Raw genomic sequence first — 72,089 nt, 5'->3', positions numbered from 1 at the left:
TCTCCTCACACCATGTCTCACTCTCTCCTCACACACTGTCTCCCTCTCTCCTCACACACTGTCTTACTCTCTCTCCTCACACACTGTCTCACTCTCACTCCTCACACACTGTCTCACTCTCTCCTCACACACTGCCTCACTCTCTCCTCACTCACTGTCTCACTCTCTCCTCACACACTGTCTCACTCTCTCCTCACATACTGTCTCACTCGCTCCTCTCACACTGTCTCACTCTCTCTCCTCACATACTGTCTCACTCTCTCCTCTCACACAGTCTCACTCTCTCCCCTCACACACTGTCTCACTCTCTCCTCACACAGTCTCACTCTCTCGTCACACACTGTCTCACTCTCTCTCTTCACACACTGTCTCACTCTCCCATCACACACTGTCTCACTCTCTCCTCACACACTGTCTCACTTTCTCCTCACTCACTGTCTCACTCTCTCCCCTCACACACTGCCTCACTCTCTCCCCTCACACACTGTCTCACTCTCAATCTCCTCACACACTGTCTCACTCTCTCTCCTCACACACTGTCTCACTCTCTCCTCACACACAATATCACTCTCTCCTCACACACTGTCTCACTCTCTCCTCACACACTGTCTCACTCTCTCCCCTCACACACTGTCTCACTCTCTCCTCACACACTGTCTCACTCTCTCTCCTCACACACTGTCTCACTCTCTCCTCACACACTGTCTCACTCTCTCCTCACACACTGTCTCACTCTCTCCTCACACACTGTCTCACTCTCTCCTCGCACACTGTCTCACTCTCTCCTCACACACTGTCTCACTCTCTCTCCTCACACACTGTCTCACTCGTCCCTCACACACTGTCTCTCTCTCTCCTCACACACTGTCTCAATCTCTCTCCTCACGCACTGTCTCACTCTCTCCTCACACACTGTCTCACTGTCTCCTCACACACACTGTCTCACTCTCTCCTCACTCACTGTCTCACTCTCTCCTCACACCATGTCTCACTCTCTCCTCACACACTGTCTCACTCTCTCCTCACACACTGTCTGACTCTCTCTCCTCACACGCTGTCTCACTCTCACTCCTCACACACTGTCTCAATCTCTCTCCTCACACACTGTCTCACTCTCTCCTCACACACTGTCTCACTGTCTCCTCACACACACTGTCTCACTCTCTCCTCACTCACTGTCTCACTCTCTCCTCACACCATGTCTCACTCTCTCCTCACACACTGTCTCACTCTCTCCTCACTCACTGTCTCACTCTCTCCTCACACCATGTCTCACTCTCTCCTCACACACTGTCTCACTCTCTCCTCACACACTGTCTCACTCTCTCTCCTCACACACTGTCTCACTCTCTCCTCACACACTGTCTCATTCTCTCCTTACACACTGTCTCACTCTCTCCTCACACACTGTCTTACTCTCTCTCCTCACACACTGTCTCACTCTCTCCTCACACACTGTCTCACTCTCTCCTCGCACACTGTCTCACTCTCTCCTCACACACTGTCTCACTCTCTCTCCTCACACACTGTCTCACTCGTCCCTCACACACTGTCTCTCTCTCTCCTCACACACTGTCTCAATCTCTCTCCTCACGCACTGTCTCACTCTCTCCTCACACACTGTCTCACTGTCTCCTCACACACACTGTCTCACTCTCTCCTCACTCACTGTCTCACTCTCTCCTCACACCATGTCTCACTCTCTCCTCACACACTGTCTCACTCTCTCCTCACACACTGTCTGACTCTCTCTCCTCACACGCTGTCTCACTCTCACTCCTCACACACTGTCTCAATCTCTCTCCTCACACACTGTCTCACTCTCTCCTCACACACTGTCTCACTGTCTCCTCACACACACTGTCTCACTCTCTCCTCACTCACTGTCTCACTCTCTCCTCACGCCATGTCTCACTCTCTCCTCACACACTGTCTCACTCTCTCCTCACTCACTGTCTCACTCTCTCCTCACACCATGTCTCACTCTCTCCTCACACACTGTCTCACTCTCTCCTCACACACTGTCTCACTCTCTCTCCTCACACACTGTCTCACTCTCTCCTCACACACTGTCTCATTCTCTCCTTACACACTGTCTCACTCTCTCCTCACACACTGTCTCACTCTCTCCTCACACACTGTCTCTCTCTCCTCACACACTGTCTCACTCTCCCCTCATGCACTGTCTCACTGTCTCCTCACACACTGTCTCACTCTCTCCTCACACACTGTTTCACTCTCTCCTCACACACTATCTCACTCTCTCCTCACACACTGTCTCACTCTCCCCTCACACACTGTCTCACTCTCTCCACTCACACACTGTCTCACTCTCTCCTCACACACTCTCTCACTCTCTCCTCACACACTGTCTCACTCTCCCCTCACGCACTGTCTCACTGTCTCCTCACACACTGTCTCACTCTCTCCTCACACACTGTTTCACTCTCTCCTCACACACTATCTCACTCTCTCCTCACACACTGTCTCATTCTCTCCTTACACACTGTCTCACTCTCTCCTCACACACTGTCTTACTCTCTCTCCTCACACACTGTCTCACTCTCTCCTCACACACTGTCTCACTCTCTCCTCGCACACTGTCTCACTCTCTCCTCACACACTGTCTCACTCTCTCTCCTCACACACTGTCTCACTCGTCCCTCACACACTGTCTCTCTCTCTCCTCACACACTGTCTCAATCTCTCTCCTCACGCACTGTCTCACTCTCTCCTCACACACTGTCTCACTGTCTCCTCACACACACTGTCTCACTCTCTCCTCACTCACTGTCTCACTCTCTCCTCACACCATGTCTCACTCTCTCCTCACACACTGTCTCACTCTCTCCTCACACACTGTCTCACTCTCTCCTCACACACTGTCTCACTCTCTCCTCACACACTGTCTCACTCTCCCCTCACGCACTGTCTCACTGTCTCCTCACACACTGTCTCACTCTCTCCTCACACACTGTTTCACTCTCTCCTCACACACTATCTCACTCTCTCCTCACACACTGTCTCACTCTCCCCTCACACACTGTCTCACTCTCTCCCCTCACACACTGTCTCACTCTCTCCTCACACACTGTCTCACTCTCTCCTCCCACACTGTCGCACTCTCTCCCCTCACACACTGCCTCACTCTCTCCTCACACACTGTCTCACTCACTCCTCACACACTGTCTCACTCTCTCCCCTCACACACTGTCTCACTCTCTCTCCTCACACACTGTCTCACTCTCTCCTCACACGCTGTCTCACTCTCTCCTCACACACTGTTTCACTCTCTCTCCTCACACACTGTCTCACTCTCTCCTCACACACTGTCTCACTCTCTCCTCACACACTGTCTCACTCTCTCCTCACACACTGTCTCTCTCTCCCCTCACACACTGTCTCACTGTCTCCTCACACACTGTCTCACTCTCTCCTCACACACTGTTTCACTCTCTCCTCACACACTATCTCACTCTCTCCTCACACACTGTCTCACTCTCCCCTCACACACTGTCTCACTCTCTCCCCTCACACACTGTCTCACTCTCTCCTCACACACTGTCTCACTCTCTCCTCCCACACTGTCTCACTCTCTCCCCTCACACACTGCCTCACTCTCACCTCACACACTGTCTCACTCACTCCTCACACACTGTCTCACTCTCTCCTCACACACTGTCTCACTCTCTCCTCACACACTGTCTCACTCTCTCCTGCCACACTGCCTCACTCTCTCCCCTCACACACTGCCTCACTCTCTCCTCACTCACTGTCTCACTCTCTCCTCACACACTGTCTCACTCTCTGCTCACACACTGTCTCACTCTCCCCTCACACACTATCTCACTCTCTCCTCACACACTGTCTCACTCTCGCTCCTCACACACTGTCTCCCTCTCTCTCCTCACACTGTCTCACTCTCTCCCCTCACACACTGTCTCACTCTCTCTCTCCTCACACACTGTCTCACTCTCTCTCCTCACACACTGTCTCAATCTCTCTCCTCACACACTGTCTCACTCTCTCCTCGCACACTGTCTCACTGTCTCCTCACACACACTGTCTCACTCTCTCCTCACACACTGTCTCACTCTCTCCTCACACCATGTCTCACTCTCTCCTCACACACTGTCTCCCTCTCTCCTCACACACTGTCTTACTCTCTCTCCTCACACACTGTCTCACTCTCACTCCTCACACACTGTCTCACTCTATCTCTCCTCACACACTGTCTCACTCTCTCCTCACACACTGCCTCACTCTCTCCTCACTCACTGTCTCACTCTCTCCTCACACACTGTCTCACTCTCTCCTCACATACTGTCTCACTCGCTCCTCTCACACTGTCTCACTCTCCTCACATACTGTCTCACTCTCTCCTCTCACACAGTCTCACTCTCTCCCCTCACACACTGTCTCACTCTCTCCTCACACAGTCTCACTCTCTCGTCACACACTGTCTCACTCTCTCTCTTCACACACTGTCTCACTCTCCCATCACACACTGTCTCACTCTCTCCTCACACACTGTCTCACTTTCTCCTCACTCACTGTCTCACTCTCTCACGTCACACACTGCCTCACTCTCTCCCCTCACACACTGTCTCACTCTCAATCTCCTCACACACTGTCTCACTCTCTCTCCTCACACACTGTCTCACTCTCTCCTCACTCACAATATCACTCTCTCCTCACACACTGTCTCACTCTCTCCTCACACACTGTCTCACTCTCTCCCCTCACACACTGTCTCACTCTCTCCTCACACACTGTCTCACTCTCTCTCCTCACACACTGTCTCACTCTCTCCTCACACACTGTCTCACTCTCTCCTCACACACTGTCTCACTCTCTCCTCACACACTGTCTCACTCTCTCCTCGCACACTGTCTCTCTCTCTCCTCACACACTGTCTCACTCTCTCTCCTCACACACTGTCTCACTCGTCCCTCACACACTGTCTCTCTCTCTCCTCACACACTGTCTCAATCTCTCTCCTCACGCACTGTCTCACTCTCTCCTCACACACTGTCTCACTGTCTCCTCACACACACTGTCTCACTCTCTCCTCACTCAATGTCTCACTCTCTCCTCACACCATGTCTCACTCTCTCCTCACACACTGTCTCACTCTCTCCTCACACACTGTCTGACTCTCTCTCCTCACACGCTGTCTCACTCTCACTCCTCACACACTGTCTCAATCTCTCTCCTCACACACTGTCTCACTCTCTCCTCACACACTGTCTCACTGTCTCCTCACACACACTGTCTCACTCTCTCCTCACTCACTGTCTCACTCTCTCCTCACACCATGTCTCACTCTCTCCTCACACACTGTCTCACTCTCTCCTCACTCACTGTCTCACTCTCTCCTCACACCATGTCTCACTCTCTCCTCACACACTGTCTCACTCTCTCCTCACACACTGTCTCACTCTCTCTCCTCACACACTGTCTCACTCTCTCCTCACACACTGTCTCATTCTCTCCTTACACACTGTCTCACTCTCTCCTCACACACTGTCTCACTCTCTCCTGCCACACTGCCTCACTATCTCCCCTCACACACTGCCTCACTCTCTCCTCACTCACTGTCTCACTCTCTCCTCACACACTGTCTCACTCTCTCCTCACACGCTGTCTCACTCTCTCCTCACACACTGTCTCACTCTCTCCTCACATACTGTCTCTCTCTCTCCTCTCACACTGTCTCACTCTCTCTCCTCACATACTGTATCACTCTCTCCTCTCACACTGTCTCACTCTCTCCCCTCACACACTGTCTCACTCTCTCCTCACACACTGTCTCACTCTCTCTCCTCACACACAGTCTCAATCTCTCTCCTCACACACTGTCTCACTCTCTCCTCACACACTGTCTCACTGTCTCCTCACACACACTGTCTCACTCTCTCCTCACACACTGTCTCACTCTCTCCTCACACCATGTCTCACTCTCTCCTCACACACTGTCTCACTCTCTCCTCACACACTGTCTCACTCTCTCTCCTCACACGCTGTCTCACTCTCACTCCTCACTCACTGTCTCACTCTATCTCTCCTAACACACTGTCTCACTCTCTCCTCACACACTGTCTCATTCTCTCCTCACACACTGTCTCACTCTCTCCGCACACACTGTCTCACTCTCTCCTCACACACTGTCTCACTCACTCCTCACACACTGTCTCACTCTCTCGTCACACACTGTCTCACTCTCTCTCCTCACACACTGTCGCTCTCTCTCTCCTCACACACTGTCTCACTCTCTCGTCACACACTGTCTCACTCTCTCTCCTCACACACTGTCTCACTCTCCCATCACACACTGTCTCACTCTCTCCTCACACACTGTCTCACTCTCTCCTCACTCACTGTCTCACTCTCTCCCCTCACACACTGCCTCACTCTCTCCCCTCACACACTGTCTCACTCTCACTCTCCTCACACACTGCCTCACTCTCTCTCCTCACACACTGTCTCACTCTCTCCTCACACACAATCTCACTCTCTCCTCACACACTGTCTCACTCTCTCCTCACACACTGTCTCACTCTCTCCCCTCACACACTGTCTCACTCTCTCCTCACACACTGTCTCACTCTCTCTCCTCACACACTGTCTCACTCTCTCCTCACACACTGTCTCACTCTCTCCTCACACACTGTCTCACTCTCTCCTCGCACACTGTCTCACTCTCTCGTCACACACTGTCTCACTCTCTCTCCTCACACACTGTCTCACTCTCCCCTCACACACTGTCTCACACTCTCCTCACACGCTGTCTCTCTCTCCTCACACACCGTCTCACTCTCTCCTCACACACTGTCTCACTCTCTCCTCCCACACTATCTCACTCTCTCCCCTCACACACTGCCTCACTCTCTCCTCACACACTGTCTCACTCTCTCCTCACACACTGTCTCACTCTCCCCTCACACGCTGTCTCACTGTCTCGTCACACACTGTCTCACTCTCTCCTCACACACTGTTTCACTCTCTCCTCACACACTATCTCACTCTCTCCGCACACACTGTCTCACTCTCCCCTCACACACTGTCTCACTCTCTCCCCTCACACACTGGCTCACTCTCTCCTCCCACACTGTCTCACTCTCTCCCCTCACACACTGCCTCACTCTCTCCTCCCACACTGCCTCACTCACTCCTCACACACTGTCTCACTCTCTCCTCACACACTGCCTCACTCACTCCTCACACACTGTCTCACTCTCTCCTTACACACTGTCTCACTCACTCCTCACACACTGTCTCACTCTCTCCTGCCACACTGCCTCACTATCTCCACTCACACACTGCCTCACTCTCTCCTCACTCACTGTCGCACTCTCCCTCACACACTGTCTCACTCTCTCCTCACACACTGTCTCACTCTCCCCTCACACACTGTCTCACTCTCTCCTCACATACTGTCTCACTCTCTCCTCTCACACTGTCTCACTCTCTCTCCTCACATACTGTCTCACTCTCTCCTCTCACACTGTCTCACTCTCTCCCCTCACACACTGTCTCACTCTCTCCTCACACACTGTCTCAGTCTCACTCCTCACACACTGTCTCACTCTCTCTCCTCACACTGTCTCACTCTCTCCCCTCACACACTGTCTCACTCTCTCTCTCCTCACACACTGTCTCACTCTCTCCTCACACACTGTCTCACTCTCTCTCCTCACACACTGTCTCAATCTCTCTCCTCACACACTGTCTCACTCTCTCCTCACACACTGCCTCACTCTCTCCTCACTCACTGTCTCACTCTCTCCTCACACACTGTCTCACTCTCTCCTCACATACTGTCTCACTCGCTCCTCTCACACTGTCTCACTCTCTCTCCTCACATACTGTCTCACTCTCTCCTCTCACACAGTCTCACTCTCTCCCCTCACACACTGTCTCACTCTCTCCTCACACAGTCTCACTCTCTCGTCACACACTGTCTCACTCTCTCTCTTCACACACTGTCTCACTCTCCCATCACACACTGTCTCACTCTTCCTCACACACTGTCTCACTTTCTCCTCACTCACTGTCTCACTCTCTCCCCTCACACACTGCCTCACTCTCTCCCCTCACACACTGTCTCACTCTCAATCTCCTCACACACTGTCTCACTCTCTCTCCTCACACACTGTCTCACTCTCTCCTCACACACAATCTCACTCTCTCCTCACACACTGTCTCACTCTCTCCTCACACACTGTCTCACTCTCTCCCCTCACACACTGTCTCACTCTCTCCTCACACACTGTCTCACTCTCTCTCCTCACACACTGTCTCATTCTCTCCTCACACACTGTCTCACTCTCTCCTCACACACTGTCTCACTCTCTCCTCACACACTGTCTCACTCTCTCCTCGCACACTGTCTCACTCTCTCCTCACACACTGTCTCACTCTCTCTCCTCACACACTGTCTCACTCGTCCCTCACACACTGTCTCTCTCTCTCCTCACACACTGTCTCAATCTCTCTCCTCACGCATTGTCTCACTCTCTCCTCACACACTGTCTCACTGTCTCCTCACACACACTGTCTCACTCTCTCCTCACTCACTGTCTCACTCTCTCCTCACACCATGTCTCACTCTCTCCTCACACACTGTCTCACTCTCTCCTCACACACTGTCTGACTCTCTCTCCTCACACGCTGTCTCACTCTCACTCCTCACACACTGTCTCAATCTCTCTCCTCACACACTGTCTCACTCTCTCCTCACACACTGTCTCACTGTCTCCTCACACACACTGTCTCACTCTCTCCTCACTCACTGTCTCACTCTCTCCTCACACCATGTCTCACTCTCTCCTCACACACTGTCTCACTCTCTCCTCACTCACTGTCTCACTCTCTCCTCACACCATGTCTCACTCTCTCCTCACACACTGTCTCACTCTCTCCTCACACACTGTCTCACTCTCTCTCCTCACACACTGTCTCACTCTCTCCTCACACACTGTCTCATTCTCTCCTTACACACTGTCTCACTCTCTCCTCACACACTGTCTCACTCTCTCCTGCCACACTGCCTCACTATCTCCCCTCACACACTGCCTCACTCTCTCCCCTCACACACTGCCTCACTCTCTCCTCACACACTGTCTCACTCACTCCTCACACACTGTCTCACTCTCTCCTTACACACTGTCTCACTCTCTCCTCACACACTGTCTCACTCTCTCCTGGCACACTGCCTCACTATCTCCCCTCACACACTGCCTCACTCTCTCCTCACTCACTGTCTCACTCTCTCCTCACACACTGTCTCACTCTCTCCTCACACGCTGTCTCACTCTCTCCTCACACACTGTCTCACTCTCTCCTCACATACTGTCTCACTCTCTCCTCTCACACTGTCTCACTCTCTCTCCTCACATACTGTCTCACTCTCTCCTCTCACACTGTCTCACTCTCTCCCCTCACACACTGTCTCACTCTCTCCTCACACACTGTCTCACTCTCTCTCCTCACACACAGTCTCAATCTCTCTCCTCACACACTGTCTCACTCTCTCCTCACACACTGTCTCACTGTCTCCTCACACTCACTGTCTCACTCTCTCCTCACACACTGTCTCACTCTCTCCTCACACCATGTCTCACTCTCTCCTCACACACTGTCTCACTCTCTCCTCACACACTGTCTCACTCTCTCTCCTCACACGCTGTCTCACTCTCACTCCTCACTCACTGTCTCACTCTATCTCTCCTCACACACTGTCTCACTCTCTCCTCACACACTGTCTCATTCTCTCCTCACACACTGTCTCACTCTCTCCTCACACACTGTCTCACTCTCTCCTCACACACTGTCTCACTCACTCCTCACACACTGTCTCACTCTCTCGTCACACACTGTCTCACTCTCTCTCCTCACACACTGTCGCTCTCTCTCTCCTCACACACTGTCTCACTCTCTCGTCACACACTGTCTCACTCTCTCTCCTCACACACTGTCTCACTCTCCCATCACACACTGTCTCACTCTCTCCTCACACACTGTCTCACTCTCTCCTCACTCACTGTCTCACTCTCTCCCCTCACACACTGCCTCACTCTCTCCCCTCACACACTGTCTCACTCTCACTCTCCTCACACACTGCCTCACTCTCTCCTCACACACTGTCTCACTCTCTCCTCACACACAATCTCACTCTCTCCTCACACACTGTCTCACTCTCTCCTCACACACTGTCTCACTCTCTCCCCTCACACACTGTCTCACTCTCTCCTCACACACTGTCTCACTCTCTCTCCTCACACACTGTCTCACTCTCTCCTCACACACTGTCTCACTCTCTCCTCACACACTGTCTCACTCTCTCCTCGCACACTGTCTCACTCTCTCGTCACACACTGTCTCACTCTCTCTCCTCACACACTGTCTCACTCTCCCCTCACACACTGTCTCACACTCTCCTCACACGCTGTCTCTCTCTCCTCACACACCGTCTCACTCTCTCCTCACACACTGTCTCACTCTCTCCTCCCACACTATCTCACTCTCTCCCCTCACACACAGCCTCACTCTCTCCTCACACACTGTCTCACTCTCTCCTCACACACTGTCTCACTCTCCCCTCACACGCTGTCTCACTGTCTCGTCACACACTGTCTCACTCTCTCCTCACACACTGTTTCACTCTCTCCTCACACACTATCTCACTCTCTCCGCACACACTGTCTCACTCTCCCCTCACACACTGTCTCACTCTCTCCCCTCACACACTGTCTCACTCTCTCCTCACACACTGGCTCACTCTCTCCTCCCACACTGTCTCACTCTCTCCCCTCACACACTGCCTCACTCTCTCCTCCCACACTGCCTCACTCACTCCTCACACACTGTCTCACTCACTCCTCACACACTGCCTCACTCACTCCTCACACACTGTCTCACTCTCTCCTTACACACTGTCTCACTCACTCCTCACACACTGTCTCACTCTCTCCTGCCACACTGCCTCACTATCTCCACTCACACACTGCCTCACTCTCTCCTCACTCACTGTCGCACTCTCCCTCACACACTGTCTCACTCTCTCCTCACACACTGTCTCACTCTCCCCTCACACACTGTCTCACTCTCTCCTCACATACTGTCTCACTCTCTCCTCTCACACTGTCTCACTCTCTCTCCTCACATACTGTCTCACTCTCTCCTCTCACACTGTCTCACTCTCTCCCCTCACACACTGTCTCACTCTCTCCTCACACACTGTCTCACTCTCGCTCCTCACACACTGTCTCACTCTCTCTCCTCACACTGTCTCACTCTCTCCCCTCACACACTGTCTCACTCTCTCTCTCCTCACACACTGTCTCACTCTCTCCTCACACACTGTCTCACTCTCTCTCCTCACACACTGTCTCAATCTCTCTCCTCACACACTGTCTCACTCTCTCCTCACACACTGTCTCACTGTCTCCTCACACACACTGTCTCACTCTCTCCTCACACACTGTCTCACTCTCCTCACACCATGTCTCACTCTCTCTCTCCTCACACACTGTCTCACTCTCTCCTCACACACTGTCTCACTCTCTCTCCTCACACGCTGTCTCACTCTCACTCCTCACACACTGTCTCACTCTATCTCTCCTCACACACTGTCTCACTCTCTCCTCACACACTGTCTCATTCTCTCCTCACACACTGTCTCACTCTCTCCTCATACACTGTCTCACTCTCTCGTCACACACTGTCTCACTCTCTCTCCTCACACACTGTCTCACCCTCGCCTCACACACTGTCTCACTCTCTCGCCTCACACACTGTCTCACTCTCTCTCCTCACACACTGTCGCTCTCTCTCTCCTCACACACTGTCTCACTCTCTCGTCACACACTGTCTCACTCTCTCTCCTCACACACTGTCTCACTCTCCCATCACACACTGTCTCACTCTCCTCACACACTGTCTCTCTCTCTCCTCACACACTGTCTCACTCTCTCTCCTCACACACTGTCTCACTCTCTCCTCACACACAATCTCACTCTCTCCTCACACACTGTCTCACCCTCTCCTCACACACTGTCTCACTCTCTCCCCTCACACACTGTCTCACTCTCTCCTCACACACTGTCTCACTCTCTCTCCTCACACACTGTCTCACTCTCTCCTCACACACTGTCTCACTCTCTCCTCACACACTGTCTCACTCTCTCCTCACACACTGTCTCACTCTCTCCTCGCACACTGTCTCACTCTCTCCTCACACACTGTCTCACTCTCTCTCCTCACACACTGTCTCACTCTCCCCTCACACACCGTCTCACTCTCTCCTCACACACTGTCTCACGCTCTCCTCCCACACTGTCTCACTCTCTCCCCTCACACACTGCCTCACTCTCTCCTCACACACTGTCTCACTCTCTCCTCACACACTGTCTCACTCTCTCCACACACACTGTCTCACTCTCCCCTCACAAACTGTCTCACTCTCTCCTCACATACTGTCTCACTCTCTCCTCTCACACTGTCTCACTCTCTCTCCTCACATACTGTCTCACTCTCTCTCCTCACACACTGTCTCTCTCTCTCCTCACACACTGTCTCACTCTCTCCTCACACACTGTCTCACTCTCTCCTCACACACTGTCTCACTCTCTCCTCACGCACTGTCTCACTCTCTCCTCACACACTGTCTCACTCTCTCTCCTCACACACTGTCTCACTCTCCCCTCACACACTGTCTCACACACTGTCTCTATCTCCTCACACACCGCCTCACTCTCTCCGCACACACTGTCTCACTCTCCCCTCACACACTGTCTCACTCTCTCCCCTCACACACTGTCTCACTCTCTCCTCACACACTGTCTCACTCTCTCCTCCCACACTGTCTCACTCTCTCCCCTCACACACTGCCTCACTCTCTCCTCACACACTGTCTCACTCACTCCTCACCCACTGTCTCACTCTCTCCTTACACACTGTCTCACTCTCTCCTCACACACTGTCTCACTCTCTCCTGCCACACTGCCTCACTATCTCCACTCACACACTGCCTCACTCTCTCCTCACTCACTGTCGCACTCTCTCCTCACACACTGTCTCACTCTCTCCTCACACACTGTCTCACTCTCCCCTCACGCACTGTCTCACTCTCTCCTCACATACTGTCTCACTCTCTCCTCTCACACTGTCTCACTCTCTCTCCTCACATACTGTCTCACTCTCTCCTCTCACACTGTCTCACTCTCTCCTCACACACTGTCTCACTCTCGCTCCTCACACACTGTCTCACTCTCTCTCCTCACACTGTCTCACTCTCTCCCCTCACACACTGTCTCACTCTCTCTCTCCTCACACACTGTCTCACTCTCTCCTCACACACTGTCTCACTCTCTCTCCTCACACACTGTCTCAATCTCTCTCCTCACACACTGTCTCCCTCTCTCCTCACACACTGTCTCACTGTCTCCTCACACACACTGTCTCACTCTCTCCTCACACACTGTCTCACTCTCTCCTCACACCATGTCTCACTCTCTCCTCACGCACTGTCTCACTCTCTCCTCACACACTGTCTCCCTCTCTCTCCTCACACGCTGTCTCACTCTCACTCCTCACACACTGTCTCACTCTATCTCTCCTCACACACTGTCTCACTCTCTCCTCACACACTGTCTCATTCTCTCGTCACACACTGTCTCACTCTCTCCTCACACACTGTCTCACTCTCTCCTCACACAGTGTCTCACTCACTCCTCACACACTGTCTCACTCTCTCGTCACACACTGTCTCACTCTCCCCTCACACACTGTCTCACACTCTCCTCACACGCTGTCTCTCTCTCCTCACACACCGTCTCACTCTCTCCTCACACACTGTCTCACTCTCTCCTCCCACACTATCTCACTCTCTCCCCTCACACACAGCCTCACTATCTCCTCACACACTGTCTCACTCTCTCCTCACACACTGTCTCACTCTCCCCTCACACGCTGTCTCACTGTCTCGTCACACACTGTCTCACTCTCTCCTCACACACTGTTTCACTCTCTCCTCACACACTATCTCACTCTCTCCGCACACACTGTCTCACTCTCCCCTCACACACTGTCTCACTCTCTCCCCTCACACACTGTCTCACTCTCTCCTCACACAATGGCTCACTCTCTCCTCCCACACTGTCTCACTCTCTCCCCTCACACACTGCCTCACTCTCTCCTCCCACACTGCCTCACTCACTCCTCACACACTGTCTCACTCTCTCCTCACACACTGCCTCACTCACTCCTCACACACTGTCTCACTCTCTCCTTACACACTGTCTCACTCACTCCTCACACACTGTCTCACTCTCTCCTGCCACACTGCCTCACTATCTCCACTCACACACTGCCTCACTCTCTCCTCACTCACTGTCGCACTCTCCCTCACACACTGTCTCACTCTCCCCTCACACACTGTCTCACTCTCTCCTCACATACTGTCTCACTCTCTCCTCTCACACTGTCTCACTCTCTCTCCTCACATACTGTCTCACTCTCTCCTCTCACACTGTCTCACTCTCTCCCCTCACAGACTGTCTCACTCTCTCCTCACACACTGTCTCACTCTCGCTCCTCACACACTGTCTCACTCTCTCTCCTCACACTGTCTCACTCTCTCTCCTCACACACTGTCTCACTCTCTCCTCATACACTGTCTCACTCTCTCGTCACACACTGTCTCACTCTCTCTCCTCACACACTGTCTCACCCTCGCCTCACACACTGTCTCACTCTCTCGCCTCACACACTGTCGCTCTCTCTCTCCTCACACACTGTCTCACTCTCTCGTCACACACTGTCTCACTCTCTCTCCTCACACACTGTCTCACTCTCCCATCACACACTGTCTCACTCTCCTCACACACTGTCTCTCTCTCTCCTCACACACTGTCTCACTCTCTCTCCTAACACACTGTCTCACTCTCTCCTCACACACAATCTCACTCTCTCCTCACACACTGTCTCACCCTCTCCTCACACACTGTCTCACTCTCTCCCCTCACACACTGTCTCACTCTCTCCTCACACACTGTCTCACTCTCTCTCCTCACACACTGTCTCACTCTCTCCTCACACACTGTCTCACTCTCTCCTCACACACTGTCTCACTCTCTCCTCACACACTGTCTCACTCTCTCCTCGCACACTGTCTCACTCTCTCCTCACACACTGTCTCACTCTCTCTCCTCACACACTGTCTCACTCTCCCCTCACACACTGTCTCACACTCTCCTCACACGCTGTCTCTCTCTCCTCACACACCGTCTCACTCTCTCCTCACACACTGTCTCACGCTCTCCTCCCACACTGTCTCACTCTCTCCACACACACTGTCTCACTCTCCCCTCACAAACTGTCTCACTCTCTCCTCACATACTGTCTCACTCTCTCCTCTCACACTGTCTCACTCTCTCTCCTCACATACTGTCTCACTCTCTCTCCTCACACACTGTCTCTCTCTCTCCTCACACACTGTCTCACTCTCTCCTCACACACTGTCTCACTCTCTCCTCACACACTGTCTCACTCTCTCCTCACACACTGTCTCACTCTCTCCTCACACACTGTCTCACTCTCTCCTCACACACTGTCTCACTCTCTCTCCTCACACACTGTCTCACTCTCCCCTCACACACTGTCTCACACTTTCCTCACACACTGTCTCTATCTCCTCACACACCGCCTCACTCTCTCCGCACACACTGTCTCACTCTCCCCTCACACACTGTCTCACTCTCTCCCCTCACACACTGTCTCACTCTCTCCTCACACACTGTCTCACTCTCTCCTCCCACACTGTCTCACTCTCTCCCCTCACACACTGCCTCACTCTCTCCTCACACACTGTCTCACTCACTCCTCACCCACTGTCTCACTCTCTCCTTACACACTGTCTCACTCTCTCCTCACACACTGTCTCACTCTCTCCTGCCACACTGCCTCACTATCTCCACTCACACACTGCCTCACTCTCTCCTCACTCACTGTCGCACTCTCTCCTCACACACTGTCTCACTCTCTCCTCACACACTGTCTCACTCTCCCCTCACGCACTGTCTCACTCTCTCCTCACATACTGTCTCACTCTCTCCTCTCACACTGTCTCACTCTCTCTCCTCACATACTGTCTCACTCTCTCCTCTCACACTGTCTCACTCTCTCCTCACACACTGTCTCACTCTCGCTCCTCACACACTGTCTCACTCTCTCTCCTCACACTGTCTCACTCTCTCCCCTCACACACTGTCTCACTCTCTCTCTCCTCACACACTGTCTCACTCTCTCCTCACACACTGTCTCACTCTCTCTCCTCACACACTGTCTCAATCTCTCTCCTCACACACTGTCTCCCTCTCTCCTCACACACTGTCTCACTGTCTCCTCACACACACTGTCTCACTCTCTCCTCACACACTGTCTCACTCTCTCCTCACACCATGTCTCACTCTCTCCTCACGCACTGTCTCACTCTCTCCTCACACACTGTCTCCCTCTCTCTCCTCACACGCTGTCTCACTCTCACTCCTCACACACTGTCTCACTCTATCTCTCCTCACACACTGTCTCACTCTCTCCTCACACACTGTCTCATTCTCTCGTCACACACTGTCTCACTCTCTCCTCACACACTGTCTCACTCTCTCCTCACACAGTGTCTCACTCACTCCTCACAAACTGTCTCACTCTCTCGTCACACACTGTCTCACTCTCTCTCCTCACACACTGTCTCACTCTCGCCTCACACACTGTCTCACTCTCTCGCCTCACACACTGTCGCTCTCTCTCTCCTCACACATTGTCTCACTCTCTCTCCTCACACACTGTCTCACTCTCTCCCCTCACACACTGTCTCACTCTCTCCTCACACACTGTCTCACTCTCTCCCCTCACACACTGTCTTACTCTCTCTCCTCACACACTGTCTCACTCTCCCATCACACACTGTCTCACTCTCTCCTCACACACTGTCTCACTCTCTCCACACACACTGTCTCACTCTCCCCTCACACACTGTCTCACTCTCTCCTCACATACTGTCTCACTCTCTCTCCTCACACACAGTCTCACTCTCTCCTCACACACTGTCTCACTCTCTCCACACACACTGTCTCACTCTCTCCTCACACACTGTCTCACTCTCTCCCCTCACACACTGTCTCACTCTCGCCTCACACACTGTCTCACTCTCTCTCCTCACACAATGTCTCACTCTCTCCTCACACACTGTCTCACTCTCTCCACACACACAGTCTCACTCTCCCCTCACACACTGTCTCACTCTCTCCTCACATACTGTCTCACTCTCTCTCCTCACACACTGTCTCACTCTCTCCTCACACACAATCTCACTCTCTCCTCACACACTGTCTCACTCTCTCCTCACACACTGTCTCACTCTCTCCCCTCACACACTGTCTCACTCTCTCCTCACACACTGTCTCACTCTCTCTCCTCACACACTGTCTCACTCTCTCCTCACACACTGTCTCACTCTCTCCACACACACTGTCTCACTCTCCCCTCACACACTGTCTCACTCTCTCCTCACACACTGTCTCACTCTCTCCTCACACACAATCTCACTCTCTATTCACACACTGTCTCACTCTCTCCTGACACACTGTCTCACTCTCTCCCCTCACACACTGTCTCACTCTCTCCTCACACACTGTCTCACTCTCTCTCCTCACACACTGTCTCACTCTCTCCTCACACACTGTCTCACTCTCTCCACACACACTGTCTCACTCTCCCCTCACACACTGTCTCACTCTCTCCTCACACACTGTCTCACTCTCTCTCCTCACACACTGTCTCACTCTCTCCTCACACACAATCTCACTCTCTCCTCACACACTGTCTCACTCTCCCCTCACACACTGTCTCACTCTCTCCTCACACACTGTCTCACTCTCTCTCCTCACACACTGTCTCACTCTCTCCTCACACACTGTCTCACTCTCTCCTCACACACTGTCTCACTCTCTCCTCACACACTGTCTCACTCTCTCCTCGCACACTGTCTCACTCTCTCCTCACACACTGTCTCACTCTCTCTCCTCACACTGTCTCACTCTCCCCTCACACACTGTCTCACACTCTCCTCACACGCTGTCTCTCTCTCCTCACACACCGTCTCACTCTCTCCTCACACACTGTCTCACACTCTCCTCCCACACTGTCTCACTCTCTCCCCTCACACACTGCCTCACTCTCTCCTCACACACTGTCTCACTCTCTCCTCACACACTGTCTCACTCTCTCCACACACACTGTCTCACTCTCCCCTCACACACTGTCTCACTCTCTCCTCACATACTGTGTCACTCTCTCCTCTCACACTGTCTCACTCTCTCTCCTCACATACTGTCTCACTCTCTCTCCTCACACACTGTCTCTCTCTCTCCTCACACACTGTCTCACTCTCTCCTCACACACTGTCTCACTCTCTCCTCACACACTGTCTCACTCTCTCCTCACACACTGTCTCACTCTCTCCTCACACACTGTCTCACTCTCTCCTCACACACTGTCTCACTCTCTCTCCTCACACACTGTCTCACTCTCCCCTCACACACTGTCTCACACTTTCCTCACACACTGTCTCACTCTCTCCACACACACTGTCTCACTCTCCCCTCACACACTGTCTCACTCTCTCCTCACACACTGTCTCACTCTCTCCTCACACACAATCTCACTCTCTCCTCACACACTGTCTCACTCTCTCCTCACACACTGTCTCACTCTCTCCCCTCACACACTGTCTCACTCTCTCCTCACACACTGTCTCACTCTCTCTCCTCACACACTGTCTCACTCTCTCCTCACACACTGTCTCACTCTCTCCACACACTGTCTCACTCTCCCCTCACACACTGTCTCACTCTCTCCTCACACGCTGTCTCACTCTCTCTCCTCACACACTGTCTCACTCTCTCCTCACACACAATCTCACTCTCTCCTCACACACTGTCTCACTCTCTCCTCACACACTGTCTCACTCTCTCCCCTCACACACTGTCTCACTCTCTCCTCACACACTGTCTCACTCTCTCTCCTCACACACTGTCTCACTCTCTCCTCACACATTGTCTCACTCTCTCCTCACACACTGTCTCACTCTCTCCTCACACACTGTCTCACTCTCTCCTCGCACACTGTCTCACTCTCTCCTCACACACTGTCTCACTCTCTCTCCTCACACTGTCTCACTCTCCCCTCACACACTGTCTCACACTCTCCTCACACGCTGTCTCTCTCTCCTCACACACCGTCTCACTCTCTCCTCACACACTGTCTCACGCTCTCCTCCCACACTGTCTCACTCTCTCCCCTCACACACTGCCTCACTCTCTCCTCACACACTGTCTCACTCTCTCCTCACACACTGTCTCACTCTCTCCACACACACTGTCTCACTCTCCCCTCACACACTGTCTCACTCTCTCCTCACATACTGTCTCACTCTCTCCTCTCACACTGTCTCACTCTCTCTCCTCACATACTGTCTCACTCTCTCTCCTCACACACTGTCTCTCTCTCTCTCCTCACACACTGTCTCACTCTCTCCTCACACACTGTCTCACTCTCTCCTCACACACTGTCTCACTCTCTCCTCACACACTGTCTCACTCTCTCCTCACACACTGTCTCACTCTCTCTCCTCACACACTGTCTCACTCTCCCCTCACACACTGTCTCACACTTTCCTCACACACTGTCTCTCTCTCCTCACACACCGCCTCACTCTCTCCTCACACACTGTCTCACTCTCTCCTCCCACACTGTTTCACTCTCTCCCCTCACACACTGCCTCACTATCTCCTCACACACTGTCTCACTCTCTCCTCTCACACTGTCTCACTCTCTCCCCTCACACACTGTCTCACTCTCTCCTCACACACTGTCTCACTCTCGCTCCTCACACACTGTCTCACTCTCTCTCCTCACACTGTCTCACTCTCTCCCCTCACACACTGTCTCACTCTCTCTCTCCTCACACACTGTCTCACTCTCTCCTCACACACTGTCTCACTCTCTCCTCACACACTGTCTCACCCTCTCTCCTCACACACTGTCTTACTCTCTATCCTCACACACTGTCTCACTCTCTCCTCACAAACTGTCTCACTGTCACCTCACACACACTGTCTCACTCTCTCCTCACACACTGTCTCACTCTCTCCTCACACCATGTCTCACTCTCTCCTCACACACTGTCTCACTCTCTCCTCACACACTGTCTCACTCTCTCTCCTCACACACTGTCCCACTCTCTCCTCACACACTGTCTCCTTCTCTCCTCACACACTGTCTCACTCTCTCCTCACACACTGTCTCACTCTCTCCTCACACACTGTCTCACTCACTCCTCACACACTGTCTCACTCTCTCGTCACACACTGTCTCACCCTCTCTCCTCACACACTGTCTTACTCTCTCTCCTCACACACTGTCTCACTCTCTCCTCACAAACTGTCTCACTGTCACCTCACACACACTGTCTCACTCTCTCCTCACACACTGTCTCACTCTCTCCTCACACCATGTCTCACTCTCTCCTCACACACTGTCTCACTCTCTCCTCACACACTGTCTCACTCTCTCTCCTCACACACTGTCCCACTCTCTCCTCACACACTGTCTCCTTCTCTCCTCACACACTGTCTCACTCTCTCCTCACACACTGTCTCACTCTCTCCTCACACACTGTCTCACTCACTCCTCACACACTGTCTCACTCTCTCGTCACACACTGTCTCACTCTCTCTCCTCACACACTGTCTCACTCTCGCCTCACACACTGTCTCACTCTCTCTCCTCACACACTGTCGCTCTCTTTCTCCTCACACACTGTCTCATTCTCTCGTCACACACTGTCTCACTCTCTCTCCTCACACACTGTCTCACTCTCCCATCACACACTGTCTCACTCTCTCCTCACACACTGTCTCACTCTCTCCTCACACACTGTCTCACTCTCTCTCCTCACACACTGTCTCACTCTCCCCTCACACACTGTCTCACACTTTCCTCACACACTGTCTCTCTCTCTTCACACACCGCCTCACTCTCTCCTCACACACTGTCTCACTCTCTCCTCCCACACTGTTTCACTCTCTCCCCTCACACACTGCCTCACTATCTCCTCACACACTGTCTCACTCTCTCCTCTCACACTGTCTCACTCTCTCCCCTCACACACTGTCTCACTCTCTCCTCACACACTGTCTCACTCTCGCTCCTCACACACTGTCTCACGCTCTCCTCCCACACTGTCTCACTCTCTCCCCTCACACACTGCCTCACTCTCTCCTCACACACTGTCTCACTCTCTCCTCACACACTGTCTCACTCTCTCCACACACACTGTCTCACTCTCCCCTCACACACTGTCTCACTCTCTCCTCACATACTGTCTCACTCTCTCCTCTCACACTGTCTCACTCTCTCTCCTCACATACTGTCTCACTCTCTCTCCTCACACACTGTCTCTCTCTCTCCTCACACACTGTCTCACTCTCTCCTCACACACTGTCTCACTCTCTCCTCACACACTGTCTCACTCTCTCCTCACACACTGTCTCACTCTCTCCTCACACACTGTCTCACTCTCTCTCCTCACACACTGTCTCACTCTCCCCTCACACACTGTCTCACACTTTCCTCACACACTGTCTCTCTCTCCTCACACACCGCCTCACTCTCTCCTCACACACTGTCTCACTCTCTCCTCCCACACTGTTTCACTCTCTCCCCTCACACACTGCCTCACTATCTCCTCACACACTGTCTCACTATCTCCTCACACACTGTCTCACTCTCTCCTCACACACTGTCTCACTCTCGCTCCTCACACACTGTCTCACTCTCTCTCCTCACACTGTCTCACTCTCTCCCCTCACACACTGTCTCACTCTCTCTCTCCTCACACACTGTCTCACTCTCTCCTCACACACTGTCTCACTCTCTCCTCACACACTGTCTCACCCTCTCTCCTCACACACTGTCTTACTCTCTCTCCTCACACACTGTCTCACTCTCTCCTCACAAACTGTCTCACTGTCACCTCACACACACTGTCTCACTCTCTCCTCACACACTGTCTCACTCTCTCCTCACACCATGTCTCACTCTCTCCTCACACACTGTCTCACTCTCTCCTCACACACTGTCTCACTCTCTCTCCTCACACACTGTCCCACTCTCTCCTCACACACTGTCTCCTTCTCTCCTCACACACTGTCTCACTCTCTCCTCACACACTGTCTCACTCTCTCCTCACACACTGTCTCACTCACTCCTCACACACTGTCTCACTCTCTCGTCACACACTGTCTCACTCTCTCTCCTCACACACTGTCTCACTCTCGCCTCACACACTGTCTCACTCTCTCTCCTCACACACTGTCGCTCTCTTTCTCCTCACACACTGTCTCATTCTCTCGTCACACACTGTCTCACTCTCTCTCCTCACACACTGTCTCACTCTCCCATCACACACTGACACACTCTCTCCTCACACACTGTCTCACTCTCTCCTCACACACTGTCTCACTCTCTCTCCTCACACACTGTCTCACTCTCCCCTCACACACTGTCTCATACTTTCCTCACACACTGTCTCTCTCTCCTCACACACCGCCTCACTCTCTCCTCACACACTGTCTCACTCTCTCCTCCCACACTGTTTCACTCTCTCCCCTCACACACTGCCTCACTATCTCCTCACACACTGTCTCACTCTCTCCTCTCACACTGTCTCACTCTCTCCCCTCACACACTGTCTCACTCTCTCCTCACACACTGTCTCACTCTCGCTCCTCACACACTGTCTCACTCTCTCTCCTCACACTGTCTCACTCTCTCCCCTCACACACTGTCTCACTCTCTCTCTCCTCACACACGTCTCACTCTCTCCTCACACACTGTCACACTCTCTTCTCACACACTGTCTCACTCTCTCTCCTCACACACTGTCTTACTCTCTCTCCTCACACACTGTCTCACTCTCTCCTCACAAACTGTCTCACTGTCACCTCACACACACTGTCTCACTCTCTCCTCACACTGTCTCACTCTCTCCTCACACACTGTCTCACTCTCTCTCCTCACACACTGTCCCACTCTCTCCTCACACACTGTCTCCTTCTCTCCTCACACACTGTCTCACTCTCTCCTCACACACTGTCTCACTCTCTCCTCACACACTGTCCCACTCACTACTCACACACTGTCTCACTCTCTCGTCACACACTGTCTCACTCTCTCTCCTCACACACTGTCTCACTCTCGCCTCACACACTGTCTCACTCTCTCTCCTCACACACAGTCGCTCTCTTTCTCCTCACACACTGTCTCACTCTCTCGTCACACACTGTCTCACTCTCTCTCCTCACACACTGTCTCACTCTCCCATCACACACTGTCTCACTCTCTACTCACACACTGTCTCACTCTCTCCTCACTCAATGTCTCACTCTCTCCCCTCACACACTGCCTCACTGTCTCCCCTCACACACTGTCTCACTCTCTCTCTCCTCACACACTGTCTCACTCTCTCTCCTCACACACTGTCTCACTCTCTCCTGACACACTGTCTCACTCTCTCCTCACACACTGTCTCACTCTCTACTCACACACTGTCTCACGCTCCTCCACTCACACACTGTCTCACTCTCTCCTCACACACTGTCTCACTCTCTGTCCTCACACACTGTCTCACTCTCTCCTCACACACTGTCTCACTCGCTCCCCTCACACACTGTCTCACTCTCTCTCTCCTCACACACTGTCTCACTCTCTCCTCACACACTGTCTCACTCTCTCCTCACACACTGTCTCACTGTCTCCTCACACACACTGTCTCACTCTCTCCTCACACCATGTCTCACTCTCCCCTCACACACTGTCTCACTCTCTCCTCACACACTGTCTCACTCTCTCTCCTCACACACTGTCTCACTCTCTCTCCTCACACACTGTCTCACTCTATCTCTCCTCACACACTGTCTCACTCTCTCCTCACACACTGTCTCATTCTCTCCTCACACAATGTCTCACTCTCTCCTCACACACTGTCTCACTCTCTCCTCACACACTGTCTCACTCACTCCTCACACACTGTCTCACTCTCTCGTCACACACTGTCTCACTCTCTCTCCTCACACATTGTCCCAATCTCGCCTCACACACTGTCTCACTCTCTCTCCTCACACACTGTCGCTCTCTCTCTCCTCACACACTGTCTCACTCTCTCTCCTCACACACTGTCGCTCTCTCTCTCCTCACACACTGTCTCACTCTCTCTTCACACACTGTCTCACTCTCTCTCCTCACACACTGTCTCAATCTCCCATCACACACTGTCTCACTCTCTCCTCACACACTGTCTCACTCTCTCCTCACTCACTGTCTCACTCTCTCCCCTCACACACTGCCTCACTCTCTCCCCTCACACACTGTCTCACTCTCTCCCCTCACACACTGTCTCACTCTCTCCTCACACACTGTCTCACTCTCGCTCCTCACACACTGTCTCACTCTCTCTCCTCACACTGTCTCACTCTCTCCCCTCACACACTGTCTCACTCTCTCTCTCCTCACACACTGTCTCACTCTCTCCTCACACACTGTCTCACTCTCTCCTCACACACTGTCTCACCCTCTCTCCTCACACACTGTCTTACTCTCTCTCCTCACACACTGTCTCACTCTCTCCTCACAAACTGTCTCACTGTCACCTCACACACACTGTCTCACTCTCTCCTCACACACTGTCTCACTCTCTCCTCACACCATGTCTCACTCTCTCCTCACACACTGTCTCACTCTCTCCTCACACACTGTCTCACTCTCTCTCCTCACACACTGTCCCACTCTCTCCTCACACACTGTCTCCTTCTCTCCTCACACACTGTCTCACTCTCTCCTCACACACTGTCTCACTCTCTCCTCACACACTGTCTCACTCACTCCTCACACACTGTCTCACTCTCTCGTCACACACTGTCTCACTCTCTCTCCTCACACACTGTCTCACTCTCGCCTCACACACTGTCTCACTCTCTCTCCTCACACACTGTCGCTCTCTTTCTCCTCACACACTGTCTCATTCTCTCGTCACACACTGTCTCACTCTCTCTCCTCACACACTGTCTCACTCTCCCATCACACACTGTCTCACTCTCTCCTCACACACTGTCTCACTCACTCCTCACACACTGTCTCACTCTCTCTCCTCACACACTGTCTCACTCTCCCCTCACACACTGTCTCACTCTCTCCTCACATACTGTCTCACTCTCTCTCCTCACACACTGTCTCACTCTCTCCTCACACACAATCTCACTCTCTCCTCACACACTGTCTCACTCTCTCCTCACACACTGTCTCACTCTCTCCCCTCACACACTGTCTCACTCTCTCCTCACACACTGTCTCACTCTCTCTCCTCACACACTGCCTCACTCTCTCCTCACACACTGTCTCACTCTCTCCACACACACTCTCACTCTCCCCTCACACACTGTCTCACTCTCTCCTCACACACTGTCTCACTCTCTCCTCGCACACTGTCTCACTCTCTCCTCACACACTGTCCCACTCTCTCTCCTCACACTGTCTCACTCTCCCCTCACACACTGTCTCACACTCTCCTCACACGCTGTCTCTCTCTCCTCACACACCGTCTCACTCTCTCCTCACACACTGTCTCACTCACTCCTCACACACTGTCTCACTCTCTCGTCACACACTGTCTCACTCTCTCTCCTTACACATTGTCCCAATCTCGCCTCACACACTGTCTCACTCTCTCTCCTCACACACTGTCGCTCTCTCTCTCCTCACACACAGTCTCACTCTCTCTTCACACACTGTCTCACTCTCTCTCCTCACACACTGTCTCACTCTCCCATCACACACTGTCTCACTCTCTCCTCAAACACTGTCTCACTCTCTCCTCTCACTGTCTCACTCTCTCCCCTCACACACTGCCTCACTCTCTCCCCTCACACACTGTCTCGCTCTCTCTCTCCTCACACACTGTCTCACTCTCTCTCCTCACACACTGTCTCACTCTCTCCTCACACACTGTCTCACTCTCTCCTCACACACTGTCTCACTCTCTCTCCTCACACACTGTCTCACTCTCCCCTCACACACTGTCTCACACTTTCCTCACACACTGTCTCTCTCTCCTCACACACCGCCTCACTCTCTCCTCACACACTGTCTCACTCTCTCCTCCCACACTGTTTCACTCTCTCCCCTCACACACTGCCTCACTATCTCCTCACACACTGTCTCACTCTCTCCTCTCACACTGTCTCACTCTCTCCCCTCACACACTGTCTCACTCTCTCCTCACACACTGTCTCACTCTCGCTCCTCACACACTGTCTCACTCTCTCTCCTCACACTGTCTCACTCTCTCCCCTCACACACTGTCTCACTCTCTCTCTCCTCACACACTGTCTCACTCTCTCCTCACACACTGTCTCACTCTCTCCTCACACACTGTCTCACCCTCTCTCCTCACACACTGTCTTACTCTCTCTCCTCACACACTGTCTCACTCTCTCCTCACAAACTGTCTCACTGTCACCTCACACACACTGTCTCACTCTCTCCTCACACACTGTCTCACTCTCTCCTCACACCATGTCTCACTCTCTCCTCACACACTGTCTCACTCTCTCCTCACACACTGTCTCACTCTCTCTCCTCACACACTGTCCCACTCTCTCCTCACACACTGTCTCCTTCTCTCCTCACACACTGTCTCACTCTCTCCTCACACACTGTCTCACTCTCTCCTCACACACTGTCTCACTCACTCCTCACACACTGTCTCACTCTCTCGTCACACACTGTCTCACTCTCTCTCCTCACACACTGTCTCACTCTCGCCTCACACACTGTCTCACTCTCTCTCCTCACACACTGTCGCTCTCTTTCTCCTCACACACTGTCTCATTCTCTCGTCACACACTGTCTCACTCTCTCTCCTCACACACTGTCTCACTCTCCCATCACACACTGTCTCACTCTCTCCTCACACACTGTCTCACTCTCTCCTCACACACTGTCTCACTCTCTCTCCTCACACACTGTCTCACTCTCCCCTCACACACTGTCTCATACTTTCCTCACACACTGTCTCTCTCTCCTCACACACCGCCTCACTCTCTCCTCACACACTGTCTCACTCTCTCCTCCCACACTGTTTCACTCTCTCCCCTCACACACTGCCTCACTATCTCCTCACACACTGTCTCACTCTCTCCTCTCACACTGTCTCACTCTCTCCCCTCACACACTGTCTCACTCTCTCCTCACACACTGTCTCACTCTCGCTCCTCACACACTGTCTCACTCTCTCTCCTCACACTGTCTCACTCTCTCCCCTCACACACTGTCTCACTCTCTCTCTCCTCACACACGTCTCACTCTCTCCTAACACACTGTCTCACTCTCTCCTCACACACTGTCTCACTCTCTCTCCTCACACACTGTCTTACTCTCTCTCCTCACACACTGTCTCACTCTCTCCTCACAAACTGTCTCACTGTCACCTCACACACACTGTCTCACTCTCTCCTCACACTGTCTCACTCTCTCCTCACACACTGTCTCACTCTCTCTCCTCACACACTGTCCCACTCTCTCCTCACACACTGTCTCCTTCTCTCCTCACACACTGTCTCACTCTCTCCTCACACACTGTCTCACTCTCTCCTCACACACTGTCCCACTCACTACTCACACACTGTCTCACTCTCTCGTCACACACTGTCTCACTCTCTCTCCTCACACACTGTCTCACTCTCGCCTCACACACTGTCTCACTCTCTCTCCTCACACACTGTCGCTCTCTTTCTCCTCACACACTGTCTCACTCTCTCGTCACACACTGTCTCACTCTCTCTCCTCACACACTGTCTCACTCTCCCATCACACACTGTCTCACTCTCTACTCACACACTGTCTCACTCTCTCCTCACTCAATGTCTCACTCTCTCCCCTCACACACTGCCTCACTGTCTCCCCTCACACACTGTCTCACTCTCTCTCTCCTCACACACTGTCTCACTCTCTCTCCTCACACACTGTCTCACTCTCTCCTGACACACTGTCTCACTCTCTCCTCACACACTGTCTCACTCTCTACTCACACACTGTCTCACGCTCCTCCACTCACACACTGTCTCACTCTCTCCTCACACACTGTCTCACTCTCTGTCCTCACACACTGTCTCACTCTCTCCTCACACACTGTCTCACTCGCTCCCCTCACACACTGTCTCACTCTCTCTCTCCTCACACACTGTCTCACTGTCTCCTCACACACACTGTCTCACTCTCTCCTCACACCATGTCTCACTCTCCCCTCACACACTGTCTCACTCTCTCCTCACACACTGTCTCACTCTCTCTCCTCACACACTGTCTCACTCTCTCTCCTCACACACTGTCTCACTCTATCTCTCCTCACACACTGTCTCACTCTCTCCTCACACACTGTCTCATTCTCTCCTCACACAATGTCTCACTCTCTCCTCACACACTGTCTCACTCTCTCCTCACACACTGTCTCACTCACTCCTCACACACTGTCTCACTCTCTCGTCACACACTGTCTCACTCTCTCTCCTCACACATTGTCCCAATCTCGCCTCACACACTGTCTCACTCTCTCTCCTCACACACTGTCGCTCTCTCTCTCCTCACACACTGTCTCACTCTCTCTCCTCACACACTGTCTCACTCTCCCCTCACACACTGTCTCACACTTTCCTCACACACTGTCTCTCTCTCCTCACACACCGCCTCACTCTCTCCTCACACACTGTCTCACTCTCTCCTCCCACACTGTTTCACTCTCTCCCCTCACACACTGCCTCACTATCTCCTCACACACTGTCTCACTATCTCCTCACACACTGTCTCACTCTCTCCTCACACACTGTCTCACTCTCGCTCCTCACACACTGTCTCACTCTCTCTCCTCACACTGTCTCACTCTCTCCCCTCACACACTGTCTCACTCTCTCTCTCCTCACACACTGTCTCACTCTCTCCTCACACACTGTCTCACTCTCTCCTCACACACTGTCTCACCCTCTCTCCTCACACACTGTCTTACTCTCTCTCCTCACACACTGTCTCACTCTCTCCTCACAAACTGTCTCACTGTCACCTCACACACACTGTCTCACTCTCTCCTCACACACTGTCTCACTCTCTCCTCACACCATGTCTCACTCTCTCCTCACACACTGTCTCACTCTCTCCTCACACACTGTCTCACTCTCTCTCCTCACACACTGTCCCACTCTCTCCTCACACACTGTCTCCTTCTCTCCTCACACACTGTCTCACTCTCTCCTCACACACTGTCTCACTCTCTCCTCACACACTGTCTCACTCACTCCTCACACACTGTCTCACTCTCTCGTCACACACTGTCTCACTCTCTCTCCTCACACACTGTCTCACTCTCGCCTCACACACTGTCTCACTCTCTCTCCTCACACACTGTCGCTCTCTTTCTCCTCACACACTGTCTCATTCTCTCGTCACACACTGTCTCACTCTCTCTCCTCACACACTGTCTCACTCTCCCATCACACACTGACACACTCTCTCCTCACACACTGTCTCACTCTCTCCTCACACACTGTCTCACTCTCTCTCCTCACACACTGTCTCACTCTCCCCTCACACACTGTCTCATACTTTCCTCACACACTGTCTCTCTCTCCTCACACACCGCCTCACTCTCTCCTCACACACTGTCTCACTCTCTCCTCCCACACTGTTTCACTCTCTCCCCTCACACACTGCCTCACTATCTCCTCACACACTGTCTCACTCTCTCCTCTCACACTGTCTCACTCTCTCCCCTCACACACTGTCTCACTCTCTCCTCACACACTGTCTCACTCTCGCTCCTCACACACTGTCTCACTCTCTCTCCTCACACTGTCTCACTCTCTCCCCTCACACACTGTCTCACTCTCTCTCTCCTCACACACGTCTCACTCTCTCCTCACACACTGTCACACTCTCTTCTCACACACTGTCTCACTCTCTCTCCTCACACACTGTCTTACTCTCTCTCCTCACACACTGTCTCACTCTCTCCTCACAAACTGTCTCACTGTCACCTCACACACACTGTCTCACTCTCTCCTCACACTGTCTCACTCTCTCCTCACACACTGTCTCACTCTCTCTCCTCACACACTGTCCCACTCTCTCCTCACACACTGTCTCCTTCTCTCCTCACACACTGTCTCACTCTCTCCTCACACACTGTCTCACTCTCTACTCACACACTGTCCCACTCACTACTCACACACTGTCTCACTCTCTCGTCACACACTGTCTCACTCTCTCTCCTCACACACTGTCTCACTCTCGCCTCACACACTGTCTCACTCTCTCTCCTCACACACAGTCGCTCTCTTTCTCCTCACACACTGTCTCACTCTCTCGTCACACACTGTCTCACTCTCTCTCCTCACACACTGTCTCACTCTCCCATCACACACTGTCTCACTCTCTACTCACACACTGTCTCACTCTCTCCTCACTCAATGTCTCACTCTCTCCCCTCACACACTGCCTCACTGTCTCCCCTCACACACTGTCTCACTCTCTCTCTCCTCACACACTGTCTCACTCTCTCTCCTCACACACTGTCTCACTCTCTCCTGACACACTGTCTCACTCTCTCCTCACACACTGTCTCACTCTCTACTCACACACTGTCTCACGCTCCTCCACTCACACACTGTCTCACTCTCTCCTCACACACTGTCTCACTCTCTGTCCTCACACACTGTCTCACTCTCTCCTCACACACTGTCTCACTCGCTCCCCTCACACACTGTCTCACTCTCTCTCTCCTCACACACTGTCTCACTCTCTCCTCACACACTGTCTCACTCTCTCCTCACACACTGTCTCACTGTCTCCTCACACACACTGTCTCACTCTCTCCTCACACCATGTCTCACTCTCCCCTCACACACTGTCTCACTCTCTCCTCACACACTGTCTCACTCTCTCTCCTCACACACTGTCTCACTCTCTCTCCTCACACACTGTCTCACTCTATCTCTCCTCACACACTGTCTCACTCTCTCCTCACACACTGTCTCATTCTCTCCTCACACAATGTCTCACTCTCTCCTCACACACTGTCTCACTCTCTCCTCACACACTGTCTCACTCACTCCTCACACACTGTCTCACTCTCTCGTCACACACTGTCTCACTCTCTCTCCTCACACATTGTCCCAATCTCGCCTCACACACTGTCTCACTCTCTCTCCTCACACACTGTCGCTCTCTCTCTCCTCACACACTGTCTCACTCTCTCTCCTCACACACTGTCGCTCTCTCTCTCCTCACACACTGTCTCACTCTCTCTTCACACACTGTCTCACTCTCTCTCCTCACACACTGTCTCAATCTCCCATCACACACTGTCTCACTCTCTCCTCACACACTGTCTCACTCTCTCCTCACTCACTGTCTCACTCTCTCCCCTCACACACTGCCTCACTCTCTCCCCTCACACACTGTCTCACTCTCTCCCCTCACACACTGTCTCACTCTCTCCTCACACACTGTCTCACTCTCGCTCCTCACACACTGTCTCACTCTCTCTCCTCACACTGTCTCACTCTCTCCCCTCACACACTGTCTCACTCTCTCTCTCCTCACACACTGTCTCACTCTCTCCTCACACACTGTCTCACTCTCTCCTCACACACTGTCTCACCCTCTCTCCTCACACACTGTCTTACTCTCTCTCCTCACACACTGTCTCACTCTCTCCTCACAAACTGTCTCACTGTCACCTCACACACACTGTCTCACTCTCTCCTCACACACTGTCTCACTCTCTCCTCACACCATGTCTCACTCTCTCCTCACACACTGTCTCACTCTCTCCTCACACACTGTCTCACTCTCTCTCCTCACACACTGTCCCACTCTCTCCTCACACACTGTCTCCTTCTCTCCTCACACACTGTCTCACTCTCTCCTCACACACTGTCTCACTCTCTCCTCACACACTGTCTCACTCACTCCTCACACACTGTCTCACTCTCTCGTCACACACTGTCTCACTCTCTCTCCTCACACACTGTCTCACTCTCGCCTCACACACTGTCTCACTCTCTCTCCTCACACACTGTCGCTCTCTTTCTCCTCACACACTGTCTCATTCTCTCGTCACACACTGTCTCACTCTCTCTCCTCACACACTGTCTCACTCTCCCATCACACACTGTCTCACTCTCTCCTCACACACTGTCTCACTCACTCCTCACACACTGTCTCACTCTCTCTCCTCACACACTGTCTCACTCTCCCCTCACACACTGTCTCACTCTCTCCTCACATACTGTCTCACTCTCTCTCCTCACACACTGTCTCACTCTCTCCTCACACACAATCTCACTCTCTCCTCACACACTGTCTCACTCTCTCCTCACACACTGTCTCACTCTCTCCCCTCACACACTGTCTCACTCTCTCCTCACACACTGTCTCACTCTCTCTCCTCACACACTGCCTCACTCTCTCCTCACACACTGTCTCACTCTCTCCACACACACTCTCACTCTCCCCTCACACACTGTCTCACTCTCTCCTCACACACTGTCTCACTCTCTCCTCGCACACTGTCTCACTCTCTCCTCACACACTGTCCCACTCTCTCTCCTCACACTGTCTCACTCTCCCCTCACACACTGTCTCACACTCTCCTCACACGCTGTCTCTCTCTCCTCACACACCGTCTCACTCTCTCCTCACACACTGTCTCACTCACTCCTCACACACTGTCTCACTCTCTCGTCACACACTGTCTCACTCTCTCTCCTTACACATTGTCCCAATCTCGCCTCACACACTGTCTCACTCTCTCTCCTCACACACTGTCGCTCTCTCTCTCCTCACACACAGTCTCACTCTCTCTTCACACACTGTCTCACTCTCTCTCCTCACACACTGTCTCACTCTCCCATCACACACTGTCTCACTCTCTCCTCAAACACTGTCTCACTCTCTCCTCTCACTGTCTCACTCTCTCCCCTCACACACTGCCTCACTCTCTCCCCTCACACACTGTCTCGCTCTCTCTCTCCTCACACACTGTCTCACTCTCTCTCCTCACACACTGTCTCACTCTCTCCTCACACACTGTCTCACTCTCTCCTCACACACTGTCTCACTCTCTCTCCTCACACACTGTCTCACTCTCCCCTCACACACTGTCTCACACTTTCCTCACACACTGTCTCTCTCTCCTCACACACCGCCTCACTCTCTCCTCACACACTGTCTCACTCTCTCCTCCCACACTGTTTCACTCTCTCCCCTCACACACTGCCTCACTATCTCCTCACACACTGTCTCACTCTCTCCTCTCACACTGTCTCACTCTCTCCCCTCACACACTGTCTCACTCTCTCCTCACACACTGTCTCACTCTCGCTCCTCACACACTGTCTCACTCTCTCTCCTCACACTGTCTCACTCTCTCCCCTCACACACTGTCTCACTCTCTCTCTCCTCACACACTGTCTCACTCTCTCCTCACACACTGTCTCACTCTCTCCTCACACACTGTCTCACCCTCTCTCCTCACACACTGTCTTACTCTCTCTCCTCACACACTGTCTCACTCTCTCCTCACAAACTGTCTCACTGTCACCTCACACACACTGTCTCACTCTCTCCTCACACACTGTCTCACTCTCTCCTCACACCATGTCTCACTCTCTCCTCACACACTGTCTCACTCTCTCCTCACACACTGTCTCACTCTCTCTCCTCACACACTGTCCCACTCTCTCCTCACACACTGTCTCCTTCTCTCCTCACACACTGTCTCACTCTCTCCTCACACACTGTCTCACTCTCTCCTCACACACTGTCTCACTCACTCCTCACACACTGTCTCACTCTCTCGTCACACACTGTCTCACTCTCTCTCCTCACACACTGTCTCACTCTCGCCTCACACACTGTCTCACTCTCTCTCCTCACACACTGTCGCTCTCTTTCTCCTCACACACTGTCTCATTCTCTCGTCACACACTGTCTCACTCTCTCTCCTCACACACTGTCTCACTCTCCCATCACACACTGTCTCACTCTCTCCTCACACACTGTCTCACTCTCTCCTCACACACTGTCTCACTCTCTCTCCTCACACACTGTCTCACTCTCCCCTCACACACTGTCTCATACTTTCCTCACACACTGTCTCTCTCTCCTCACACACCGCCTCACTCTCTCCTCACACACTGTCTCACTCTCTCCTCCCACACTGTTTCACTCTCTCCCCTCACACACTGCCTCACTATCTCCTCACACACTGTCTCACTCTCTCCTCTCACACTGTCTCACTCTCTCCCCTCACACACTGTCTCACTCTCTCCTCACACACTGTCTCACTCTCGCTCCTCACACACTGTCTCACTCTCTCTCCTCACACTGTCTCACTCTCTCCCCTCACACACTGTCTCACTCTCTCTCTCCTCACACACGTCTCACTCTCTCCTAACACACTGTCTCACTCTCTCCTCACACACTGTCTCACTCTCTCTCCTCACACACTGTCTTACTCTCTCTCCTCACACACTGTCTCACTCTCTCCTCACAAACTGTCTCACTGTCACCTCACACACACTGTCTCACTCTCTCCTCACACTGTCTCACTCTCTCCTCACACACTGTCTCACTCTCTCTCCTCACACACTGTCCCACTCTCTCCTCACACACTGTCTCCTTCTCTCCTCACACACTGTCTCACTCTCTCCTCACACACTGTCTCACTCTCTCCTCACACACTGTCCCACTCACTACTCACACACTGTCTCACTCTCTCGTCACACACTGTCTCACTCTCTCTCCTCACACACTGTCTCACTCTCGCCTCACACACTGTCTCACTCTCTCTCCTCACACACTGTCGCTCTCTTTCTCCTCACACACTGTCTCACTCTCTCGTCACACACTGTCTCACTCTCTCTCCTCACACACTGTCTCACTCTCCCATCACACACTGTCTCACTCTCTACTCACACACTGTCTCACTCTCTCCTCACTCAATGTCTCACTCTCTCCCCTCACACACTGCCTCACTGTCTCCCCTCACACACTGTCTCACTCTCTCTCTCCTCACACACTGTCTCACTCTCTCTCCTCACACACTGTCTCACTCTCTCCTGACACACTGTCTCACTCTCTCCTCACACACTGTCTCACTCTCTACTCACACACTGTCTCACGCTCCTCCACTCACACACTGTCTCACTCTCTCCTCACACACTGTCTCACTCTCTGTCCTCACACACTGTCTCACTCTCTCCTCACACACTGTCTCACTCGCTCCCCTCACACACTGTCTCACTCTCTCTCTCCTCACACACTGTCTCACTGTCTCCTCACACACACTGTCTCACTCTCTCCTCACACCATGTCTCACTCTCCCCTCACACACTGTCTCACTCTCTCCTCACACACTGTCTCACTCTCTCTCCTCACACACTGTCTCACTCTCTCTCCTCACACACTGTCTCACTCTATCTCTCCTCACACACTGTCTCACTCTCTCCTCACACACTGTCTCATTCTCTCCTCACACAATGTCTCACTCTCTCCTCACACACTGTCTCACTCTCTCCTCACACACTGTCTCACTCACTCCTCACACACTGTCTCACTCTCTCGTCACACACTGTCTCACTCTCTCTCCTCACACATTGTCCCAATCTCGCCTCACACACTGTCTCACTCTCTCTCCTCACACACTGTCGCTCTCTCTCTCCTCACACACTGTCTCACTCTCTCTCCTCACACACTGTCGCTCTCTCTCTCCTCACACACTGTCTCACTCTCTCTTCACACACTGTCTCACTCTCTCTCCTCACACACTGTCTCAATCTCCCATCACACACTGTCTCACTCTCTCCTCACACACTGTCTCACTCTCTCCTCACTCACTGTCTCACTCTCTCCCCTCACACACTGCCTCACTCTCTCCCCTCACACACTGTCTCACTCTCTCCCCTCACACACTGTCTCACTCTCTCCTCACACACTGTCTCACTCTCTCCTCACACACTGTCTCACTCTCTCTCCTCACACTGTCTCACTCTCTCTCCTCACACTGTCTCACTCTCTCCCCTCACACACTGTCTCACTCTCTCTCCTCACACTGTCTCACTCTCTCCCCTCACACACTGTCTCACTCTCTCTCTCCTCACACACTGTCTCACTCTCTCCTCACACACTGTCTCACTCTCTCCTCACACACTGTCTCACCCTCTCTCCTCACACACTGTCTTACTCTCTCTCCTCACACACTGTCTCACTCTCTCCTCACAAACTGTCTCACTGTCACCTCACACACACTGTCTCACTCTCTCCTCACACACTGTCTCACTCTCTCCTCACACCATGTCTCACTCTCTCCTCACACACTGTCTCACTCTCTCCTCACACACTGTCTCACTCTCTCTCCTCACACACTGTCCCACTCTCTCCTCACACACTGTCTCCTTCTCTCCTCACACACTGTCTCACTCTCTCCTCACACACTGTCTCACTCTCTCCTCACACACTGTCTCACTCACTCCTCACACACTGTCTCACTCTCTCGTCACACACTGTCTCACTCTCTCTCCTCACACACTGTCTCACTCTCGCCTCACACACTGTCTCACTCTCTCTCCTCACACACTGTCGCTCTCTTTCTCCTCACACACTGTCTCATTCTCTCGTCACACACTGTCTCACTCTCTCTCCTCACACACTGTCTCACTCTCCCATCACACACTGTCTCACTCTCTCCTCACACACTGTCTCACTCACTCCTCACACACTGTCTCACTCTCTCTCCTCACACACTGTCTCACTCTCCCCTCACACACTGTCTCACTCTCTCCTCACATACTGTCTCACTCTCTCTCCTCACACACTGTCTCACTCTCTCCTCACACACAATCTCACTCTCTCCTCACACACTGTCTCACTCTCTCCTCACACACTGTCTCACTCTCTCCCCTCACACACTGTCTCACTCTCTCCTCACACACTGTCTCACTCTCTCTCCTCACACACTGTCTCACTCTCTCCTCACACACTGTCTCACTCTCTCCACACACACTCTCACTCTCCCCTCACACACTGTCTCACTCTCTCCTCACACACTGTCTCACTCTCTCCTCGCACACTGTCTCACTCTCTCCTCACACACTGTCCCACTCTCTCTCCTCACACTGTCTCACTCTCCCCTCACACACTGTCTCACACTCTCCTCACACGCTGTCTCTCTCTCCTCACACACCGTCTCACTCTCTCCTCACACACTGTCTCACTCACTCCTCACACACTGTCTCACTCTCTCGTCACACACTGTCTCACTCTCTCTCCTTACACATTGTCCCAATCTCGCCTCACACACTGTCTCACTCTCTCTCCTCACACACTGTCGCTCTCTCTCTCCTCACACACTGTCTCACTCTCTCTTCACACACTGTCTCACTCTCTCTCCTCACACACTGTCTCACTCTCCCATCACACACTGTCTCACTCTCTCCTCACACACTGTCTCACTCTCTCCTCACTCACTGTCTCACTCTCTCCCCTCACACACTGCCTCACTCTCTCCCCTCACACACTGTCTCGCTCTCTCTCTCCTCACACACTGTCTCACTCTCTCTCCTCACACACTGTCTAACTCTCTCCTCACACACTGTCTCACTCTCTCCTCACACACTGTCTCACTCTCTCCTCACACACTGTCTCACTCTCTCCCCTCACACACTGTCTCACTCTCTCCTCACACACTGTCTCACTCTCTCTCCTCACACACTGTCTCACTCTCTCCTCACACACTGTCTCACTCTCTACTCACACACTGTCTCACTCTCTCCTCACACGCTGTCTCACTCTCTCCTCACACACTGTCTCACTCTCTCCTCACACACTGTCTCACTCTCTCTCCTCACACACTGTCTCACTCTCCCCTCACACACTGTCTCACACTCTCCTCACACACTGTCTCTCTCTCCTCACACACCGTCTCACTCTCTCCTCACACAGTGTCTCACTCTCTCCTCATACACTGTCTCACTCTCTCCTCGCACACTGTCTCACTCTCTCTCCTCACACACTGTCTCACTCTCTCCTCACACACTGTCTCACTCTCTCCTCACACACTGTCTCACTGTCTCCTCACACACTGTCTCACTCTCTCTCTTCTCAAACTGTCTCACTATCTCCTCACACACTGTCTCACTCTCTCCTCACACACTGTCTCGCTCTCTCCTCACACACTGTCTCACTCTCTCTCCTCACACACTGTCTCACTCTCTCCTCACAAACTGTCTCACTCTCTCCTCACACACTGTCTCACTCTCTCCTCACACACTGTCTCACTCTCTCCTCACACACTGTCTCACTCTCTCCTCACACACTGTCTCACTCTCTCCTCACACACTGTCTCACTCTCTCCTCACACAGTGTCTCACTCACTCCTCACACACTGTCTCACTCTCTCGTCACACACTGTCTCACTCTCTCTCCTCACACACTGTCTCACTCTCGCCTCACACACTGTCTCACTCTCTCGCCTCACACACTGTCGCTCTCTCTCTCCTCACACACTGTCTCACTCTCTCTCCTCACACACTGTCTCACTCTCTCCCCTCACACACTGTCTCACTCTCTCCTCACACACTGTCTCACTCTCTCCCCTCACACACTGTCTTACTCTCTCTCCTCACACACTGTCTCACTCTCCCATCACACACTGTCTCACTCTCTCCTCACACACTGTCTCACTCTCTCCACACACACTGTCTCACTCTCCCCTCACACACTGTCTCACTCTCTCCTCACATACTGTCTCACACTCTCTCCTCACACACTGTCTCACTCTCTCCTCACACACTGTCTCACTCTCTCCACACACACTGTCTCACTCTCTCCTCACACACTGTCTCACTCTCTCCCCTCACACATCGTCTCACTCTCTCCTCACACACTGTCTCACTCTCTCTCCTCACACAATGTCTCACTCTCTCCACACACACTGTCTCACTCTCCCCTCACACACTGTCTCACTCTCTCCTCACATACTGTCTCACTCTCTCTCCTCACACACTGTCTCACTCTCTCCTCACACACAATCTCACTCTCTCCTCACACACTGTCTCACTCTCTCCTCACACACTGTCTCACTCTCTCCCCTCACACACTGTCTCACTCACTCCTCACACACTGTCTCACTCTCTCTCCTCACACACTGTCTCAATCTCTCCTCACACACTGTCTCACTCTCTCCACACACACTGTCTCACTCTCCCCTCACACACTGTCTCACTCTCTCCTCACATACTGTCTCACTCTCTCTCCTCACACACTGTCTCACTCTCTCCTCACACACAATCTCACTCTCTCCTCACACACTGTCTCACTCTCTCCCCTCACACACTGTCTCACTCTCTCCTCACACACTGTCTCACTCTCTCTCCTCACACACTGTCTCACTCTCTCCTCACACACTGTCTCACTCTCTCCACACACACTGTCTCACTCTCCCCTCACACACTGTCTCACTCTCTCCTCACACACTGTCTCACTCTCTCCTCGCACACTCTCTCACTCTCTCCTCACACACTGTCCCACTCTCTCTCCTCACACTGTCTCACTCTCCCCTCACACACTGTCTCACACTCTCCTCACACGCTGTCTCTCTCTCCTCACACACCGTCTCACTCTCTCCTCACACACTGTCTCACGCTCTCCTCCCACACTGTCTCACTCTCTCCCCTCACACACTGCCTCTCTCTCTCCTCACACACTGTCTCACTCTCTCCTCACACACTGTCTCACTCTCTCCACACACACTGTCTCACTCTTCCCTCACACACTGTCTCACTCTCTCCTCACATACTGTCTCACTCTCTCCTCTCACACTGTCTCACTCTCTCTCCTCACATACTGTCTCACTCTCTCTCCTCACACACTGTCTCTCTCTCTCCTCACACACTGTCTCACTCTCTCCTCACACACTGTCTCACTCTCTCCTCACACACTGTCTCACTCTCTCCTCACACACTGTCTCACTCTCTCCTCACACACTGTCTCACTCTCTCCTCACACACTGTCTCACTGTCTCTCCTCACACACTGTCTCACTCTCCCCTCACACACTGTCTCACACTTTCCTCACACACTGTCTCTCTCTCCTCACACACCGCCTCACTCTCTCCTCACACACTGTCTCACTCTCTCCTCCCACACTGTTTCACTCTCTCCCCTCACACACTGCCTCACTATCTCCTCACACTGTCTCACTCTCTCCTCTCACACTGTCTCACTCTCTCCCCTCACACACTGTCTCACTCTCTCCTCACACACTGTCTCACTCTCGCTCCTCACACACTGTCTCACTCTCTCTCCTCACACTGTCTCACTCTCTCCCCTCACACACTGTCTCACTCTCTCTCTCCTCACACACTGTCTCACTCTCTCCTCACACACTGTCTCACTCTCAGCTCACACACTGTCTCACCCTCTCTCCTCACACACTGTCTTACTCTCTCTCCTCACACACTGTCTCACTCTCTCCTCACAAACTGTCTCACTGTCACCTCACACACACTGTCTCACTCTCTCCTCACACACTGTCTCACTCTCTCCTCACACCATGTCTCACTCTCTCCTCACACACTGTCTCACTCTCTCCTCACACACTGTCTCACTCTCTCTCCTCACACACTGTCCCACTCTCTCCTCACACACTGTCTCCTTCTCTCCTCACACACTGTCTCACTCTCTCCTCACACACTGTCTCACTCTCTCCTCACACACTGTCTCACTCACTCCTCACACACTGTCTCACTCTCTCGTCACACACTGTCTCACTCTCTCTCCACACACACTGTCTCACTCTCGCCTCACACACTGTCTCACTCTCTCTCCTCACACACTGTCGCTCTCTTTCTCCTCACACACTGTCTCATTCTCTCGTCACACACTGTCTCACTCTCTCTCCTCACACACTGTCTCACTCTCCCATCACACACTGTCTCACTCTCTCCTCACACACTGTCTCACTCTCTCCTCACACACTGTCTCACTCTCTCTCCTCACACACTGTCTCACTCTCCCCTCACACACTGTCTCACACTTTCCTCACACACTGTCTCTCTCTCCTCACACATCGCCTCACTCTCTCCTCACACACTGTCTCACTCTCTCCTCCCACACTGTTTCACTCTCTCCCCTCACACACTGCCTCACTATCTCCTCACACACTGTCTCACTCTCTCCTCTCACACTGTCTCACTCTCTCCCCTCACACACTGTCTCACTCTCTCCTCACACACTGTCTCACTCTCGCTCCTCACACACTGTCTCACTCTCTCTCCTCACACTGTCTCACTCTCTCCCCTCACACACTGTCTCACTCTCTCTCTCCTCACACAATGTCTCACTCTCTCCTCACACACTGTCTCACTCTCTCCTCACACACTGTCTCACTCTCTCTCCTCACACACTGTCTTACTCTCTCTCCTCACACACTGTCTTACTCTCTCCTCACAAACTGTCTCACTCTCTCCTCACACACTGTCTCACTCTCTCCTCACACACTGTCTCACTCTCTCCTCACACACTGTCTCACTCTCTCCTCACACACTGTCTCACTCTCTCCTCACACACTGTCTCACTCTCTCCTCACACAGTGTCTCACTCACTCCTCACACACTGTCTCACTCTCTCCTCACACACTGTCTCACTCTCTCTCCTCACACATTGTCTCACTCTCGCCTCACACACTGTCTCACTCTCTCGCCTCACACACTGTCGCTCTCTCTCTCCTCACACACTGTCTCACTCTCTCTCCTCACACACTGTCTCACTCTCTCCCCTCACAAACTGTCTCACTCTCTCCTCACACACTGTCTCACTCTCTCCCCTCACACACTGTCTTACTCTCTCTCCTCACACACTGTCTCACTCTCCCATCACACACTGTCTCACTCTCTCCTCACACACTGTCTCACTCTCTCCACACACACTGTCTCACTCTCCCCTCACACACTGTCTCACTCTCTCCTCACATACTGTCTCACACTCTCTCCTCACACACTGTCTCACTCTCTCCTCACACACTGTCTCACTCTCTCCACACACACTGTCTCACTCTCTCCTCACACACTGTCTCACTCTCTCCCCTCACACACTGTCTCACTCTCTCCTCACACACTGTCTCACTCTCTCTCCTCACACAATGTCTCACTCTCTCCACACACACTGTCTCACTCTCCCCTCACACACTGTCTCACTCTCTCCTCACATACTGTCTCACTCTCTCTCCTCACACACTGTCTCACTCTCTCCTCACACACAATCTCACTCTCTCCTCACACACTGTCTCACTCTCTCCTCACACACTGTCTCACTCTCTCCCCTCACACACTGTCTCACTCACTCCTCACACACTGTCTCACTCTCTCTCCTCACACACTGTCTCAATCTCTCCTCACACACTGTCTCACTCTCTCCACACACACTGTCTCACTCTCCCCTCACACACTGTCTCACTCTCTCCTCACATACTGTCTCACTCTCTCTCCTCACACACTGTCTCACTCTCTCCTCACACACAATCTCACTCTCTCCTCACACACTGTCTCACTCTCTCCCCTCACACACTGTCTCACTCTCTCCTCACACACTGTCTCACTCTCTCTCCTCACACATTGTCTCACTCTCTCCTCACACACTGTCCCACTCTCTCCACACACACTGTCTCACTCTCCCCTCACACACTGTCTCACTCTCTCCTCACACACTGTCTCACTCTCTCCTCGCACACTGTCTCACTCTCTCCTCACACACTGTCCCACTCTCTCTCCTCACACTGTCTCACTCTCCCCTCACACACTGTCTCACACTCTCCTCACACGCTGTCTCTCTCTCCTCACACACCGTCTCACTCTCTCCTCACACACTGTCTCACGCTCTCCTCCCACACTGTCTCACTCTCTCCCCTCACACACTGCCTCTCTCTCTCCTCACACACTGTCTCACTCTCCCCTCACACACTGTCTCACTCTCTCCACACACACTGTCTCACTCTCCCCTCACACACTGTCTCACTCTCTCCTCACATACTGTCTCACTCTCTCCTCTCACACTGTCTCACTCTCTCTCTTCACATACTGTCTCACTCTCTCTCCTCACACACTGTCTCTCTCTCTCCTCACACACTGTCTCACTCTCTCCTCACACACTGTCTCACTCTCTCCTCACACACTGTCTCACTCTCTCCTCACACAGTGTCTCCCTCTCTCCTCACACACTGTCTCACTCTCTCCTCACACACTGTCTCACTGTCGCTCCTCACACACTGTCTCACTCTCCCCTCACACACTGTCTCACACTTTCCTCACACACTGTCTCTCTCTCCTCACACACCGCCTCACTCTCTCCTCACACACTGTCTCACTCTCTCCTCCCACACTGTTTCACTCTCTCCCCTCACACACTGCCTCACTATCTCTTCACACTGTCTCACTCTCTCCTCTCACACTATCTCACTCTCTCCCCTCACACACTGTCTCACTCTCTCCTCACACACTGTCTCACTCTCGCTCCTCACACACTGTCTCACTCTCTCTCCTCACACTGTCTCACTCTCTCCCCTCACACACTGTCTCACTCTCTCTCTCCTCACACACTGTCTCACTCTCCCCTCACACACTGTCTCACTCTCACCTCACACACTGTCTCACCCTCTCTCCTCACACACTGTCTTACTCTCTCTCCTCACACACTGTCTCACTCTCTCCTCACAAACTGTCTCACTGTCACCTCACACACACTGTCTCACTCTCTCCTCACACACTGTCTCACTCTCTCCTCACACCATGTCTCACTCTCTCCTCACACACTGTCTCACTCTCTCCTCACACACTGTCTCACTCTCTCTCCTCACACACTGTCCCACTCTCTCCTCACACACTGTCTCCTTCTCTCCTCACACACTGTCTCACTCTCTCCTCACACACTGTCTCACTCTCTCCTCACACACTGTCTCACTCACTCCTCACACACTGTCTCACTCTCTCGTCACACACTGTCTCACTCTCTCTCCTCACACACTGTCTCACTCTCGCCTCACACACTGTCTCACTCTCTCTCCTCACACACTGTCGCTCTCTTTCTCCTCACACACTGTCTCATTCTCTCGTCACACACTGTCTCACTCTCTCTCCTCACACACTGTCTCACTCTCCCATCACACACTGTCTCACTCTCTCCTCACACACTGTCTCACTCTCTCCTCACACACTGTCTCACTCTCTCTCCTCACACACTGCCTCACTCTCCCCTCACACACTGTCTCACACTTTCCTCACACACTGTCTCTCTCTCCTCACACATCGCCTCACTCTCTCCTCACACACTGTCTCACTCTCTCCTCCCACACTGTTTCACTCTCTCCCCTCACACACTGCCTCACTATCTCCTCACACACTGTCTCACTCTCTCCTCTCACACTGTCTCACTCTCTCCCCTCACACACTGTCTCACTCTCTCCTTACACACTGTCTCACTCTCGCTCCTCACACACTGTCTCACTCTCTCTCCTCACACTGTCTCACTCTCTCCCCTCACACACTGTCTCACTCTCTCTCTCCTCACACACTGTCTCACTCTCTCCTCACACACTGTCTCACTCTCTCCTCACACACTGTCTCACTCTCTCTCCTCACACACTGTCTTACTCTCTCTCCTCACACACTGTCTTACTCTCTCTCCTCACAAACTGTCTCACTGTCACCTCACACACACTGTCTCACTCTCTCCTCACACACTGTCTCACTCTCTCCTCACACCATGTCTCACTCTCTCCTCACACACTGTCTCACTCTCTCCTCACACACTGTCTCACTCTCTCTCCTCACACACTGTCCCACTCTCTCCTCACACACTGTCTCCTTCTCTCCTCACACACTGTCTCACTCTCTCCTCACACACTGTCTCACTCTCTCCTCACACACTGTCCCAATCACTCCTCACACACTGTCTCACTCTCTCGTCACACACTGTCTCACTCTCTCTCCTCACACACTGTCTCACTCTCGCCTCACACACTGTCTCACTCTCTCTCCTCACACACTGTCGCTCTCTTTCTCCTCACACACTGTCTCATTCTCTCGTCACACACTGTCTCACTCTCTCTCCTCACACACTGTCTCACTCTCCCATCACACACTGTCTCACTCTCTCCTCACACACTGTCTCACTCTCTCCTCACTCAATGTCTCACTCGCTCCCCTCACACACTGCCTCACTCTCTCCCCTCACACACTGTCTCACTCTCTCTCTCCTCACACACTGTCTCACTCTCTCTCCTCACACACTGTCTCACTCTCTCCTGACACACTGTCTCACTCTCTCCTCACACACTGTCTCACTCTCTACTCACACACTGTCTCACTCTCCTCCACTCACACACTGTCTCACTCTCTCCTCACACACTGTCTCACTCTTTGTCCTCACACACTGTCTCACTCTCTCCTCACACACTGTCTCACTCACTCCTCACACACTGTCTCACTCTCTCCCCTCACACACTGTCTCACTCTCTCCTCACACACTGTCTCACTCTCTCCTCACACACTGTCTCACTCTCTCTCCTCACACACTGTCTCACTCTCCCCTCACACACTGTCTCACTCTCTCCTCACATACTGTCTCACTCTCTCCTCTCAGACTGTCTCACTCTCTCTCCTCACATACTGTCTCACTCTCTCCTCTCACACTGTCTCACTCTCTCCCCTCACACACTGTCTCACTCTCTCCTCACACACTGTCTCACTCTCGCTCCCCACACAGTCTCACTCTCTCTCCTCACACTGTCTCACTCTCTCCCCTCACACACTGTCTCACTCTCTCTCTCCTCACACACTGTCTCACTCTCTCCTCACACACTGTCTCACTCTCTCCTCACACACTGTCTCACTGTCTCCTCACACACACTGTCTCACTCTCTCCTCACACCATGTCTCACTCTCCCCTCACACACTGTCTCACTCTCTCCTCACACACTGTCTCACTCTCTCTCCTCACACACTGTCTCACTCTCTCTCCTCAAACACTGTCTCACTCTATCTCTCCTCACACACTGTCTCACTCTCTCCTCACACACTGTCTCATTCTCTCCTCACACAATGTCTCACTCTCTCCTCACACATTGTCTCAATCTCACCTCACACACTGTCTCACTCTCTCTCCTCACACACTGTCGCTCTCTCTCTCCTCACACACTGTCTCACTCTCTCTTCACACACTGTCTCACTCTCTCTCCTCACACACTGTCTCACTCTCCCATCACACACTGTCTCACTCTCTCCTCACACACTGTCTCACTCTCTCCTCACTCACTGTCTCACTCTCTCCCCTCACACACTGCCTCACTCTCTCCCCTCACACACTGTCTCGCTCTCTCTCTCCTCACACACTGTCTCACTCTCTCTCCTCACACACTGTCTAACTCTCTCCTCACACACTGTCTCACTCTCTCCTCACACACTGTCTCACTCTCTCCTCACACACTGTCTCACTCTCTCCCCTCACACACTGTCTCACTCTCTCCTCACACACTGTCTCACTCTCTCTCCTCACACACTGTCTCACTCTCTCCTCACACACTGTCTCACTCTCTACTCACACACTGTCTCACTCTCTCCTCACACACTGTCTCACTCTCTCCTCACACACTGTCTCACTCTCTCCTCATACACTGTCTCACTCTCTCTCCTCACACACTGTCTCACTCTCCCCTCACACACTGTCTCACACTCTCCTCACACACTGTCTCTCTCTCATCACACACACTGTCTCACTCTCCCCTCACACACTGTCTCACTCTCTCCTCACATACTGTCTCACACTCTCTCCTCACACACTGTCTCACTCTCTCCTCACACACTGTCTCACTCTCTCCACACACACTGTCTCACTCTCTCCTCACACACTGTCTCACTCTCTCCCCTCACACACTGTCTCACTCTCTCCTCACACACTGTCTCACTCTCTCTCCTCACACAATGTCTCACTCTCTCCACACACACTGTCTCACTCTCCCCTCACACACTGTCTCACTCTCTCCTCACATACTGTCTCACTCTCTCTCCTCACACACTGTCTCACTCTCTCCTCACACACAATCTCACTCTCTCCTCACACACTGTCTCACTCTCTCCTCACACACTGTCTCACTCTCTCCCCTCACACACTGTCTCACTCACTCCTCACACACTGTCTCACTCTCTCTCCTCACACACTGTCTCAATCTCTCCTCACACACTGTCTCACTCTCTCCACACACACTGTCTCACTCTCCCCTCACACACTGTCTCACTCTCTCCTCACATACTGTCTCACTCTCTCTCCTCACACACTGTCTCACTCTCTCCTCACACACAATCTCACTCTCTCCTCACACACTGTCTCACTCTCTCCCCTCACACACTGTCTCACTCTCTCCTCACACACTGTCTCACTCTCTCTCCTCACACATTGTCTCACTCTCTCCTCACACACTGTCCCACTCTCTCCACACACACTGTCTCACTCTCCCCTCACACACTGTCTCACTCTCTCCTCACACACTGTCTCACTCTCTCCTCGCACACTGTCTCACTCTCTCCTCACACACTGTCCCACTCTCTCTCCTCACACTGTCTCACTCTCCCCTCACACACTGTCTCACACTCTCCTCACACGCTGTCTCTCTCTCCTCACACACCGTCTCACTCTCTCCTCACACACTGTCTCACGCTCTCCTCCCACACTGTCTCACTCTCTCCCCTCACACACTGCCTCTCTCTCTCCTCACACACTGTCTCACTCTCCCCTCACACACTGTCTCACTCTCTCCACACACACTGTCTCACTCTCCCCTCACACACTGTCTCACTCTCTCCTCACATACTGTCTCACTCTCTCCTCTCACACTGTCTCACTCTCTCTCTTCACATACTGTCTCACTCTCTCTCCTCACACACTGTCTCTCTCTCTCCTCACACACTGTCTCACTCTCTCCTCACACACTGTCTCACTCTCTCCTCACACACTGTCTCACTCTCTCCTCACACAGTGTCTCCCTCTCTCCTCACACACTGTCTCACTCTCTCCTCACACACTGTCTCACTGTCGCTCCTCACACACTGTCTCACTCTCCCCTCACACACTGTCTCACACTTTCCTCACACACTGTCTCTCTCTCCTCACACACCGCCTCACTCTCTCCTCACACACTGTCTCACTCTCTCCTCCCACACTGTTTCACTCTCTCCCCTCACACACTGCCTCACTATCTCTTCACACTGTCTCACTCTCTCCTCTCACACTATCTCACTCTCTCCCCTCACACACTGTCTCACTCTCTCCTCACACACTGTCTCACTCTCGCTCCTCACACACTGTCTCACTCTCTCTCCTCACACTGTCTCACTCTCTCCCCTCACACACTGTCTCACTCTCTCTCTCCTCACACACTGTCTCACTCTCCCCTCACACACTGTCTCACTCTCACCTCACACACTGTCTCACCCTCTCTCCTCACACACTGTCTTACTCTCTCTCCTCACACACTGTCTCACTCTCTCCTCACAAACTGTCTCACTGTCACCTCACACACACTGTCTCACTCTCTCCTCACACACTGTCTCACTCTCTCCTCACACCATGTCTCACTCTCTCCTCACACACTGTCTCACTCTCTCCTCACACACTGTCTCACTCTCTCTCCTCACACACTGTCCCACTCTCTCCTCACACACTGTCTCCTTCTCTCCTCACACACTGTCTCACTCTCTCCTCACACACTGTCTCACTCTCTCCTCACACACTGTCTCACTCACTCCTCACACACTGTCTCACTCTCTCGTCACACACTGTCTCACTCTCTCTCCTCACACACTGTCTCACTCTCGCCTCACACACTGTCTCACTCTCTCTCCTCACACACTGTCGCTCTCTTTCTCCTCACACACTGTCTCATTCTCTCGTCACACACTGTCTCACTCTCTCTCCTCACACACTGTCTCACTCTCCCATCACACACTGTCTCACTCTCTCCTCACACACTGTCTCACTCTCTCCTCACACACTGTCTCACTCTCTCTCCTCACACACTGCCTCACTCTCCCCTCACACACTGTCTCACACTTTCCTCACACACTGTCTCTCTCTCCTCACACATCGCCTCACTCTCTCCTCACACACTGTCTCACTCTCTCCTCCCACACTGTTTCACTCTCTCCCCTCACACACTGCCTCACTATCTCCTCACACACTGTCTCACTCTCTCCTCTCACACTGTCTCACTCTCTCCCCTCACACACTGTCTCACTCTCTCCTTACACACTGTCTCACTCTCGCTCCTCACACACTGTCTCACTCTCTCTCCTCACACTGTCTCACTCTCTCCCCTCACACACTGTCTCACTCTCTCTCTCCTCACACACTGTCTCACTCTCTCCTCACACACTGTCTCACTCTCTCCTCACACACTGTCTCACTCTCTCTCCTCACACACTGTCTTACTCTCTCTCCTCACACACTGTCTTACTCTCTCTCCTCACAAACTGTCTCACTGTCACCTCACACACACTGTCTCACTCTCTCCTCACACACTGTCTCACTCTCTCCTCACACCATGTCTCACTCTCTCCTCACACACTGTCTCACTCTCTCCTCACACACTGTCTCACTCTCTCTCCTCACACACTGTCCCACTCTCTCCTCACACACTGTCTCCTTCTCTCCTCACACACTGTCTCACTCTCTCCTCACACACTGTCTCACTCTCTCCTCACACACTGTCCCAATCACTCCTCACACACTGTCTCACTCTCTCGTCACACACTGTCTCACTCTCTCTCCTCACACACTGTCTCACTCTCGCCTCACACACTGTCTCACTCTCTCTCCTCACACACTGTCGCTCTCTTTCTCCTCACACACTGTCTCATTCTCTCGTCACACACTGTCTCACTCTCTCTCCTCACACACTGTCTCACTCTCCCATCACACACTGTCTCACTCTCTCCTCACACACTGTCTCACTCTCTCCTCACTCAATGTCTCACTCGCTCCCCTCACACACTGCCTCACTCTCTCCCCTCACACACTGTCTCACTCTCTCTCTCCTCACACACTGTCTCACTCTCTCTCCTCACACACTGTCTCACTCTCTCCTGACACACTGTCTCACTCTCTCCTCACACACTGTCTCACTCTCTACTCACACACTGTCTCACTCTCCTCCACTCACACACTGTCTCACTCTCTCCTCACACACTGTCTCACTCTTTGTCCTCACACACTGTCTCACTCTCTCCTCACACACTGTCTCACTCACTCCTCACACACTGTCTCACTCTCTCCCCTCACACACTGTCTCACTCTCTCCTCACACACTGTCTCACTCTCTCTCCTCACACACTGTCTCACTCTCCCCTCACACACTGTCTCACTCTCTCCTCACATACTGTCTCACTCTCTCCTCTCAGACTGTCTCACTCTCTCTCCTCACATACTGTCTCACTCTCTCCTCTCACACTGTCTCACTCTCTCCCCTCACACACTGTCTCACTCTCTCCTCACACACTGTCTCACTCTCGCTCCCCACACAGTCTCACTCTCTCTCCTCACACTGTCTCACTCTCTCCCCTCACACACTGTCTCACTCTCTCTCTCCTCACACACTGTCTCACTCTCTCCTCACACACTGTCTCACTCTCTCCTCACACACTGTCTCACTGTCTCCTCACACACACTGTCTCACTCTCTCCTCACACCATGTCTCACTCTCCCCTCACACACTGTCTCACTCTCTCCTCACACACTGTCTCACTCTCTCTCCTCACACACTGTCTCACTCTCTCTCCTCAAACACTGTCTCACTCTATCTCTCCTCACACACTGTCTCACTCTCTCCTCACACACTGTCTCATTCTCTCCTCACACAATGTCTCACTCTCTCCTCACACATTGTCTCAATCTCACCTCACACACTGTCTCACTCTCTCTCCTCACACACTGTCGCTCTCTCTCTCCTCACACACTGTCTCACTCTCTCTTCACACACTGTCTCACTCTCTCTCCTCACACACTGTCTCACTCTCCCATCACACACTGTCTCACTCTCTCCTCACACACTGTCTCACTCTCTCCTCACTCACTGTCTCACTCTCTCCCCTCACACACTGCCTCACTCTCTCCCCTCACACACTGTCTCGCTCTCTCTCTCCTCACACACTGTCTCACTCTCTCTCCTCACACACTGTCTAACTCTCTCCTCACACACTGTCTCACTCTCTCCTCACACACTGTCTCACTCTCTCCTCACACACTGTCTCACTCTCTCCCCTCACACACTGTCTCACTCTCTCCTCACACACTGTCTCACTCTCTCTCCTCACACACTGTCTCACTCTCTCCTCACACACTGTCTCACTCTCTACTCACACACTGTCTCACTCTCTCCTCACACACTGTCTCACTCTCTCCTCACACACTGTCTCACTCTCTCCTCATACACTGTCTCACTCTCTCTCCTCACACACTGTCTCACTCTCCCCTCACACACTGTCTCACACTCTCCTCACACACTGTCTCTCTCTCATCACACACCGTCTCACTCTCTCCTCACACAGTGTCTCACTCTCTCCTCATACACTGTCTCACTCTCTCCTCGCACACTGTCTCACTCTCTCTCCTCACACACTGTCTCACTCTCTCCTCACATACTGTCTCACTGTCTCCTCACACACTGTCTCACTCTCTCTCTTCTCACACTGTCTCACTATCTCCTCACACACTGTCTCACTCTCTCCTCACACACTGTCTCGCTCTCTCCTCACACACTGTCTCACTCTCTCTCCTCACACACTGTCTCACTCTCTCCTCACAAACTGTCTCACTCTCTCCTCACACACTGTCTCACTCTCTCCTTACACACTGTCTCACTCTCTCCTCACACACTGTCTCACTCTCTCCTCACACACTGTCTCACTCTCTCCTCACACACTGTCTCACTCTCTCTCCTCTCACGCTATCTCACTCTCCCCTCACACACTGTCTCACTCTCTCCTCACACACTGTCTCACTCCCTCCTTACACACTGTCTCACTCTCTCCTCACACACTGTCTCACACTCTCTCCTCTCACACTATCTCACTCTCCCCTCACACACTGTCTCACTCTCTCCTCACACACTGTCTCTCTCTCTCTCCACACACACTGTCTCACTCTCTCCTCACACACTGTCTCACTCTCTCCTCACACACTGTCTCACTCTCTCCTCACACACTGTCTCACTCTCTCTCCTCACACACTGTCTCACTCTCCCCTCACACACTGTCTCACACTCTCCTCACACACTGTCTCTCTCTCCTCACACACCGTCTCACTCTCTCCTCACACACTGTCTCACTCTCTCTCCTCACACACTGTCTCACTCTCACCTCACACCATGTCTCACTCTCTCCTCACACACTGTCTCACTCTCTCCTCACACACTGTCTCACTCTCTCTACTCACACACTGTCTCACTCTCTCTCCTCACACACTCTCTCACTCTCTCGTCACACACTGTCTCACTCACTCCTCACACACTCTCTCACTCTCTCGTCACACACTGTCTCACTCTCTCTCTTCATACACTGTCTCACTCTCGCCCCACACACTGTCTCACTCTCTCTCCTCACACACTGCCTCACTCTCTCCCCTCACACACTGTCTCACTCTCTCTCTCCTCACACACTGTCTCACTCTCTCTCCTCACACACTGTCTCACTCTCTCCTCGCACAATGTCTCACTCTCTCCTCACACACTGTCTCACTCTCTCCTCACGCACTGTCTCACTCTCTCCCCTCACACACTGACTCACTCTCTCCTCACACACTGTCTCACTCTCTCCTCACACATTGTCTCACTCTCTCCTCACACACTGTCTCACTCTCTCCTCACACACTGTCTCACTCTCTCCACACACACTGTCTCACTCTCCCCTCACACACTGTCTCACTCTCTCCTCACATACTGTCTCACTCTCTCCTCTCACACTGTCTCACTCTCTCTCCTCACATACTGTCTCACTCTCTCTCCTCACACACTGTCTCTCTCTCTCCTCACACACTGTCTCACTCTCTCCTCACACACTGTCTCACTCTCTCCTCACACACTGTCTCACTCTCTCCTCACACACTGTCTCACTCTCTCCTCACACACTGTCTCACTCTCTCCTCACACACTGTCTCACTGTCTCTCCTCACACACTGTCTCACTCTCCCCTCACACACTGTCTCACACTTTCCTCACACACTGTCTCTCTCTCCTCACACACCGCCTCACTCTCTCCTCACACACTGTCTCACTCTCTCCTCCCACACTGTTTCACTCTCTCCCCTCACACACTGCCTCACTATCTCCTCACACTGTCTCACTCTCTCCTCTCACACTGTCTCACTCTCTCCCCTCACACACTGTCTCACTCTCTCCTCACACACTGTCTCACTCTCGCTCCTCACACACTGTCTCACTCTCTCTCCTCACACTGTCTCACTCTCTCCCCTCACACACTGTCTCACTCTCTCTCTCCTCACACACTGTCTCTCTCTCTCCTCACACACTGTCTCACTCTCTCCTCACACACTGTCTCACTCTCACCTCACACACTGTCTCACCCTCTCTCCTCACACACTGTCTTACTCTCTCTCCTCACACACTGTCTCACTTTCTCCTCACAAACTGTCTCACTGTCACCTCACACACACTGTCTCACTCTCTCCTCACACACTGTCTCACTCTCTCCTCACACCATGTCTCACTCTCTCCTCACACACTGTCTCACTCTCTCCTCACACACTGTCTCACTCTCTCTCCTCACACACTGTCCCACTCTCTCCTCACACACTGTCTCCTTCTCTCCTCACACACTGTCTCACTCTCTCCTCACACACTGTCTCACTCTCTCCTCACACACTGTCTCACTCACTCCTCACACACTGTCTCACTCTCTCGTCACACACTGTCTCACTCTCTCTCCTCACACACTGTCTCACTCTCGCCTCACACACTGTCTCACTCTCTCTCCTCACACACTGTCGCTCTCTTTCTCCTCACACACTGTCTCATTCTCTCGTCACACACTGTCTCACTCTCTCTCCTCACACATTGTCTCACTCTCCCATCACACACTGTCTCACTCTCTCCTCACACACTGTCTCACTCTCTCCTCACACACTGTCTCACTCTCTCTCCTCACACACTGTCTCACTCTCCCCTCACACACTGTCTCACACTTTCCTCACACACTGTCTCTCTCTCCTCACACATCGCCTCACTCTCTCCTCACACACTGTCTCACTCTCTCCTCCCACACTGTTTCACTCTCTCCCCTCACACACTGCCTCACTATCTCCTCACACACTGTCTCACTCTCTCCTCTCACACTGTCTCACTCTCTCCCCTCACACACTGTCTCACTCTCTCCTCACACACTGTCTCACTCTCGCTCCTCACACACTGTCTCACTCTCTCTCCTCACACTGTCTCACTCTCTCCCCTCACACACTGTCTCACTCTCTCTCTCCTCACACACTGTCTCACTCTCTCCTCACACACTGTCTCACTCTCTCCTCACACACTGTCTCACTCTCTCTCCTCACACACTGTCTTACTCTCTCTCCTCACACACTGTCTCACTCTCTCCTCACAAACTGTCTCACTGTCACCTCACACACACTGTCTCACTCTCTCCTCACACACTGTCTCACTCTCTCCTCACACCATGTCTCACTCTCTCCTCACACACTGTCTCACTCTCTCCTCACACACTGTCTCACTCTCTCTCCTCACACACTGTCTCACTCTCTCCTCACACATTGTCTCCTTCTCTCCTCACACACTGTCTCACTCTCTCCTCACACACTGTCTCACTCTCTCCTCACACACTGTCCCACTCACTCCTCACACACTGTCTCACTCTCTCTTCACACACTGTCTCACTCTCTCTCCTCACACACTGTCTCACTCTCGCCTCACACACTGTCTCACTCTCTCTCCTCACACACTGTCGCTCTCTTTCTCCTCACACACTGTCTCATTCTCTCGTCACACACTGTCTCACTCTCTCTCCTCACACACTGTCTCACTCTCCCATCACACACTGTCTCACTCTCTCCTCACACACTGTCTCACTCTCTCCTCACTCAATGTCTCACTCGCTCCCCTCACACACTGCCTCACTCTCTCCCCTCACACACTGTCTCACTCTCTCTCTCCTCACACACTGTCTCACTCTCTCTCCTCACACACTGTCTCACTCTCTCCTGACACACTGTCTCACTATCTCCTCACACACTGTCTCACTCTCTACTCACACACTGTCTCACTCTCCTCCACTCACACATTGTCTCACTCTCTCCTCACACACTGTCTCACTCTTTGTCCTCACACACTGTCTCACTCTCTCCTCACACACTGTCTCACTCTCTCCTCACACACTGTCTCACTCTCTCCTCACACACTGTCTCACTCTCTCCTCACACACTGTCTCACTCTCTCTCCTCACACACTGTCTCACTCTCCCCTCACACACTGTCTCACTCTCTCCTCACATACTGTCTCACTCTCTCCTCTCAGACTGTCTCACTCTCTCTCCTCACATACTGTCTCACTCTCTCCTCTCACACTGTCTCACTCTCTCCCCTCACACACTGTCTCACTCTCTCCTCACACACTGTCTCACTCTCGCTCCCCACACAGTCTCACTCTCTCTCCTCACACTGTCTCACTCTCTCCCCTCACACACTGTCTCACTCTCTCTCTCCTCACACACTGTCTCACTCTCTCCTCACACACTGTCTCACTCTCTCCTCACACACTGTCTCACTGTCTCCTCACACACACTGTCTCACTCTCTCCTCACACCATGTCTCACTCTCCCCTCACACACTGTCTCACTCTCTCCTCACACACTGTCTCACTCTCTCTCCTCACACACTGTCTCACTCTCTCTCCTCACACACTGTCTCACTCTATCTCTCCTCACACACTGTCTCACTCTCTCCTCACACACTGTCTCATTCTCTCCTCACACAATGTCTCACTCTCTCATCACACATTGTCTCAATCTCACCTCACACACTGTCTCACTCTCTTTCCTCACACACTGTCGCTCTCTCTCTCCTCACACACTGTCTCACTCTCTCGTCACACACTGTCTCACTCTCTCTCCTCACACACTGTCTCACTCTCCCATCACACACTGTCTCACTCTCTCCTCACACACTGTCTCACTCTCTCCTCACTCACTGGCTCACTCTCTCCCCTCACACACTGCCTCACTCTCTCCCCTCACACACTGTCTCGCTCTCTCTCTCCTCACACACTGTCTCACTCTCTCTCCTCACACACTGTCTAACTCTCTCCTCACACACTGTCTCACTCTCTCCTCACACACTGTCTCACTCTCTCCTCACACACTGTCTCACTCTCTCCCCTCACACACTGTCTCACTCTCTCCTCACACACTGTCTCACTCTCTCTCCTCACACACTGTCTCACTCTCTCCTCACACACTGTCTCACTCTCTACTCACACACTGTCTCACTCTCTCCTCACACACTGTCTCACTCTCTCCTCACACACTGTCTCACTCTCTCCTCATACACTGTCTCACTCTCTCTCCTCACACACTGTCTCACTCTCCCCTCACACATTGTCTCACACTCTCCTCACACACTGTCTCTCTCTCATCACACACCGTCTCACTCTCTCCTCACACAGTGTCTCACTCTCTCCTCATACACTGTCTCACTCTCTCCTCGCACACTGTCTCACTCTCTCTCCTCACACACTGTCTCACTCTCTCCTCACATACTGTCTCACTGTCTCCTCACACACTGTCTCACTCTCTCTCTTCTCACACTGTCTCACTATCTCCTCACACACTGTCTCACTCTCTCCTCACACACTGTCTCGCTCTCTCCTCACACACTGTCTCACTCTCTCTCCTCACACACTGTCTCACTCTCTCCTCACAAACTGTCTCACTCTCTCCTCACACACTGTCTCACTCTCTCCTCACACACTGTCTCACTCTCTCCTCACACACTGTCTCACTCTCTCCTCACACACTGTCTCACTCTCTCCTCACACACTGTCTCACTCTCTCTCCTCTCACGCTATCTCACTCTCCCCTCACACACTGTCTCACTCTCTCCTCACACACTGTCTCACTCCCTCCTTACACACTGTCTCACTCTCTCCTCACACACTGTCTCACACTCTCTCCTCTCACACTATCTCACTCTCCCCTCACACACTGTCTCACTCTCTCCTCACACACTGTCTCACTCTCTCTCCTCACACACTGTCTCACTCTCTCTCCTCACACACTGTCTCACTCTATCTCTCCTCACACACTGTCTCACTCTCTCCTCACACACTGTCTCATTCTCTCCTCACACAATGTCTCACTCTCTCATCACACATTGTCTCAATCTCACCTCACACACTGTCTCACTCTCTTTCCTCACACACTGTCGCTCTCTCTCTCCTCACACACTGTCTCACTCTCTCGTCACACACTGTCTCACTCTCTCTCCTCACACACTGTCTCACTCTCCCATCACACACTGTCTCACTCTCTCCTCACACACTGTCTCACTCTCTCCTCACTCACTGGCTCACTCTCTCCCCTCACACACTGCCTCACTCTCTCCCCTCACACACTGTCTCGCTCTCTCTCTCCTCACACACTGTCTCACTCTCTCTCCTCACACACTGTCTAACTCTCTCCTCACACACTGTCTCACTCTCTCCTCACACACTGTCTCACTCTCTCCTCACACACTGTCTCACTCTCTCCCCTCACACACTGTCTCACTCTCTCCTCACACACTGTCTCACTCTCTCTCCTCACACACTGTCTCACTCTCTCCTCACACACTGTCTCACTCTCTACTCACACACTGTCTCACTCTCTCCTCACACACTGTCTCACTCTCTCCTCACACACTGTCTCACTCTCTCCTCATACACTGTCTCACTCTCTCTCCTCACACACTGTCTCACTCTCCCCTCACACATTGTCTCACACTCTCCTCACACACTGTCTCTCTCTCATCACACACCGTCTCACTCTCTCCTCACACAGTGTCTCACTCTCTCCTCATACACTGTCTCACTCTCTCCTCGCACACTGTCTCACTCTCTCTCCTCACACACTGTCTCACTCTCTCCTCACATACTGTCTCACTGTCTCCTCACACACTGTCTCACTCTCTCTCTTCTCACACTGTCTCACTATCTCCTCACACACTGTCTCACTCTCTCCTCACACACTGTCTCGCTCTCTCCTCACACACTGTCTCACTCTCTCTCCTCACACACTGTCTCACTCTCTCCTCACAAACTGTCTCACTCTCTCCTCACACACTGTCTCACTCTCTCCTCACACACTGTCTCACTCTCTCCTCACACACTGTCTCACTCTCTCCTCACACACTGTCTCACTCTCTCCTCACACACTGTCTCACTCTCTCTCCTCTCACGCTATCTCACTCTCCCCTCACACACTGTCTCACTCTCTCCTCACACACTGTCTCACTCCCTCCTTACACACTGTCTCACTCTCTCCTCACACACTGTCTCACACTCTCTCCTCTCACACTATCTCACTCTCCCCTCACACACTGTCTCACTCTCTCCTCACACACTGTCTCTCTCTCTCTCCACACACACTGTCTCACTCTCTCCTCACACACTGTCTCATTCTCTCCTCACACACTGTCTCACTCTCTCCTCACACACTGTCTCACTCTCTCTCCTCACACACTGTCTCACTCTCCCCTCACACACTGTCTCACACTCTCCTCACACACTGTCTCTCTCTCCTCACACACCGTCTCACTCTCTCCTCACACACTGTCTCACTCTCTCTCCTCACACACTGTCTCACTCTCTCCTCACACCATGTCTCACTCTCTCCTCACACACTGTCTCACTCTCTCCTCACACACTGTCTCACTCTCTCTACTCACACACTGTCTCACTCTCTCTCCTCACACACTCTCTCACTCTCTCGTCACACACTGTCTCACTCACTCCTCACACACTCTCTCACTCTCTCGTCACACACTGTCTCACTCTCTCTCTTCATACACTGTCTCACTCTCGCCCCACACACTGTCTCACTCTCTCTCCTCACACACTGCCTCACTCTCTCCCCTCACACACTGTCTCACTCTCTCTCTCCTCACACACTGTCTCACTCTCTCTCCTCACACACTGTCTCACTCTCTCCTCGCACAATGTCTCACTCTCTCCTCACACACTGTCTCACTCTCTCCTCACACATTGTCTCACTCTCTCCCCTCACACACTGACTCACTCTCTCCTCACACACTGTCTCACTCTCTCCTCACACATTGTCTCACTCTCTCCTCACACACTGTCTCACTCTCTCTCCTCTCACACTGTCTCACTCACGCCTCACACACTGTCTCACTCTCTCCTCACACACTGTCTCACTCTCTCCTCACATACTGTCTCACTCTCTCCTCACACACTGTCTCACTCTCTCTCCACACACTGTCTCCCTCTCTCCTCACACACTGTCTCACTCTCTCCTCACACACTGCCTCACTCTCTCCCCTCACACACTGTCTCGCTCTCTCGCTCCTCACACACTGTCTCACTCTCTCTCCTCACACACTGTCTCACTCTCTCCTCACACACTGTCTCACTCTCTCCTCACACACTGTCTCACTCTCTCCTCACACACTGTCTCACTCTCTGCCCTCACACACTGTCTCACTCTCTCCTCACACACTGTCTCACTCTCTCTCCTCACACACTGTCTCACTCTCTCCTCACACACTGTCTCACTCTCTCCTCACACACTGTCTCACTCTCTCCTCACACACTGTCTCACTCTCTCCTCACACACTGTCTCACTCTCTCCTCACACACTGTCTCACTCTCTCTCCTCACACACTGTCTCACTCTCCCCTCACACACTGTCTCACTCTCTCCTCACACACTGTCTCACTCTCTCCTCACACACTGTCTCACTATCTCCTCACACACTGTCTCACTCTCTCCTCAGACACCGTCTCACTCTCTCCTCACACACTGTCTCACTCTCTCTCCTCTCACACTATCTCACTCTCCCCTCACACACTGTCACACTCTCTCCTCACTCACTGTCTCACTCCCTCCTCACACACTGTCTCACTCTCTCCTCACACACTGTCTCACTCTCTCTCCTCTCACACTATCTCACTCTCCCCTCACACACTGTCTCACTCTCTCCTCACACACTGTCTCACTCTCTCTCCGCACACACTGTCTCACTCTCTCCTCACACACTGTCTCACTCTCTCCTCACACACTGTCTCAATCTCTCCTCACACACTGTCTCACTCTCCCCTCACACACTGTCTCACACTCTCCTCACACACTGTCTCTCTCTCCTCACACACCGTCTCACTCTCTCCTCACACACTGTCTCACTCTCTCTCCTCACACACTGTCTCACTCTCTCCTCACACCATGTCTCACTCTCTCCTCACACACTGTCTCACTCTCTCCTCACACACTGTCTCACTCTCTCTCCTCACACACTGTCTCACTCTCTCTCCTCACACACTGTCTCACTCTATCTCTCCTCACACACTGTCTGACTCTCTCCTCACACACTGTCTCATTCTCTCCTCACACACTGTCTCACTCTCTCCTCACACACTGTCTCACTCTCTCCTCACACACTGTCTCACTCACTCCTCACACACTCTCTCACTCTCTCGTCACACACTGTCTCACTCTCTCTCTTCACACACTGTCTCACTCTCGCCCCACACACTGTCTCACTCTCTCTCCTCATACACTGCCTCACTCTCTCCCCTCACACACTGTCTCACTCTCTGTCTCCTCACACACTGTCTCACTCTCTCTCCTCACACACTGTCTCACTCTCTCCTCGCAAAATGTCTCACTCTCTCCTCACACACTGTCTCACTCTCTCCTCACACACTGTCTCACTCTCTCCTCACTCACTGTCTCGCTCTCTCTCCTCTCACACTGTCTCACTCTCTCCTCACACACTGTCTCACTCTCTCCTCACATACTGTCTCACTCTCTCTTCACACACTGTCTCACTCTCTCCCCACACACTGTCTCACTCTCTCCTCACACACTGTCTCACTCTCTCTCCTCACACACTGTCTCACTCTCTCTCCTCACACACTGTCTCACTCTATCTCTCCTCACACACTGTCTCACTCTCTCCTCACACACTGTCTCATTCTCTCCTCACACAATGTCTCACTCTCTCCTCACACACTGTCTCACTCTCTCCTCACACACTGTCTCACTCTCTCTCCTCACACATTGTCTCAATCTCGCCTCACACACTGTCTCACTCTCTCTCCTCACACACTGTCGCTCTCTCTCTCCTCACACACTGTCTCACTCTCTCTTCACACACTGTCTCACTCTCTCTCCTCACACACTGTCTCACTCTCCCATCACACACTGTCTCACTCTCTCCTCACACACTGTCTCACTCTCTCCTCACTCACTGTCTCACTCTCTCCCCTCACACACTGCCTCACTCTCTCCCCTCACACACTGTCTCGCTCTCTCTCCTCACACACTGTCTCACTCTCTCTCCTCACACACTGTCTAACTCTCTCCTCACACACTGTCTCACTCTCTCCTCACACACTGTCTCACTCTCTCCTCACACACTGTCTCACTCTCTCCTCACACACTGTCTCACTCTCTCCTCACATACTGTCTCACTCTCTCCTCACACACTGTCTCACTCTCTCCCCACACACTGTCTCCCTCTCTCCTCACACACTGTCTCACTCTCTCCTCACACACTGCCTCACTCTCTCCCCTCACACACTGTCTCGCTCTCTCGCTCCTCACACACTGTCTCACTCTCTCTCCTCACACACTGTCTCACTCTCTCCTCACACACTGTCTCACTCTCTCCTCACACACTGTCTCACTCTCTCCTCACACACTGTCTCACTCTCTGCCCTCACACACTGTCTCACTCTCTCCTCACACACTGTCTCACTCTCTCTCCTCACACACTGTCTCACTCTCTCCTCACACACTGTCTCACTCTCTCCTCACACACTGTCTCACTCTCTCCTCACACACTGTCTCACTCTCTCCTCACACACAGTCTCACTCTCTCCTCACACACTGTCTCACTCTCTCTCCTCACACACTGTCTCACTCTCCCCTCACACACTGTCTCACTCTCTCCTCACACACTGTCTCACTCTCTCCTCACACACTGTCTCACTCTCTCCTCACACACTGTCTCACTCTCTCCTCAGACACTGTCTCACTCTCTCCTCACACACTGTCTCACTCTCTCTCCTCTCACACTATCTCACTCTCTCCTCACACACTGTCTCACTCTCTCCTCAGACACTGTCTCACTCTCTCCTCACACACTGTCTCACTCTCTCTCCTCTCACACTATCTCACTCTCCCCTCACACACTGTCTCACTCTCTCCTCACACACTGTCTCACTCTCTCTCCTCACACACTGTCTCACTCTCTCCTCACACACTGTCTCACTCTCTCCTCACACACTGTCTCACTCTCTCCTCACACACTGTCTCACTCTCTCCTCACACACTGTCTCACTCTCTCCTCACACACTGTCTCACTCTCTCCTCAGACACTGTCTCACTCTCTCCTCACACACTGTCTCACTCTCTCTCCTCTCACACTATCTCACTCTCCCCTCACACACTGTCTCACTCTCTCCTCACACACTGTCTCACTCTCTCCTCACACACTGTCTCACTCTCTCCTCACACACTGTCTCACTCTCTGCCCTCACACACTGTCTCACTCTCTCCTCACACACTGTCTCACTCTCTCTCCTCACACACTGTCTCACTCTCTCCTCACACACTGTCTCACTCTCTCCTCACACACTGTCTCACTCTCTCCTCACACACTGTCTCACTCTCTCCTCACACACAGTCTCACTCTCTCCTCACACACTGTCTCACTCTCTCTCCTCACACACTGTCTCACTCTCCCCTCACACACTGTCTCACTCTCTCCTCACACACTGTCTCACTCTCTCCTCACACACTGTCTCACTCTCTCCTCACACACTGTCTCACTCTCTCCTCAGACACTGTCTCACTCTCTCCTCACACACTGTCTCACTCTCTCTCCTCTCACACTATCTCACTCTCCCCTCACACACTGTCTCACTCTCTCCTCACACACTGTCTCACTCTCTCTCCGCACACACTGTCTCACTCTCTCCTCACACACTGTCTCACTCTCTCCTCACACACTGTCTCAATCTCTCCTCACACACTGTCTCACTCTCTCTCCTCACACACTGTCTCACTCTCCCCTCACACACTGTCTCACACTCTCCTCACACACTGTCTCTCTCTCCTCACACACCGTCTCACTCTCTCCTCACACACTGTCTCACTCTCTCTCCTCACACACTGTCTCACTCTCTCCTCACACCATGTCTCACTCTCTCCTCACACACTGTCTCACTCTCTCCTCACACACTGTCTCACTCTCTCTCCTCACACACTGTCTCACTCTCTCTCCTCACACACTGTCTCACTCTATCTCTCCTCACACACTGTCTGACTCTCTCCTCACACACTGTCTCATTCTCTCCTCACACACTGTCTCACTCTCTCCTCACACACTGTCTCACTCTCTCCTCACACACTGTCTCACTCACTCCTCACACACTCTCTCACTCTCTCGTCACACACTGTCTCACTCTCTCTCTTCACACACTGTCTCACTCTCGCCCCACACACTGTCTCACTCTCTCTCCTCATACACTGCCTCACTCTCTCCCCTCACACACTGTCTCACTCTCTGTCTCCTCACACACTGTCTCACTCTCTCTCCTCACACACTGTCTCACTCTCTCCTCGCAAAATGTCTCACTCTCTCCTCACACACTGTCTCACTCTCTCCTCACACACTGTCTCACTCTCTCCTCACACACTGTCTCACTCTCTCCTCACACACTGTCTCACTCTCTCCTCACACACTGTCTCACTCTCTCCTCACTCACTGTCTCGCTCTCTCTCCTCTCACACTGTCTCACTCACCCCTCACACACTGTCTCACTCTCTCCTCACACACTGTCTCACTCTCTCCTCACATACTGTCTCACTCTCTCTTCACACACTGTCTCACTCTCTCCCCACACACTGTCTCACTCTCTCCTCACACACTGTCTCACTCTCTCTCCTCACACACTGTCTCACTCTCTCTCCTCACACACTGTCTCACTCTATCTCTCCTCACACACTGTCTCACTCTCTCCTCACACACTGTCTCATTCTCTCCTCACACAATGTCTCACTCTCTCCTCACACACTGTCTCACTCTCTCCTCACACACTGTCTCACTCTCTCTCCTCACACATTGCCTCAATCTCGCCTCACACACTGTCTCACTCTCTCTCCTCACACACTGTCGCTCTCTCTCTCCTCACACACTGTCTCACTCTCTCTTCACACACTGTCTCACTCTCTCTCCTCACACACTGTCTCACTCTCCCATCACACACTGTCTCACTCTCTCCTCACACACTGTCTCACTCTCTCCTCACTCACTGTCTCACTCTCTCCCCTCACACACTGCCTCACTCTCTCCCCTCACACACTGTCTCGCTCTCTCTCCTCACACACTGTCTCACTCTCTCTCCTCACACACTGTCTAACTCTCTCCTCACACACTGTCTCACTCTCTCCTCACACACTGTCTCACTCTCTCCTCACACACTGTCTCACTCTCTCCCCTCACACACTCTCACTCTCTCCTCACACACTGTCTCACTCTCTCTCCTCACACACTGTCTCACTCTCTCCTCACACACTGTCTCACTCTCTACTCACACACTGTCTCACTCTCTCCTCACACACTGTCTCACTCTCTCCTCACACACTGTCTGACTCTCTCCTCACACACTGTCTCACTCTCTCTCCTCACACACTGTCTCACTCTCCCCTCACACACTGTCTCACACTCTCCTCACACACTGTCTCTCTCTCCTCACACACCGTCTCACTCTCTCCTCACACAGTGTCTCACTCTCTCCTCGCACACTGTCTCACTCTCTCTCCTCACACACTGTCTCACTCTCTCCTCACACACTGTCTCACTCTCTCCTCACACACTGTCTCGCTGTCTCCTCACACACTGTCTCACTCTCTCTCTTCTCACACTGTCTCACTATCCCCTCACACACTGTCTCACTCTCTCCTCACACACTGTCTCGCTCTCTCCTCATACACTGTCTCACTCTCTATCCTCACACACTGTCTCACTCTCTCCTCACAAACTGTCTCACTCTCTCCTCACACACTGTCTCACTCTCTCCTCACACACTGTCTCACTCTCTCCTCACACACTGTCTCACTCTCTCCTCACACACTGTCTCACTCTCTCCTCACACACTGTCTCACTCTCTCTCCTCTCACACTATCTCACTCTCCCCTCACACACTGTCTCACTCTCTCCTCACACACTGTCTCACTCCCTCCTTACACACTGTCTCACTCTCTCCTCACACACTGTCTCACACTCTCTCCTCTCACACTATCTCACTCTCCCCTCACACACTGTCTCACTCTCTCCTCACACACTGTCTCACTCTCCACACACACTTTCTCACTCTCTCCTCACACACTGTCTCACTCTCTCCTCACACACTGTCTCACTCTCTCCTCACACACTGTCTCACTCTCTCTCCTCACACACTGTCTCACTCTCCCCTCACACACTGTCTCACACTCTCCTCACACACTGTCTCTCTCTCCTCACACACCGTCTCACTCTCTCCTCACACACTGTCTCACTCTCTCTCCTCACACACTGTCTCACTCTCTCCTCACACCATGTCTCACTCTCTCCTCACACACTGTCTCACTCTCTCCTCACACACTGTCTCACTCTCTCTACTCACACACTGTCTCACTCTCTCTCCTCACACACTCTCTCACTCTCTCGTCACACACTGTCTCACTCACTCCTCACACACTCTCTCACTCTCTCGTCACACACTGTCTCACTCTCTCTCTTCATACACTGTCTCACTCTCGCCCCACACACTGTCTCACTCTCTCTCCTCACACACTGCCTCACTCTCTCCCCTCACACACTGTCTCACTCTCTCTCTCCTCACACACTGTCTCACTCTCTCTCCTCACACACTGTCTCACTCTCTCCTCGCACAATGTCTCTCTCTCTCCTCACACACTGTCTCACTCTCTCCTCACACACTGTCTCACTCTCTCCCCTCACACACTGACTCACTCTCTCCTCACACACTGTCTCACTCTCTCCTCACACACTGTCTCACTCTCTCCTCACACACTGTCTCACTCTCTCTCCTCTCACACTGTCTCACTCACCCCTCACACACTGTCTCACTCTCTCCCCTCACACACTGTCTCACTCTCTCTCTCCTCACACACTGTCTCACTCTCTCCTCACACACTGTCTCACTCTCTCCTCACATACTGTCTCACTCACTCCTCACACACTGTCTCACTCTCTCTCTCCTCACACACTGTCTCACTCTCTCCTCACACACTGTCTCACTCTCTCCTCACATACTGTCTCACTCTCTCCTCACACACTGTCTCACTCTCTCTCTCCTCACACACTGTCTCACTCTCTCCTCACACACTGTCTCACTCTCTCCTCACATACTGTCTCACTCTCTCCTCACACACAGTCTCACTCTCTCCCCACACACTGTCTCACTCTCTCCTCACACACTGTCTCACTCTCTCCTCACACACTGCCTCACTCTCTCCCCTCACACACTGTCTCGCTCTCTCTCTCCTCACACACTGTCTCACTCTCTCTCCTCACACACTGTCTCACTCTCTCCTCACACACTGTCTCACTCTCTCCTCACATACTGTCTCACTCTCTCCTCACACACTGTCTCACTCTCTGCCCTCACACACTGTCTCACTCTCTCCTCACACACTGTCTCACTCACTCTCCTCACACACTGTCTCACTCTCTCCTCACACACTGTCTCACTCTCTCCTCACACACTGTCTCACTCTCTCCTCACACACTGTCTCACTCTCTCCTCACACACTGTCTCACTCTCTCCTCACACACTGTCTCACTCTCTCTCCTCACACACTGTCTCACTCTCCCCTCACACACTGTCTCACACTCTCCTCACACACTGTCTCTCTCTCCTCACACACCGTCTCACTCTCTCCTCACACACTGTCTCACTCTCTCCTCACACACTGTCTCACTCTCTCCTCACACACTGTCTCACTGTCTCCTCACACACTGTCTCACTCTCTCTCTTCTCACACTGTCTCACTCTCTCCTCACACACTGCCTCACTCTCTCCTCACACACTGTCTCACTCTCTCCTCACACACTGTCTCACTCTCTCTCCTCACACACTGTCTCACTCTCTCCTCACAAACTGTCTCACTCTCTCCTCACAAACTGTCTCACTCTCTCCTCACACACTGTCTCACTCTCTCCTCACACACTGTCTCACTCTCTCCTCACACACTGTCTCACTCTCTCCTCACACACTGTCTCACTCTCTCCTCACACACTGTCTCACTCTCTCTCCTCTCACACTATCTCACTCTCCCCTCACACACTGTTTCACTCTCTCCTCACACACTGTCTCACTCCCTCCTTACACACTGTCTCACTCTCTCCTCACACACTGTCTCACACTCTCTCCTCTCACACTATCTCACTCTCCCCTCACACACTGTCTCACTCTCTCCTCACACACTGTCTCACTCTCTCTCCACACACACTGTCTCACTCTCTCCTCACACACTGTCTCACTCTCTCCTCACACACTGTCTCACTCTCTCCTCACACACTGTCTCACTCTCTCTCCTCACACACTGTCTCACTCTCCCCTCACACACTGTCTCACACTCTCCTCACACACTGTCTCTCTCTCCTCACACACCGTCTCACTCTCTCCTCACACACTGTCTCACTCGCTCTCCTCACACAATGTCTCACTCTCTCCTCACACCATGTCTCACTCTCTCCTCACACACTGTCTCACTCTCTCCTCACACACTGTCTCACTCTCTCTACTCACACACTGTCTCACTCTCTCTCCTCACACACTCTCTCACTCTCTTGTCACACACTGTCTCACTCACTCCTCACACACTCTCTCACTCTCTCGTCACACACTGTCTCACTCTCTCTCTTCATACACTGTCTCACTCTCGCCCCACACACTGTCTCACTCTCTCTCCTCACACACTGCCTCACTCTCTCCCCTCACACACTGTCTCACTCTCTCTCTCCTCACACACTGTCTCACTCTCTCTCCTCACACACTGTCTCACTCTCTCCTCACACACTGTCTCACTCTCTCCCCTCACACACTGACTCACTCTCTCCTCACACACTGTCTCACTCTCTCCTCACACACTGTCTCACTCTCTCCTCACACACTGTCTCACTCTCTCTCCTCTCACACTGTCTCACTCACCCCTCACACACTGTCTCACTCTCTCCTCACACACTGTCTCACTCTCTCCTCACATACTGTCTCACTCTCTCCTCACACACTGTCTCACTCTCTCCCCACACACTGTCTCACTCTCTCCTCACACACTGTCTCACTCTCTCCTCACACACTGCCTCACTCTCTCCCCTCACACACTGTCTCGCTCTCTCTCTCCTCAAACACTGTCTCACTCTCTCTCCTCACACACTGTCTCACTCTCTCCTCACACACTGTCTCACTCTCTCCTCACACACTGTCTCACTCTCTCCTCACACACTGTCTCACTCTCTGCCCTCACACACTGTCTCACTCTCTCCTCACACACTGTCTCACTCTCTCTCCTCACGCACTGTCTCACTCTCTCCTCACACACTGTCTCACTCTCTCTCCTCACACACTGTCTCACTCTCTCCTCACACACTGTCTCACTCTCTCTCCTCACACACTGTCTCACTCTCTCCTCACACACTGTCTCACTCTCCCCTCACACACTGTCTCACTCTCTCCTCACACACTGTCTCACTCTCTCCTCACACACTGTCTCACTCTCTCCTCACACACTGTCTCACTCTCTCCTCACACACTGTCTCACTCTCTCTCCTCACACACTGTCTCACTCTCCCCTCACACACTGTCTCACACTCTCCTCACACACTGTCTCTCTCTCCTCACACACCGTCTCACTCTCTCCTCACACACTGTCTCACTCTCTCCTCACACACTGTCTCACTCTCTCCTCACACACTGTCTCACTCTCTCTACTCACACACTGTCTCACTCTCTCTCCTCACACACTCTCTCACTCTCTCGTCACACACTGTCTCACTCACTCCTCACACACTCTCTCACTCTCTCGTCACACACTGTCTCACTCTCTCTCTTCATACACTGTCTCACTCTCGCCCCACACACTGTCTCACTCTCTCTCCTCACACACTGCCTCACTCTCTCCCCTCACACACTGTCTCACTCTCTCTCTCCTCACACACTGTCTCACTCTCTCTCCTCACACACTGTCTCACTCTCTCCTCGCACAATGTCTCACTCTCTCCTCACACACTGTCTCACTCTCTCCTCACACACTGTCTCACTCTCTCCCCTCACACACTGTCTCACTGTCTCCTCACACACTGTCTCACTCTCTCTCTTCTCACACTGTCTCACTCTCTCCTCACACACTGCCTCACTCTCTCCTCACACACTGCCTCACTCTCTCCTCACACACTGTCTCACTCTCTCTCCTCACACACTGTCTCACTCTCTCCTCACAAACTGTCTCACTCTCTCCTCACACACTGTCTCACTCTCTCCTCACACACTGTCTCACTCTCTCCTCACACACTGTCTCTCTCTCCTCACACACCGTCTCACTCTCTCCTCACACACTGTCTCACTCTCTCTCCTCACACACTGTCTCACTCTCTCCTCACACCATGTCTCACTCTCTCCTCACACACTGTCTCACTCTCTCCTCACACACTGTCTCACTCTCTCTACTCACACACTGTCTCACTCTCTCTCCTCACACACTCTCTCACTCTCTCGTCACACACTGTCTCACTCATTCCTCACACACTCTCTCACTCTCTCGTCACACACTGTCTCACTCTCTCTCTTCATACACTGTCTCACTCTCGCCCCACACACTGTCTCACTCTCTCTCCTCACACACTGCCTCACTCTCTCCCCTCACACACTGTCTCACTCTCTCTCTCCTCACACACTGTCTCACTCTCTCTCCTCACACACTGTCTCACTCTCTCCACGCACAATGTCTCACTCTCTCCTCACACACTGTCTCACTCTCTCCTCACACACTGTCTCACTCTCTCCCCTCACACACTGACTCACTCTCTCCTCACACACTGTCTCACTCTCTCCTCACACACTGTCTCACTCTCTCCTCACACACTGTCTCACTCTCTCTCCTCTCACACTGTCTCACTCACCCCTCACACACTGTCTCACTCTCTCCTCACACACTGTCTCACTCTCTCCTCACATACTGTCTCACTCTCTCCTCACACACTGTCTCACTCTCTCCCCACACACTGTCTCACTCTCTCCTCACACACTGTCTCACTCTCTCCTCACACACTGCCTCACTCTCTCCCCTCACACACTGTCTCTCTCTCCTCACACACCGTCTCACTCTCTCCTCACACACTGTCTCACTCTCTCCTCACACACTGTCTCACTCTCTCCTCGCACACTGTCTCACTCTCTCTCCTCACACACTGTCTCACTCTCTCCTCACACACTGTCTCACTCTCTCCTCACACACTGTCTCACTGTCTCCTCACACACTGTCTCACTCTCTCTCTTCTCACACTGTCTCACTCTCTCCTCACACACTGCCTCACTCTCTCCTCACACACTGCCTCACTCTCTCCTCACACACTGTCTCACTCTCTCTCCTCACAAACTGTCTCACTCTCTCCTCACAAACTGTCTCACTCTCTCCTCACACACTGTCTCACTCTCTCCTCACACACTGTCTCACTCTCTCCTCACACACTGTCTCACTCTCTCCTCACACACTGTCTCACTCTCTCCTCACACACTGTCTCACTCTCTCTCCTCTCACACTATCTCACTCTCCCCTCACACACTGTCTCACTCTCTCCTCACTCACTGTCTCACTCCCTCCTCACACACTGTCTCACTCTCTCCTCACACACTGTCTCATTCTCTCGTCACACACTGTCTCACTCTCTCTCCTCACACACTGTCTCACTCTCCCATCACACACTGTCTCACTCTCTCCTCACACACTGTCTCACTCTCTCCTCACTCAATGTCTCACTCGCTCCCCTCACACACTGCCTCACTCTCTCCCCTCACACACTGTCTCACTCTCTCTCTCCTCACACACTGTCTCACTCTCTCTCCTCACACACTGTCTCACTCTCTCCTGACACACTGTCTCACTCTCTCCTCACACACTGTCTCACTCTCTACTCACACACTGTCTCACTCTCCTCCACTCACACACTGTCTCACTCTCTCCTCACACACTGTCTCACTCTTTGTCCTCACACACTGTCTCACTCTCTCCTCACACACTGTCTCACTCTCTCCTCACACACTGTCTCACTCTCTCCTCACACACTGTCTCACTCTCTCCTCACACACTGTCTCACTCTCTCTCCTCACACACTGTCTCACTCTCCCCTCACACACTGTCTCACTCTCCCCTCACATACTGTCTCACTCTCTCCTCTCAGACTGTCTCACTCTCTCTCCTCACATACTGTCTCACTCTCTCCTCTCACACTGTCTCACTCTCTCCCCTCACACACTGTCTCACTCTCTCCTCACACACTGTCTCACTCTCGCTCC

The sequence above is a fragment of the Scyliorhinus torazame genome, unplaced genomic scaffold (assembly GCF_047496885.1).
Source record: "Scyliorhinus torazame isolate Kashiwa2021f unplaced genomic scaffold, sScyTor2.1 scaffold_40, whole genome shotgun sequence".
Classification (NCBI taxonomy): domain Eukaryota; kingdom Metazoa; phylum Chordata; class Chondrichthyes; order Carcharhiniformes; family Scyliorhinidae; genus Scyliorhinus; species Scyliorhinus torazame.
Note: the sequence above shows the minus strand (reverse complement) of the source record.